This window comes from Cricetulus griseus, chromosome 2 (genome assembly GCF_003668045.3).
Source record: "Cricetulus griseus strain 17A/GY chromosome 2, alternate assembly CriGri-PICRH-1.0, whole genome shotgun sequence".
NCBI classification, from domain to species: domain Eukaryota; kingdom Metazoa; phylum Chordata; class Mammalia; order Rodentia; family Cricetidae; genus Cricetulus; species Cricetulus griseus.
Genome location: NC_048595.1, coordinates 152,867,771 through 152,939,859, shown reverse-complemented (window position 1 = coordinate 152,939,859; position 72,089 = coordinate 152,867,771). Strand labels below are relative to the sequence as shown.

Below are 72,089 nucleotides of genomic sequence, written 5' to 3'. Positions count from 1 at the left end.
CTTTATAGCAAAATAGAATACTGTCAAGGGATGAAGGGTGGACAGTGACTAAAGGCCATTGTTTTGAGCTTCATGTTAAGCAGATTTTCAAATATTTCTAAAGCTTCTTGAACATTTTCTTGCACCCTTTTTCATGTTCTGGAGATTCACAGGCCCATTTTGGATTGACTAGGGGATGGGGAAGGGTGTCCTTGTATCTTATGAAAAAACAAACCCTGCTAGAAAATTTAGGGCTCCTGAACAAAGTTTAAATAGCCATTACTGATCTTTTTAAAGAAGTTTGGGTTATCACACTTTTCCAAGGCTTAACGATATAGATTGAATTTCTTACCTCTGAGGAGCAGTTAGGGTTCTGTGCTTCCAGTCCTTGTTGTACCAGGCAGTTGATTATAAGATAGGGGTCTAGCCCATGTTCCCCAAGCCTAATTCCAAACCATCTCCCCATGCCATGATCTCCAAAGTGGTATGTGATATGAAAACAAAAACTGAAAAATTGTGAAGGTGGATTTTTAAAACCATCTTCATGTGTTATATTATAATTGTTATTCTGTGATTGTTGTGATTTAGTTTCTGATAAAAACATGAGTAAATACAATTGCACCCTTTCTCCATAGGGAAAAGGACACCAGATTGAGTAATAGAGGATACATATTAAAATATTTTTGCATTAATCATGGATTACAAACATCAGACCGAGAAATGAACACATTTTCTAGCTCTGTTCTCTGCAGTTGTCAGAGGCCAGTTTGATGATGCTTATTGACCCACAAATGATGATGGAGGCTGAACTTGAGCTTTGGAGAAGATAATAAATGCAACTAGAATTAAAAACAAAAACAAACAAAAAATGAAAATGTTTAAATCCTTTATCTATAGTATTGCCCCAAATTACTAGTTGATTATCATCAAAGAGTGATAGGATAAATAATAATCTATAAAATGGCATATTAAGGAAAAAATCAACTGTGGTCTATATTTTTACTGGAGTTGTCATTAGGGATATATATATATATATATATATATATATATATATATATATATATATCAATCACACCAAATTATTCCAGTAATAGTATGTGGTGGTTTGAATGACAATGGACTATTAGGATTATAATTTTGAATACTTGGTCTCCAGTGGTGAAACTGGTTGGCATGGATTAGGAGATACAAGGTGGTTGGAGTATGTATGTCACTGGGGCAGGCTTTAAGGTTTCAATCCAGCAATCTTGTGTCTCTCTTGGCCCCCTACTTTTAGGTCGAGATGTGAGCTCTCAGCTACTGCTTCAGTACCTTGCCTGTCTGCCTGCTGCCATGCTGTCTGTTCTGATGGTTAGAGACTCCAACCCTCTGAAGCCTGTAAACACCAAATAAACTATTTTACAAGTTGTCTTGGTCATGGTGTCTTATCACAGCCAGAAAAGTAACCAAGACATGGTTTATGAAAATGTAACAGTAAACTTGCAACACCACAAGTAGTCTTCTCAAAGAATTAGTGGATATTGTTATTATATAACAGTAAATATAACATCATAAAATAGAGATCTGGGCCACCAGCTAGCATCGGGGACACCAAGCAGAGACTATCTACCCATCACACAACAAAATCACTCCATTGGGACCAGGTTGTAGAAAGACAATCTTTTTTAGTGAGACTGAGTATCAAAGAGACAAGATAAAACTCTGCTCTCCCTTCATATTGGGGCTGATTTAAATGTGTTTACACAAAGAAACAAGAAGACACATGTTTTTGACTAGTGAGAAAGTTTCAACGCCCCTTTACATATGCATTATGGTCATCAGGCCTCTACAGAAAACAGATTTCTTTTGGTGGGGATGGGGCAATGGTCAGTTTCCACGCAGGGGATTTTGAGCAGGAGACATTAACACGTTGTCAAACAGATGAGCTAGCTTCTGTACATGTCTGCTATTGAAAAGGCCATCCCCAAACTCTTCATGAGTGGATTCTAGGAGATTTCCCTGAAAAATAACTTAAACTCTTTGGGGAATTTGCATGTGTGTCCGAGACCCATCATGCTTCATTTATCAAAGGAATCAAAACACACAAAATACCACAAAAACTCTAGCTAATGAAACTAATGTAAATGTGATCAACCAAAGGGACAAATTTGATGATGTGCACAAAAGTTGTCAGGTCTTGTATTGTGGTCCTTGATCTGTTTGGGGTTTGGTTTTGTGGAGAGATCTAATTTTATCCTTATACATGTAAGTTTTCACTTTGAGTTGTAGGCACAGGAAAGGAATTTCTGAACAGAATCTTGACAGTGCAGGCATTAAGAATAACAGTTGATAAATGGGGCCACATGAAACTAAAAAGGACATAATTTAAATAAAAAGACAGTCTATAGAATGGGAAAATTGACCTTTAAACTATGTATCAGACAGAAGGTTAGTGTATTGAATATACAAAAAAAACCCTAAAAAGCCAATTAAAAGTTGGAGAATGGTATTAAACAGACTTCTGAAAAGAGGAAATATAAAAGGCTAAGAAAAAATTTAAGTTCAGTATCTTTATCCATTGGGGAAATGCAAATCAAAACTACTTGTTCATCCGTGTTCATTGCCACTTTATTCACGGTAATTAGGAAATAGAAAATGTGAAATATCCATCAAATGGTAAGTGGATAAACATATAATGCTACATTTACATAATTAATATTATTTAGTTGTTAGAATATACAAAATTATGAAATACATAATTAATTGGTGGAGCTGGAAATAATCATTCTGGGTGGGGTATTCCAGACCCAGAGAGACATATTTCTCATGTGTGGTAGCTACATTTTATTTTTACATATGTTTATTTTATTTGGGATATTCATAGAAATCAAGAAACTATGGTGGAACCCTGGCAGGGTGGAGGGCTTTCAAGAGAGAAAAGGTGGGATGCAGTGATGTAACTGAGCAAGGGAATAACAGAACAGGTAGAGCTAAATGGTGAATATGAAAGGAAAATATGGCTGAAGAGGGAGTGCAGATAGGGATAAGTCCTTTGAAAGCAATCTACAGTAACCTGCTACTATAGGTCCCTCCTAAAGTACATATATGTTTATTAAAACATTTATATGAATTTCTCTATAACAGAGGGCAATGTCTCTTCTATACAATAGAAGCTAATGATTAAAAAACCTGGTATTAGAATTGGGTTACATTTTTTGGACTTGTCATTGCCATTGATCTTGGTTACCCTCCAGAACCTGACAATAACAATATTGCCAAAGATACCACATACATACTGGAAGTTTCATATCTACTGAGTATTTTCAAAGTGCTACAATGGCTTTGCACGCTATTTGGGGGAGGAAAATGATTACCAAACTTGTCATGGGATGCTCATAGACTCCAGACTGATAGCTGGGAAACCAGCATAGGACTGTTCCAGATCTTCTAAATGAGGAGCTCAGTTTGGATGTCTGGAAAATCTTTGGGACCACTAGTAGTGGATCAGTATTTACCCCTAGTACACAAATGGACTTGGGAGCCTTCGCCACATAGCGGGATACTCTCTCAGCCTAGACACACTGAGGAGGGTCTAGGCCCTCCTCCAAATGATATGACAGACTTTCAAGATCCTCCTTAGAAGGCCTCCCCCTCCCTGGAGAGCAGAAATGGGTTAGGGCAGAGGTTAGTTGGAGGCAGGGGAAGGAGAGGAAACTGACATTCGTTGTCATTAGCCTGTTTTTAATTTAAATTTAAAAAATTAAAAAAAACTGTTCAGCACACATAGTAAGAATGGTATAAAAGTTCAAATCAAAACCCATGTAACACTGGGTTTCTATGGTGTTGTTCTATTCCTTCCCATCCCTTACTTGGGGGCCAGGTGGAATGTTGGAAGCAGTTGCAGGCAGTAGTGCTAAGAAAATCTCTTTCTGGCCAGAAGACAAACATGAAGGGGAGGCCTGCAGAAGACTGTATAGGCAGTCTACCATTTGTTTCCTTCTTTTTTCTCCCCTCCCATTCCTGTTTCTCTGCAAATTCCATCGTAAGACCAGACTTACCTGAGGGTGGCATGGCAGTGAAAGCAGTCCTGGGACACCTATACATTTGAGAAGACTAGAACCTAGAGACCCTAAGGTGTGAGAAGAACACAGTAGTATAGTTGAGGAGTGGGTTCCATATGGACACAGGAGACATAGAACTAACACTTCCCAGGCTGAAACCTGGATGGCATCAGAATAAAAGCCCATACCTTCAGTTATGAAACTAACTGGATTTTATTGAACACAAACAAAACAACCATTCTTTCCATGATTCTAACAGAACATGGACTCTGTAATATATCTAAAATAACCAGGCTGTACTTCAAATCCACTGACCAATGCAGAGCCAGTTAAAGGTCAGCAACATTTTATGGAAAGGATAATCTGCAGATTGTAAGCTACTCTCAGATACTGGAGTTATTACAGGAGACCTCAGTAATTGTCACCCCATGAATGCAGGTGTCACTGAGGGGACCCTAGAGAGCTTTTATGTCAGAACCCACAAAGGAAGTACAAGGAGGCATCAGAATTCACATTATGGGTGACATCAGCACAAAGAGCAAAGTAGAATTCAAGAGCATGTGTGTCCCTCCTTAGGAACATAAAAATCACAATCAGAAACAACCTCATCAGAAGTAAGAGCCAGCTCAAAGAATTACAGCAAGTAACAGAGTGCTAAATCAAGAAAATGGCAACTCAACATGGGTAGGAATTGTTTGTATCAATTTATTGTTCTTGCCCCACTTGCTCCCTACACCTGCAGTGGTATTAAACCAGCAGTCTACATCTCCAGTGTCAGTGATCACTCTAGATGGTGGCAATGACTCTAGGTGAAGATTATACATTATTTCCTAGGAATTGTGAGTTCTAACCTCTGTAGTGACTACATGACTGACAGCCTGAGGATAAATGCAGTGGATATGCTTTTACAACATTCTGAAGTAAATGACCCTGAGCTGATTCACTAAAAATGATAGTGGGGCATACAACAGCCCCAAAGCCTGCAAGGAAAAGCTGAGAGAAACTAGTTTGAGGAAGCAGGTACTCCTGAATGCAGAACAACTTAGAAAACAATGTGCCTGTCTTACAGGAAATGCTCAGAAAAGAGAGGAGGAAATCTGACTTATTATCTTGGGTAGAATCCTAGGCTCAATGCAAACAGGAAATGAAAGTTAATTCAAACTTAGAAGCAGCCTACAACTGTACCCACACAACAAACAATCTTCAAAGCCCCCCCCCAAGAAACATCTTTCTCTCTCTCTCTCCCTCTCCCTCACTTCCTCTCATTCTTTTTCTGTATGTATATCTTCATGCCTCTCTCAGACTTACATTCACACATGACAAAGAATACAGAAATTAACACTTTGTGATCCATTAGGAATCTCTGTAATAGTCTCAACCTGTTGGAAAAAATATTGATGAGGATGACAGCTACATGTATATGTAGGTATAGGATAAATGCAGTTAAAATTATACTAGGTTAGCAAAATGCCATTAATAAGTTCCCGTCTAGGGTCTACAACCTCTCTAGCCATAGGGAGTTGGCTAGCTTTACAGTACAAGGTGTGAAATTCCTCCCACTGAGCAAGTCTTAAATCCAATTGGATAGCTGCTGGCTATCTACAAGATAAAAGTGTCACTATTGCACTATTGAGGATATCTTTGTAGGCCAGTCATTGTTGTGGTATTTAGGCTTTACAGCTGGGTAGGGCTATCAATTTCTCCTCTCCCATGGAAGTTTGCATAACACCTTCCAATACTATAAAAGCTAGTTTGGGGGAAGGAGGCTTCTAGGCCAGTCCAGATTGATTCTCCTAAGTACTGCATCTGGAGTGTGTAGTGTCTTCATCAACAGAGTCTTAACTTCAAGTCCTGGGAGACAAGAGAAATAGCAACATCTTATATTGTTTTGGGAGGCTCCTGGGCTCCCTAAGCAACAATGAAAAGGGAGGTGTTGCTCAATTACCTTCCATGGGAGAAACATAAACATCTATACATCTTTCTAAGAAGCAAGGACAAACCAAGGTCTTGTCCAACAACTTCAACCAGGGAAAGCAATGAGTTTATTAGGCTTACTCAGAGCTATGGGTGAGGGGTTATGAGCAGGGACATGGTGACCTTAAAACAGCCACATAGGAAGGCCTACACTCAACAGCAATGGTGGCTTTCCCATTACAGTGCAGAATGATCCTCCTACCTCATTCTTTTTTACATATATTATCTAGACTCTCCCCAAGGACCAGGTGCAATTAGGGCAAAATTGCATATAACTTATTGTGAAGGCTAGCTCAATACGTAGGTGATGGTGACAGTCCCAATACCATGCTAGCTCTATCCTTCTAGAAGGAAATTAAACAGTCAACAGACCTGTCTGTGATGATCTATTGTGAGCAGGCAGAATTTATGAAAATGGAAACAGTTTGGCTTTGATAGTCCTATATTGCAGGAGGTTGCCCATAGCTGTCATTGGTGTTTTGTTAGATAGTCTGTGGCCTTTAGACAGAGCATTATTGCCCCATATGGCATAACTATACACATATACATATTATGTATTAAATTTAATATATATTAAAGTAAGCCTATACAATGCTGTTTCCCTATGGCTTTTTCAAACACTAACAGTGCTTACTCTCTTTCCTCACTCTCCTTCTATATTATCCTCCCCAGCTTTGCTGCTTCCCCTCTTGATGGCCCTATTTCCCTCTTGATAACATCTGAGTCCTACTATCTCACTTTCTAGTGCTCTGTTTCCCCCTTCACCCCATGGTCTATTTCTAGTTTCCTGACTTTGGCAGTTACTCCAGGTTATATGCTCAAATCTAAAGATTCAGGTCTAGGATCCACAAATAAGATAAAACATGTGATGTTTATTTTTCTGGGTCTGGGTTACCTCATTATGTATAATATTTTCTAGTTCTATCCATTTTTCTTCAAACTTCATGATTTCAGTACTTCTTTTCACAACTGAATAGAATTCTATTTTGAATATGTACCTCATTTGCATTGTCCATTGAAGGACATATAATTTATTTTCATTTCCAGAGACCTACAAATGGCCAACATATAGATAATAAGTGAGTGTATGGTATCCAGCCTCAATAGATACATCTACAATGTAATCCTTACAACTGAGGCTGGGAAAATCATGGAGAAGAGAGTGAAAAGATTATAAGACCCAGAGGACCAAGACACCTATAGTTATGTAATTTCTTCTAAACATGCCAGGGATATGTGTGTGAAAGAAAGAAAATACATGTGGTGGTACATATGTGTGGAAAAGTGATAATTAAGAAAACGTCATGAATTTAAGAGGAAGTAGATGGTGTGTAGAAGTTGGAGAAGGAAGGGTATAGAAATGATGTAAATATGAAATTCTAAAAGAATTTAAATTACGAACATTTTTGAAAAACCTTCAAGCAAATGCACATACATACGTATACACACACACACACACACACACACACACACACACACACACACACACACACACACACACACACACACACATATATATATAATATATATATATATATGAGAGAGAGAGAGAGAGAGAGAGAGAGAGAGAGAGAGCGAGCAGGAGGGAGGGAGAGAGAGAGAAGGAGAACCAGCTGCGAATCCAGCTTTAAAAATCCACAAAAACAAACTCTAAGTGATTTTTAAGTATTTGATTACTACATTTTAGCATTGAAAATGCCCAACTATTAACAAAGAATCATAAGATACAAATGGAGATATGGCTTTTTTTACAGAAAAGTTGAGCAGAAATTTATCCCAAGGAGGTACATACTTAGTGGACAAAGATTTTTAAGCTGATATCTTAATATGTTCGAAGAGGCAAAAGAGAAATTATGGACAAGTAGCTTAGGAATTCAAAACACAATGCATGTACAAACAGAAACTATCAATAAAACACAAAGTATTATATGATGACCATAAATTTTGAGGTTAGAAAAGGTGTAAACTATGAAACCAAAGCTCCCTACAGCACTTCTGTAGTGGTGCTCTTTGAAGAGACAGAAAAAGAATCAGCTAAATAGAGACAGGTCAACTGATACTACTCTAGAGAAAGAACACAAAGCAAAAGATCAAAGGAGATTAACAAAACCTCAGGACCAGGTTGGCATCATGACAGGAAACAATGTATGTACCACTACCTCATAACAATTCTAGGAATGCTGGGGAGAGGGAAGGGGACAGGAATAGTGGGAGAAATAATGTTCTCTGAGACCAATTTCAATCAAGAAAATATACCTGCAGAATGTCCAACAAATGCAAAATATATGCACAATCATAATTGATTTGTAGTGTACTTAGTGAGCGATGGGATTTTATAGTTTTGTATCTAGATCTTTCTGTTGTGATCTTTAGATTGTCACATGTGCACTCCATAGAGAATGATAAAGAGATAGTAATCCATGTCTGAATGTTTGTGAATGTTGAGTAAACTCCCATATTCTATCCATCTTTTGTTCATAAAATTGCTTAGTTTGAAAACTCAAATATTTTGACACTGATTTTCTTAACTTTTGAGTACTTGTTATTGGCTGTATTGTAGAGCTTAATTTACCTTTAGCAAAGGGATAAAAGACCAAACAATGGCTTTTTTCAAATGTTTGCACCATAAACCTTTGTAACCAGTATTGGAGGAAAAGATGAAACAGTGTGATAACTGTGCTTAATCTGAACACCATGTTTAGAATACTTTCGTCTTTTCCTCCACACAATGCTAATTTTGACTGGAGGCAAAGTCTTTATTGAACTACCTCATTTAGAAGTACTGAAATTTTTCTAGAATTCTGAAACAGAGTTAAGTTACTGAGAATACATAATGAAATTTTTCTCAATTCTCTCTCTCTCTCTCTCTCTCTCTCTCTCTCTCTCTCTCTCTCTCTCTGTGTGTGTGTGTGTGTGTGTGTGTGTGTGTGTGTGTGTGTGTGTGTGTTGTGTGTGTGAGAGAGAGAGAGACCAGGAATAATATATTTTGGGAAAGGGAAAGAAGCCATTCTCCTTAGCAGACTTTCATACGAGCTCTCAATAACTTATGTGGGTTTTTCTAAGACTCCCTTTTATTTTAGTATTATAAATATAATAACTAACTTGAAATATTATAACTAACTTGAAATACAATAAATAGCCTAGTTCTTACCATCTACCACCCCTCTTCAACTTTCTAAAATTAATCTGAAATACTGGATAAAGTTCAAATCTTATATCAATCTTAAAGCTTAGACTGTATTCATTTGGATTGAGAAAATGTCATTGATTGATATGAAATATTATCTAATCATTGTTTTAAAAGGATCTGAAGCAATGTTTCCTTATGTTCTTGTACATGAAATATTAAAATAAGACAAGCCCCAAAGTAATGCTGATCAGAGTCTATTAAACATCTTCTATATTTGACTTAATAAACATGTATGTTTAAATACAAATTTACATGTGTGCATGTATAAATACATAGGAATGCATTTTGTCATATAAAAATTTCAGTCTAAAAATATAAAGGAAAGGAAAATTTGCAATTCAAAGAAGACCACACTATGTCAAGAAAATCAAAATTTGTAGGGTTATCTCCCTGGAAAGCAGGGGTAAAAAGGGAAGATAATTGCATTGCAATTCAAGTACAAAGCACAAAACTCTATCTAGAAAATCACAGCCATCGTGTGCGTGAATAAAAATGTGCTATTGCTGAGAGACTGTGATTAAAAAAATAAAGTAGCATCAGGGAGAATATTGAAACTGACAGCCCAAACACAGAGAAAAGTTAACTGATTCTTCAACCCTCCTAGGAGATAACATCAAGGTTGAAAATGTGTTCCTTTGGTTACTTTTCCTAGAAAAGAAAATGGGGAGAGGAAAGATTCCGGGGGAATATAGCTTTATGGAAATAAGCATGGGCCTGTGTCTCTTGGGTCTGAAACCAATCAAGTGTGGGTTAACAGGAAACAAGCTTTAGAACAATGTAATATTTTCTCTCCTTTAAAAAAGTTGCCATGAGAGATGTGCAATTTTGCTATGAACAAATGTTTTGGTTTTTTTATTTTACAAAAGAAGATATTGAAAAGAGAATGCCTAGAAAGAAATGGGAGTGATCCAATCATGTGTGTCCATATCAGATCATCAGTACTGACCCACTCAGGTGTGAGCTTCTAGAGAAGAAATACAGCCTTGATAATGGTGGCTGTGTTTTTGAAAGTGTATTCATAGGGAGACAAAGCATGTGACACTGTCTTCTGTGACACTGGCTTCTAATCCTCTTTCCTGCGTTTACAGTCACCCCTTGTCAAGTCATGCCATGAGCGCTATATCACAATGCCACTACCAGGTTGTAATGAACAGCCGAGTAAGCAGATGGTAACTATACAAGTATACATTTTGCTAAGTCAATACGTGGTCAGGGACTATGTCCTTTTCCTTCCTCAGCCTTTCTCCTTCTTCTGCAAAAGCTGATGTGTGGACTACATACTGTATCCCATGAGTCACTGAATAATTTTCAGTTCTTAACAGTGCATAAGAACCAACCACAAAGAGAATGGGACCCAATGTATGTGAAAATGCACATTTCTGTGTCATATTTCAGACTTAACATCAGAAACTGAGGTGAGAATCGGAGTGAAGTCTGGGTCTACATTTTGATAAACAGTTTAAGTTATTCACTAATACAGCAATGACACCTTCAAGCCCCCACAACTGAGAGCCTTGTGGGAAAGGGAAAGGGCATGGGAAATGGAATGGGTCCTCTCATCCTTGAGTTCTCTCCTCACAGTCCATCAACCAGCTTCTTCGGATTTCGTTATGCTTACTCTAAAATGTTATTGTCCATTGTTATCAGAGCTAAGATAGATTTCATTTGGAGTCACTGATCCTTGCAGCAATGAATAAATGGTCATCAGGGATCAATTTGATCTTGCAAGTGTGAATGGTTTCATTAGGTTGTTTAAATGATACCACAGAACCTTAAGTTTGATGGGGGCATTTGTCCACCTAATAACTCCTCAGACAATTTGAATTCTGGTGAAAATGCACAAAGAATTTTTTAAAGTCTTTGACTAACACAATTTCATGGTAAGAATTTTCTTCAAGCCAGATTTTTTCAATTCCTAAATAATAATTTCATGATCAAAATATTGCCACTGTTTTATTAGTAAGCATTTTAAGAATACAAATAAAACCAACAGTTTTAAATATTTTTATATTGACAATTCTCTACAGTAGGCACTTAATCGATTATCTCCTCTTCCTTCTTATCCTTAAAAGTCAAATATTTAACTTCCTAATTTTCATTTGGATTAGGGCAAGTATTACTGATAGTTAAATTTTTCTGATTCCATTTTTATGTTTCGCAGTAGATATGTTTCACTAAGTAAGAGCTTCTTTGTTCAACTACCTGTAACGAATGACACTGCCAATCAAATTGTCTGGGGCTTTCTCTTGTGCAGCATGAACCTCCTTAGTCAGATTCAAACATGCGAGTTATTTTTGAGTAGTTGACCTCGAGAAAGTAAAGGTGTGGGCTCTGTGGCTTACCAAGGAAATGTGCTGCAGGATGATAGGTAAGCTGTTCTTACAGTGGTTGGCACTGGAGGAAGCCAGTGTGGCCTAGAGGAAGGGGCCCCAATCTAGACACTTGCTTCTTTCCTGCCATCATATTACCAAGCCTTATATCCGTGGAAAAGTAGCTTAACCACATGGTACCTAATTGTAGGTAAATGTGCCAGATCCTAATCTCAAAAGGATGGTCAATAACATCCCAAGTGGCATTGTAAAAATGATCTATAGATATATTTAACATCAAAATGAATACTTTAAAAGTGAATTTAGGTAGGATATCTTGAAACTATCAAAGCCAAAGTCAGTTGCTGTCATTTATGTCAATCATGTGATAGGCTAACAGTTGCTGGAGAACTGGTGTTCTCCTTTCCTTTGTTTGTGATTCTAGATATTGATTCCTAACTTGTTACTTGGTGATAACTGCAATTTCACACATAATTGTAAAAAGTGATAGAGATACATCCTGGTTATCTTTCACTCTTTATCCTTCGATTGTAATGGACTGCACATATTGAGTAAGAGCAGAAGGGTGAAATTGACTGTGGTTATTTAGGTCGATGAACATTCCTTACACCACCACTAGTTGATCCCTCTGTGTGCATATGTATGCATTAGGCCATATACAGCTCTGTGTGTAGACCACGGGGTTCATTGTTTTGTCATGTCAAGAATGGTGTGCAAATGAAAATAAAAGAAACATGGCTTCGGGATTTAACTTTTCCATTCAGCATAATCACCAGGAGCCCCAGCCCAAGAGTGGAATATGCTCATTATAATGTCTGTGGAAGCTTCTGCTTGCTTTGTAATTAGATGCTTTGTCTTCTGCTTGTTGCTGCTTTGCTGCTAAAATCTGAGTATTTATCCGCTTAAGAGGAACTTTCAAATTCAATTTCCTTAATTTAATGAGACCCAATTTATCCATATTTCCTTTTATAGATGATGCTTTTTGTTAACAAATTTTAAAATGCATATGAACTAGAAGACAAATGTGAAATAAAATTGCCCTATCTGTAGATAAAATTATTGTCTACATAAAAACATATTCCAAAAAGTCAGCAAATAACCAAAACTTTTTACTACATGGGTCAAAAAGACCATATGATACAAAATTAGCCTATAAAGATTATGTTTTTATAAGTTACCAATGAGCAGGTGAAATGAGATGAAATAAAACACTATTTTTTAATTATACAAAAAGTGAACTGTTTGTGGATAAATCCAGCAAAACACACAGAGAATTTGTATAGTAAATGTCAGAAAATATTAATGAAAGAAATTAGAGAAAAATGGAATTAACATAACAGGTTCATATGTTGACTGATAATTTGGCAACAGGAAGATACTAAATTGATACAGAGCTATAACACAATTACATTTAAAATGCCCAAAAGTAACTTATTGACATAGACAACATTATTCTGTAACTGAAACACAATGATTTTGAAGGGATAAAACAATTTTGTAAAAGAAGATTCACAGCAACCTCTTTTCTATTATTAGGATCAATGCATAGCCACAGTACTTTGTTCTTCATAAACTAGTGATAAGGCTCTATTGCTGAAGACAGCATTTATATATTTCACTGAACACAAAGAAATTGAATTAGTACCTAACTAGAGCCTTCTCCCCTACTGACTATATGTTCATGGTTCTGGAAGGTATTCTGCATGCTAGCAGAGAAGAACAGTAAACACCAACCAAACTACACTGTGATCTACAACAGTGACCTACATGCAAGATAGGTTGATATAACACTGGCACATTGTGTGAGTAACCAACCATTTTTGATTGGATTTAAGGCCTACTACATGAGACAGAACCCATGACACTGACAATGGGGCCAAGAGTAAAGAGAATAGGTCAAGGGCCTAGAGAAAAATATACTATTATTCTGATAAGTAACTTACCAATGAACTGATTCCTAATAACATTCTGCTAAAACCATAGACCAGTGTCTCATTCAGCTATCACCAGAAAAGGTTCTTCGTGCAGTAGATGGGAACTAATAGAGAAACCTGTAGCCAGACAATGAGCAGAGAGTAAGATATGTTGGACCAATATCTAAGAGTTATTCAGGAGATGAGGTGAAAGAATATAGGAGCCAGAAAGAATTACTTCAAGGAGAGAGGGTCTTCTGACCACAACAAGACTAATGCAAATGTGGACTTGCACAGGTTCAAGCCTATTGGGGTCCAGCCCCCTCTCCTAATCAAGAAGATATCTGCAGTTGAGACCTGTTTGCAAGAAAAAAATTAGTTCATTTCAGTGGATTCTCACTAAATATATTAGCCAGACTATAGGGTAGGCCCCATGTCCTGCAGTAAATAGCCAATACAAAGCAAACTCAAATTTTGTATAGCTTATTGATCTTTTGTTTATATAATCTTATTTTCTGTTTTGTGTGCATGTGTGTTTTGCTTTTTCATTCATTTGTTTTATTTGTTAGTTTTTTTTTATAAAAGAGAGACAGGAGGAAAGGGTATGGAGTTGGGTGGGTGGCAAGGTGGGAAGATCACAGCAGGAGTTGGTGGAAGAGAAAAGACTGATCATAATACATTGTATAAATTTGTTCAATTAATAAAAAAGAGAGAATGTAGTATTGGAGGTAACTGGTGCACAGATCAGTCAAATGAAGTATGCATATATGTGTAAATTTATTAAATGAGCTTTAAAATAATGATAGCAAATCACAACTGATGCTGAGAACCTGATAGGTAGTTGGTCTTGAAGCCGTGAGTCTCAACAGTGAGATAAATGACACAATAACTGCTCTCATATGGGGACAATACCTGTAGTTACTCAATCTACAAGGCAGGGTGCCAAAGATCTCCTGATCTGATGCTAGACACCCAGGGAATTTGTAGACAGCCACTGGTCCTGGTCTATTCTACCACGATGAAAGCTCAGAAACATTAATCATGCTATCAATAAAGTAGCAGCAACAATGACAGGTTAGCCTTGGGATGTGTCAATGAGGAACATCTATATTAGAGTAACTGACGTAGGAAGACCTAGTTTAACTATGGGTAGCACCATCTCATCATCTGGAGTTTCAGACTAAATGGAGAGAATGAGCTGAGCACCAGCATCCATCACTCCCGATGCTTGACTAGGGACAGACAGGAAGTCTTAATCTCTGTGGCCATGACTTCCCTGCTATGATGGACTGTAGCCTAGAAATAGGAAACATTCTGCTTAAGTCTCCTTTTATCTGGGTGTTTTGACATAACTACAGGAAAACTAATCCAGGAGAAATACAAAAATAAAAGTCATAGAACTTATCCTAATTACCCAAGGTCTAAAGTCACAGCTATCCTCCATTCAGTTCGCTATATTTCAGAATTCTTATATGCTTATTGGGGAATCAAGTCAAGACTACTGTATTTAAAAGAAAAGGAGACAAGGAAAGGGGATAGCATAAAATTTCATTCCTCATATATATTTTTATTATCAAGAAGAGCAGCAGTAACATGTTTTGCCTTTCTCTGTTTTAATATCTATGCTCCAGATATTGATTTCAGATATGATTGACAGGTTCATAGAACTAAACATCTATGCTAGCAAACGGAATGTGGAAAGGGCAAATTTGCCTGTAAAATATTTAGATGAAATGAATGCACGTGCTGGTATAAACTAAGCTATGCAAAGCCTTACTAAGCCAACAGTTTAAACATAATGCTCATTATGACAGACTTAGTTGTCATTTTTGCACAAAGATATTTCAGTGATGATATGGATATGACACACTTCCAGGGTTAGAATTCTTAATGTTGTTGTTTATTGAAAAGCTGCATTGTTTCATGATAACTGATTCACTACTCCTATATAAGGTTAAGAATGTCTACTGTCAAAATTGTCAATAGATTTCTTTTGCCAGCTAGGAAAAATAAAAACACAGGAAGCAAGAAAATCCTTTGTGCAGCACCAGAACTTGAGAAGAGGTTTGAAATGAAAATGAGAATATCTACATTCATATCATTGCTCTTCTCCCTTAAGCTGCCATCCATTCCTTCCTCTTACTGAGTGTTCATTCAAAATGTTTATTCAGCAATGGCCTATTTTTACAAGGCTCTGTGCTTAGCACTGAGAGAGTAGCAATGGAAAAGAAACAGGCTGTGGCTCCTATGTCATATCACTACCAAATATCTAGATACAGTGGCCTGAATTGTGTACAAACCTCTCACCTCCATTTAGTCCTTTGATGAGTAGACCATCCTCCTAATATTCTACCAATATTAAATATCAAAACCAAGCCCACCCTATGAATCCATTCTTCTCTCTCTCTCTCTCTCTCTCTCTCTCTCTCTCTCTCTCTCTCTCTCTCTCTCTCTCTCTCTCTCTCTCTCCTGTTTAGACTATGTGACCATTTTCTTTCTGGTTTGTTTTTTGTAGTCTCCCTTTACTTTGAAGCAGTGATTCTCAACCTTCCTAATGTTGTGACCTTTTAATGCAGTTCCTCATGTTGTGGTGACCCCAAACAATAAATTTTTGTTACTATTCCATAACTGTCATTTTGCTACTGTTATGAATTGTAATGTAAATATCTGATATGTGATATGCAGGATATCTGATATGAAACCCCTGTGAAAGGGTCATTCAATGCCCAAAGGAGTCACATTCCATGGGTTGAGAACTGCTGTTTTAAAACATAATTTAAGAATTTCCTATCTCTCCTTCTGAATTTCCTCTCATTGTTTGCAATCTATGACTTGATTTCTAATATTTCCCTGATTCTAGATATGTATTTTAGATATCTAAACAGCATGAATTTCTGGGATTTATAAAATCTCTCAAATCATAAAATGTCCCAAACATTGATTTTAATTAATTCTATTTATAAAGTCATAGTGACTTGGGTGTTGTCACCTGAGCCTGTGGACAATATCAGTACTCTGAGGAAACTCACTATGTAGATCATACAGGCCCTGAACCAAAACGGATTTACCCCACCTCCACCATTGCCTCCCAAGGACTGGGACAAGAGATATTCACCAACATACCCCACAACAATATGCTTTCCGATGAACAGTAGGTCATTGAATGGACTTTGGGAGCCCAATCTACATAGAGAGATACTCTCTCAGCCTAGACACATGAGGGAGGGTCTAGGCCCTGCTCCAAATGATATGACAGACTTTGAAGATCCCCATGGGAGGCCTCTGCCTCCATGGGGAGCAGAAATGGGATGGGATAGGGAGTAGGTGGGGGGCAGGGGAGGAGGGTAGGAATAAGGAACTGGGAATGACAAGTAAAAGAAGCTGGTTTCTAATTTAAATTTTAAAAATGCTATATTTTAATAGTTGTGAGATAGTATACTTTAAGTGTTCTCAAAACAAAAATGATGAATATGTGTGATATAACATGTTAATTGGTTTAATTTAGCCATACCATTGTGAACATACTGTATTGTGTATCATAATTGTACATGACTTTATTTATGAGCTAAATAAATGAATGAAAAAAGTAAAAAAAAGACACATAAAAAATAAAAATGGAAAAAAAATAAGAGAGGAAATTTAAATTTTTCCTAGATTTAAATAAAAACAAGAACTCATCTTACCAGAATCTCTTGAGTTTATAGCTATAAAAAAGCTAGAGGAGGTTGGGGAGGGGCTCCATGTTTAAGGTCACTAACTACTATTGCAGAAGACCTGATTTTGATTCCCAGGACCTATATGATGGCTCACAACCATTTGTAACTCCAGTGCCAGTATGCCCATCTCTGGCCTCCATGGGCACAAGGCACATAGCAGCACACAGACATGCACACAGGGAAACACCCATGCACAGAAAATAAAAATAGAATAAAATGAAACCCTTTTAAAGTGCCAGAGAGATATCTAGTAAATAACGCAATGATCTACTCCAAGGTGCTAGTCAAACAATAAGAAGCCAAATCCAAATGAGACAGATGGCAAGCAATAGGAAAGATTAGGGAAAAAAATTAATAAAATCCAAGTCTAGAAAGAAAATACACATAATTAACCAAAGAGTTGATTCCTTGAAAAAGTTAATAAAATTAACAAACTCATAGTCAAACTGACATAAAGAAAGTGGGAAAGGTCAAATTAACAAAGTTAGAGACAAAAGATTCTATAATGTACTGCAGTAACATCCAGAATGCTATTAGAGAATACTCTGTTAGAGTTTACTACACTAGTTTTCCACTAAGACTGTCAAAATTTTTTTTAAAAAAAGGAAGCCATACTAAAATTATTTCTCTTAAATACTTGATTTATGGACTAGGGAGACAGTCAAGCAGTTTTTGGTTCTTGCAGATGTTCTGGGTTCAAATCCCTGCACCCACATATGGCTGACAAACCTTCTGTGACATTAGTTCAAGGGGATCCAACACCCTTACATCCTAACATCCTAACATCCTAACATCAGTGGGCACTAGGCCTGAATATGTGCACAGACATACATATAGGCAAAACACTTATATACAGAAAATAGAAATGAATGAAGGTTTTGTTTAAGTTTCAAAAAGAATACTTGATTTAGCAAAGGAAATAATCTTAGGTATTGTAACATTGAGTTTCAAACTGAGCAAAGGATTCTGCTCAAACAGAAGGAACAGCAGTGAAAATATAATATTCTGGTTTGAGGGACTTGGTTTCAGATCTTGAATTTGATTGTAAGCTCTGTGAATCAGGCTTTGTAGCTGGTCCCCAGTGTTCCAGAAGGACTATGATCAACCATAAAGTAAGAACAATGTAAAATCAAAGCCAATTTTCTTATACTTCTATTTTTAACCTTTTTTACTTTTGCTTGTTCACCTCCATATTAAGTTTTATTCCTCTATTTTAAGTAACCTTTTAAAGAAAATTGTACTGATACCTGAAGTAAATAGAGAGAAAATGGACAATTGTAAATCACTGAGCATTTCTGAAAATCCACAATGGGTTTCATAAACAAGCCTTTATTAATTAACTAAAATCAATTTTATGTAAATATCACATTTTAACCACTACAAGAATACAATTTGAACCTCTGTTATGAAATACTAACTAAAAATTAAACACTGAGTTCTTTTCACAAGTCAAATAATTTTGCTTTCTCGATATAAAGTTATCTCCATTTCAAGTACAATATTCTGCCTTCATTATAGCTATTAGATCCTATCAATACATATTAGTTTCATTTCACATTCCTAGCATTTCAGATTAGTGATGCCTTTAGTCAATGCATAATGTCTTAGTTGTACTAATAAGTAACTATCATAATTTGTAATTTTAAAGTTATTTCTTCAAAATGTGTTATTTATAGCATATATGATACGTTTTCATGTACAAGATAATGTAACACACATCATGTTCTTTTCATTTCTTTATTGTAAGTATGTGTATGTATAGCATTTTAGAAACAAGCAGTATCTAAGAATTTTCCAGAGTCAGATAACATTGATCACTTTGTCTACATAGAAATTAAACTTGGCTTCTTTTCAGGGTGCTTTACAGATAGTTTTTGTCTTTACATACTGGGAATAGTGTCGAAGGGTATTCAGATCATGAAATGATTTCTTCAGAGAGCCACATACAATTAGAGTTTCTACACCACTGTCATTACAGTTGCTGGCCGTCAGGAACTCACTGTTTTCTATTGAGTTCAAGACCCCTCATAGAGACCAGATCCACAGCTGCTCAAGTCTATTATAGAAAATGCTGTAGACTTTGTGTATAACCTGTGCAACTCCCATATCCTTTGAATGCTCTGTAGATTGCTTACAGCATTTAATAAAATCCAAATCTTATATAGGCATTATAATATGTTGTTTAAGGAATGGTGATAAGAGAGACTGTATATGTTCAATAAGAATGAAGATTTTTCGAAGTTGGTTGAATTGACAAATATGGAAATCACATATGTATAGGGCCAGTCTTATTTAAACTGCACTTTTAAACTTTATTTTTGAGAAACAAATATTTAAGTAAATTACTGAACTTTTTATTTATTCTTACCAAGAAAATAAATTTAAATGTGTAGGGTAAACATATGCATGTAGAAATAACTACAGTCCCGGTTGCTATGAACTTGAACTTTAGAGTAAGATTTTCTGAAGCCACATCCCTGGACTCCCATTTTCTAGCTGGATGATGTTGAGGAAGTGGTCTATTTGAGTTTAACTTACATTATCATTGTAATGGAGATAAGAATTTTTTAATCATACTTAACAATTGTGTACTTGGGAAAATTTTGTCGACAAAATTTTCACACTGTTTCTGGAGGAACTGGCCTCTTGTATAAGTGACTCATTAAATATCCAATAATAAGAAGTATTGTTACATAATGCATGTTATGTATGATAAAATATTTTAAAAATCAATGTGATATCACTTTACCAAAGAAATTTGTCTTTCAACTGTTGCTTTCTGGACTCTTCTTCCATCAAATGAGTGGTAAAGCTTGTTCTAGCAGACCCGTTAGAGATAGTCAAATCACAAGTTTTCATTTTAGAAATATTTTGTACCTATTTTTTAACTATACAAATATATTTCAGGGAATGAGGACATGAAATCAAATATCAAAAACTAAGATTCTGGCTTGCTTATATACATACAGAATATACATACTGCAGGCAACATGACTATTGATACTGTCTAACATGATGGCTCCTTCAAGTTATTGTGGCACTAAATAATGATATCCAAAGTTAATTTTTGAGCACAGATATTAATTACAAGTGCTGTAAGTTTAATCAATTCAGTCTGCTTCATAGAGTAGTAAACCCTAAGGCTTCACTAATCATCTTTCCCAAGTGAGTTTTTTCTTAGACACTGCTTTAATACATAGGTTCTCTAGGCTTCCTCTGAGTCCGTGGAAATCACCAGCTACCAAACACAGACACCGAGCCCTTATCCTCACTGTCCAGTTTGCTCCTATGAGGTTAATTAGGTCATTTCCAATATAATGATTCTGTCCTAAATATTTGTCTTAGGAGCAAAGATAGAATGTTTGTTGCTTTTCAAATGAGAACTTTTTTCCCTGTTATCCATGGTTTTGTATTTTTAAGAATATACATAAATGTAATATAACAGTTGTTTATCAAATTACTAAGGCCATCAGGAACTCACTGTTCCTGAGATAGAGAGCATCTTTCCTATTTATTAACCATTTGTATATCTTCCATGTGGTGGCCCGAATATCGGGTCCTAGGTTCTGGCCACCATAAACAGCGGTGGCGCCAGGAAACTCCAGCCCACTATTGTATTTTTAATGTCAGCAGGGATACTTTTGTTTACCCTGGCCTCAGGATAATATGCCTCCTTATTTGCATATCTATGCACCTAAGCATCTGTATAGGCCTGCACCTGGGCAGGGAGAAGAGAGGTAATGTATGAGGACAGAAGGTTAGGAGTGAAGCGGTCAAGAGGAGAGAGGAGAACAAAGAGAGAAATGGTTGCCTCGTAGTATTAGCAGGATGGTTAAGAGACACCAGAAAAGATGGCTAATAAAGAAATGGCTCTAGTTCCACAACATGGAACTGAGAGTTCTCTGAATATGACAAGATGCCTGTGTTTGGTCTTTATCGCCATTGAGTTCCTCAAAGCTTCCAGGTCCACACACCCCTACTCAGGTAGAACCTCATGGTCTAGGGCTGAGACATGCTGGGTCACGACACTTCCATTGGATTCTTTGTTCAGTTTTTATACTCTCTAATGAGATTTCATGTTTACAGAAAAATGATGATTGAAAAATGTTATTTCATGCATCCCCTACCCCCTCAATTTCCTTTACTATCAACATCTCACACAAGACTGAAGCATCTCTACTATAGTCTATATTAATCTTATATTTTATTGCTTCTCAAAGCCTAAGATTTTATATTTTAACAATAGTTTTATTTTTAATTTAAGTATAATCATGTCATTCCCACCCTTCTGTTTTCTGTATCCTTTCAACTCCTCTGATATACTGACACCCATACTTTCAGAATCATGAACTCTTTTACATATATCCATATGTAAATATATATGTTATATGTAAAATACACATTTCCTCCCTTTAGGAATATATGTGGATACTCCTAATAATATATACATATATTCTTAAATGTATTAATACACATTAGTACAAACTTCTTAGTCTTGACCACATTCGGGGCTCTTCCATGGAACAGACCATTTTTCCCTTTCTCTGCATTGACTTAGGTGCCTGTAGTTCTCATCTTCTCATCTAGTGTTCTGGACCTGTGGGGTTTTCTCAGTCTCTCTTAGCACATCTATTGTTGCTCTTCTTCAGATCTTTTTTAGACAGTTATTTTGTTGGGGATTCATGGGTATAACTTCCCTGACACGTCCAGGAGACACAATCTCACAACAGACTTCTTCTGGATCTTCCAATCTTTCTGAACCCCTCTTTCACAATGTTCCCTTTAGTGAAGAAGTTGTATTGAAAAATGTATCAGTTGGGGCTGGGCACCATGTAAACATTTTTTGTTTGTTCCTTTGGTTTGTTGGGAGGGTGCTGATCTGCTATGGTTTTCTGTAATGGTCTCTATCTGTTTCAAAAAGAAGTTTCTTTTTTGAAGGGTAAGAGTCAAATTTACCAGTGGGCATGAGGATACATATTTATGCTGCAGTAAGGAATCATGTTAATTTAATAAAGTGAAAGTATAAATTCTCCTCCAGGATCCATAATTTCATTGACCATGTTGGCTAGATTTCCAGTACTAGACATTATTTCCCTCTTGTTAAGTAGGCCTAAAGTTCAATTTAGGAGCTGTTGGTTACCATCAAGATAGGTGTGTTACAGGTGCACGCTTAGGATTATCATTGTTACAGTTCATAAGCATCATAGCTGGGTACATATATTAGTTTCATCCTTCCCTTAGAAGCTTGCATGGCATTTTCTGGTACCCTGAATTCTAGTCCTGTGGGAGGAAGTTGTCAAGTAAGATCCAGTATATATTCCCTGGGTCCCTTTTCTGAAGTGCATAGTGTGTTCTACAATAGAGACTTGCCTTCTACCTCTAAGAGGCAACCACGGGCTACAGCCATAGCCTAAAATGTTTGAGGAGTCTCTTGGACTCCTTTGACCAATCACTTTCAGGGGAGTTTCTCTTACAAGGTGTTATAGTTTTGTTAGATAGTCTTTGGCTTTTGGAGGAACACTGTTGGCTCCAGTGGGATATTTTCACTTAAATTGTATGTAAATATGTATACAACATAGACTCATTATGTTTATATGTAAGTTTACCTAAATGGATATATCTGATTCCTTGGGACTTTTTTGACATTCTTAAATATATTTTGCCATTCTTCCTCTTTCTCCATCTGTGTTGATTTCCTTCCCTAATTAAAGCTCACCCATTTGTTTCTTTATTATTGGAATATCTGTGTATTTTAGATACAAGTCACTTGAGAGATATACAACTTGTAAATATGTTATACTATTAAAGGTAATTTTTTAAATATAAGATTTTAATTTTGATGAAATAAAATTTTCTATTTTTGTTTATGTTGCTCCATTCTTGCTTTTTGAAAAATATTTCATTATCACAAGAATATACCTATGTTTTCTTCTAAGGGTTATCGCTTTAGCTATACTCCTAGCTCTTTGATTCCTTTGAATTTGTAACTTAGATATTGTGTAGGTGGTGTCCAAATTCCTTATTTTTCCCATGGTTTCCCAGATGTTGCACCACTACTTGTTGAAATGACTATTCTTTAACTATTGAGTAATATAGTATTCTTCTTAAAGTGAAATCCATGCTTTATTTCTAGAATCTCAAATTGTTTCATTGTCTGTCCTTATGCCAGGAATATAATATATCAACTACAATTTGCTTGGTAATGACTTTTTAAATTATGATACTTGAGCCTTAGCCCCTCCCCCGTGTGAGTGTGTGTGTGTGTGTGTGTGTGTGTGTGTGTGTGTGTGTGTGTGTGTTCTGTTCGCAGGTACATGTATATGTGCCCATTCCCACATAGAGATCAGCAGAGGACATCAGACATGTTGGTTTCTACTTCCTTCCTTTGAGCTTGGCTACTCCCAAGCCCCCATAGATCCTCCTTCCTCCTTTCTCTGTGTCTCACACAGCACCGGGATTACAGACAATAATGGCACTATCCAGTATATTATTTGGTTGCTGATTTAAACCTAAGGTTTCATGCTTCACACCAAGTACCCTTACCCACTGAGCTGTCTCCCAAGCCCTGATACATGAGTCTCTAGGATTTGTTTTCTGGCTTTTTAGATTCTTTTGCCAACTCTCGGTCATTTATAAATGCTTATGAACAAATGGTCAGTTATTATTGTGAAGAAGTGAACTATAATAGAAATGGGATTTGCATAGAGTCTTTAAACATATTGCGGTATAAAACCATATTAACAAAATTAAATTTTAATCCATGAGGCCCATGTCCATTTAACTAGATTTTTCTTTGTAAACTCTAGATATGTTTTTGTTTGATTGGATCTGTTTGTTGGTTGATTTTTGTATATGTTTGTTAGAATTGGTTTGGTTTTTTGCTGTTTGGGAGCTCAGGGTCCTTCCACAGAGCAGGCGAACTTTACACTTTCTATGTTGCCCTATCCAGCCATGAGCTTGAGGTCCTCCTGAGTGCCGGGATTAGATGTACACCCAATTTCACCTGGCACTTAAATTGTCTTCAATTTTGTCAAATATTTTGTGGTCATATGAATATAACATTCATATAATTGCAATTTTGTCTTATTTTTCTAAGTATTTTATTTTTGTGTTAATTTTAATTTTTTCGGTTGATTTTTAACTCATTCAATATAAATTTAGGGAAGTACCATAGATTTTTGTACGTTAGTGTGTTACTTTGTAAACTGGTTGAACACATTGGTCCTAATAGCGTTTTACAGTAGTCCCCAAAGACTTTTATGAATATGTCAACTGTGAATACTTCTTTCTTTCCAATCTGTATTACTTTTATTTGGTTTTCTTGCCTCATTTCCTGGATAGAAAGAACCTCATGTACAATGTTGGAATGAGAGTGGCAATTCTTTGCATTTCACACTTATGGAGGACAGACCAGCTCTTTCAACAAGTGTATTCACTTTGGGTTTGGCACAGGCACTCAATATTAAGTGTACTTGCTTTCTTTTCCCATTTTATTGAGTGTTTTGTCATAAAATGGTACAGGAGCTTTTCAAATGCTTTTTCTGTATGGAGATAATTCTATAATGGTTTTGTTTTCTCTTTGGTGATGTGTTAATTTCAACTGGTAAAGCACCTTGCACTCCCCTTGCCAGGGTGTGTCTTTTACATGGTTCGATGGTAATTTAAATATTTCTTTTTGGAGAAAGGACTTATAGTTACTGCTCCTAAGGCCATTGGGATTGAAGTTACTGAATGAGCCTAGAACTGCTAAGTCCTCTTCTGCTTTGGAAAGTATTGATGAAGAATTTATCTGCATTCCCCCTTTAAATGTACCCCAGCTTCCAATATTTTATGTATGGCTTTTTTAGTTAGTACTATAAGCTCTTCATCACAGACATACACTTCTATCAACAATGTCTATTCCTTTCCCAGTCTCTTTGGTAGTTTGTATCTATCTAGAAACATTACTTCTTTATCCAAGTTTCCTGTGGGTCCCTGAATAATTGTTGGTTTAGCACATGGTCTTCTGAAATTCATGATGATGAGAAAGCAATATGCATTTGGGAGAAGCTATACTTAGAAGTCTGGATTTGAACCTTTAATGGAGCTAGCAATTTGGAGGGTGTAGAGCTTGGCAGCAAACAGCAGCTAGTGCCATTTCCTGTGTAATAAGTGTGATCAAATGGGAAATGGCTGAACCTGTTACAACGTATGGCTAAGCCATGGTTTTTGGTAGGTTAGGTATATTGCTTACATGTTTGAATTATGAGGTTTTTCTATTGTGGATTGATTTATAGAAGCACAAATTCATAATTTGAAGAGTTTCTGCATTTGCAATGTCTATCTTTGGGTCTTTTAAATCTCATATCTGATTACTTCCTCAGTTTATGCAGCCCAATTTTATTTTTGATGCCATAATCCCCTTATTGCTTTATTTGTTTTAATTTTTTTCTGTTAGAAAGTGGCTATTTTAACAACACAGCATCTCTGACTACTGGTTCCTTGTTAACATGCAAGCAAGTCCTTTTCATTTGTTCACTTTTTTGTTCAGTGACTAGCCAGATTAGCCAGATTACTCCAGTTATCTGTTTTCACTGGCTTTGTGGTAAACTTTTGGTGCTATGTGTAGATGAGGCACAGTTTAGGGCATGCTTAGGGCACACTGCATCTGTAGTGACAGACTGCTATCAAAGCATCATCACCTCTTTTCTTGACTACATGCAACTATTAAGCTCCACTATATTGCAGACTGGTAACTGTAGTATTACAAAAATGCCCCCCCCCCCGTAAAAATAATCCAATTAAACTCTGAATTCTTACAGGCACAGTTCCCAGGCTCATTGTTTAGTATTTCATCAGTTGTCTTGAAGAGTCCTCCCATCTATCCTGGAAAGTAACAAGCTTACAGTTTGGTCTATTTAATGAGTAATCTACTCCCACAATCTCCACTGTTTATGAAAACTCAGCACACTAAATCTCAACCTCCATGATCTGTGGAAAATGAAGTTTGTTCCCTAGGGAATGGTTTAGATGCTGTTTTGCTGCCTCTCATCATTCCGGATAAAATCTGAGCCCAGGAATTTGTCTCTGGATTTTCATCACTCTAGTTGCTGAGTGCTCAATGGAATAGGGTAAGTCCCAGTGTTAGTTCTTCTTAGTTTCTCCTCCAAACAAGTACCCACTGCCACAAGAGCCAGAGTAAGGATAACTGCAGCCCAAGTTTTCCTGCAGCCTTCCACTCAGTGCAAGGGCTCCTTTAAACAAGTGCAGGCTGGACAAGCAGGGTACCTCACTTTGTTGCTGAGCATTCCAGAACTTCGATGTAGCCAGGTTATAAGTAGGAAGATGAGACATAGACTGGCTGCTCTTCCCAGGGACAAAGCCATCCAATTGGTGTTTGGGGAGGAGGCAGCCATATTCTGGGTCTTGACAGTCTGAGGCATTTTCTATTTATAGAGCTACAAGAGAGAGTGTGGATGGAATTGGTAGAGCTGCCATGTTCTTACTTTTCCTATTGATTTCATTGACTTTTCCCCATTTTAATGCAATTAATATTATTTCCAAATGTACTAAATGTCTGTTGGTGAGTTTTAATATACGATCCCCAGTTTCCATAGGAAACAAATCTACAGAGTCCTTCATACCATCATCCTGGAAGTTCAAACCTCCTTTATATTAATTTTTCTCCTATCAGTCAATTTTATTTCCAACTAAAACATTAAATTTGTGGACCATGAATAATAGGTACCTAGTAATATTTTAGCACATGTTGACCTCAAAAAAAGCAAATGGAATAGGACTAAGTACTAAATCCAAGACTGCAATACCTGTAATTAGGATACAGTGGCAGAGGCAAGAGGATTCCAAACCAAGGTGAACATGAGCTACATAGTGACTTTCAGGCTAGCCTGGATCACATAGTTAGACTATTAATTAACTAATTAAATTAACTAATATTGTTGAAAGTAAATATATTATCCAAGTATGCAAGACTAAGGTAAATAAATGTCAGAAGGGCTGGAGAAATACCAGGCTATAAGTAGAAGTTGAAATTAGATGAGAGAAATAGGTCTGGCACTCTACACCACAGTTGGGTATAGTATGTGGGTACATTACATTCTATTATTTGAAATTGTTAGAATGATTTCTCTACCCCAAACAGAACAGATGATGCATTGAAAGTAAATAAGAAAGTCAGATGCCAATGTATGATCTCATACAAAAATGATCAAAGTTTAAATATAGGATGTGAATCTTTTAATGCAATGTAGTACAGGTGTTTCTTCATTAAAGTCATTTTTTTTTATCCTTTCTTGTTTGTTGTACTGTGGGGCAATGTCACAATGAGGAGTGGCTTGAGATAAAGTAAAATCCTTCTCCTTAACCATATTGCCTTCCTGGTAAATTATATGCTTCCTGTTGGCAAAGAAGAAAATAGTGAATAACTTAAAAGAAAGTACAAGTACATATCAAAACTTGCCAGAAGGTAAAATTAAAATGGTCCATATTTTTCATGTAAATGATACATCAGTGTAATGAAGACCTCATAATTTACAGGGAATTTATAAATATGATTTCATAAAATATCAAATATAAGACCGTTATAAAAATTTGTCACGTTGGAATGTGACAGATGAGGTACAGTAGATAATAAGTACTTAGCCCAAGGATCAAATTGTCTTTAACATTCATGCTTCCGGTTGGATAATCAATACCATTTCCAACTTGAGATAAAATCCATGGAATTGTGTCTTAAACAAAGTATAAACTCTTCCATCAGCTTGCCGACGAGTGAGAAATGAGACACCCGGAGGTTAAGCGATTTTTCTCATGGTAAATTGGCTCCAAGTAATTTCAAATCCCTTTTCTTTAAAGAAGAATCACAAATAGATGAGAATGATCTAAAGACCTAGTATTGTCAGGGTCAAAGTTTTACTGAAAAGTCCAGGGAAACAAAAATGAATGGAAGAGGTGGGCTAAACTTTTCAGATAGATGACCTGTGAATATTTTTAAGGTCTCAGAAATTTTCCCAAGATAAGAAACACATTTAATTTATGCCAAGAGTAACATAACTCAGGACTCCAATTTTTTCAGTCTTGCTTCCTTTTATTCACAACTCAAAAGGCATTGGTGAGTAATTTCGTTCAGATGTTTTTCTAAAACTTTTGGCTGTCGCTCAATTCCAAAGCTGCAAGAACTGACATTTTAAAAAATGATCCCTTGAAACTGCTGAGTGCTGTCTGGGGTCTTAACATGAGGGGATACAAGCTCCAGTTTCATAATGAAACTCAATCAGTTCAGGTTAGTCCAAGCTTCACATAAACATAAAATCCAATGCCTAGTAGAAACAGTCACAAACTTGGCACATTAAACATAAAGCTTTAGCCTTACTTTGCTATTGTGGTCATTTTAATAGTATGCTTTTAATTGTATAACTGAAATCTCAATATCTGGGTGTTCTATGAAAAAACGACAATATGCCACAGCAAAAGTATCCATTATCAGAAGCAAGCTTTCTTTCCATATTCAAGCTCTAATTAAATCCCAGCATTCCAACTGTGAGTTTATCCATTGGGAAGCAGTAATTCATCTCAACTAAGTGTCAGACATTGTGAATGGCTCTGGAAAAGGCTGAGTGAAACAATACTTATCTTAAAAGCAATAAAGGAGCAGGCAAGATCATACAGTTTAGAATAGCATAGAAAGAAGAGGACTGAGTGTCAGCTACACAGAGACCTTAGATTTGTGGAAGACAGAGTGTTTTCCCAAGAGTGAAACTCTACAAGTTAGAGGAAAAGACCATGGGGAGGTGGGCAGATGGGAGACAAAGGACTCAGGTGGCCATATCTGTATTTCAGACAGAAATGTCGATCAAGGTAGATGAAAAGAGCAAATCTTAAAAGACATGGGATTTCTGATTTCCCAGTAGGTAGGCACATATAGGGAACATGTGTCATGCATCAGAAGGCGTGGTGAATCTGGGTATGGAAAAGTTCGTGGAAGACCTTGGGTTCTAATGAGTTAAATTACTACTCTGACATCTTAGGGGGAAGTAGCATAGAGACTGAGCAGTGGTGTGGCATGGGTATATCACTTTCACAAAGACCCTTCTGGCCTCAAAGTGACAATGGGGAGGGAAATAAGAGGGGACATGGGAGAGCTAGGATGTCAGAACATTAACAAGTTATTATTAGAAATAAAAAGTTCTTCAGGGTAAATAATTTAAGAATAAATGCAACACAGGTGAGTGTGAAGGTGTCAAGGAACTAGAATTCTAGATTTGGCTAAAGAAAAGAAAGAAATAAAGATAAGGATGGAGGCTCCATGGTGCCAATGAAAAGGAACACGAGACAGGAGTCAGTTTGGGAAATCCTGTTCATTTGATCCTGAACTGTTTTGTGTGGAGGGATATGCTCCACTGAGTCTTTGAAGAAAATGTCACAAGCTACATGCTCCAGAGTCACATGAGTGTCTTGTCAGTGACACCATCCAAACACACCTCTTAGTGACAGACCTGGTTTATAAATACAGACCAAGAAGTGAAGAAAGCCAAGATTTTAAAGAGTAAAAATACTTAACAGATATGCAAGAGAAGACAAGAGGATGGGAACACATGTACATACGCATGGACACACACACACACACACACACACAGAGAGAGAGAGAGAGAGAGAGAGAGAGAGAGGGGGGGGGCACTCATGCCTACCCTCACCCACATTAAGAAGTTAGTGCAAACAGCAGGCAGTCAGATGGAAAACCAGGAGCAAAGAATTTCACAGAAATGGGAAATCATTGTGTTTCCTAATAAACTGGAGAAAGCTTTTCACTGTTAAGTTCCCTCCTTCATTTGATCACATATCCACTCTGCACCCTCAATGAGCCAGGACACTGCCCAGCAGGAGTGCAGTTGCAGCAAAGCAGGCCTCACCCAGGTGGGACACTCAAGTGTGTTTCCTATCAGGATCCTGGAGCAGCACTGGCTCATGTGAAAGGGGTTTTATTGTCTGCTTTGAATAGAAAGGACCTATAAGCTTTAGTTCTTTGGCACTCACAACAATCTGTGACTTCATGAGGTTGAGCTATTGTCTTTGAGTCTATTAACAAGTTGCTAATTATCTGAGAATTTGGGTTTTTACTCAAGATTCATTAGCTTTAAAATACACCCTCAGAGAGTTGGCAGAATGAGAGGAGGAGAAGAGGAGGGGAGAGGAGGAAATGGAGGAGCAGAAAGTTTGAGTTGGGGGGAGAATAGAGAGCAGGATGAGAGATACCATTAAAGAGGGAGCCATTGTAGGTCCGAGGAGAGATCTGGCCCTATGAAGATTTCCAGAGATCTACAAGGATGACACCAACTGACAATCTAGGCAATGGTGGAGAGGCTACCCTAAATTCTCTTCCCCTGTAATGAGACTGATGACTACTTTATATACCATCCTAGAGCCCCTCATCCAGTGGCTGATGGGAGCAGAGGCAGACACCCACAGCTGTACACTGAACTGATCTCTGGAACCCAGTTGCAGAGAGGGAAGAATGAAGATCAAAGGAGTTGGGACCAGGCTGGTGAATCCCACAGAAACAGCTGCCCTCAGCAAGGGGGAACACAGGGACCCCAGACTTCTGTCTGGGAGGCCAGCACGGGACTGATACAGACCCCTGAATGTGGATGTCAATGAGGAGGTCTCAGCACTCTATGGGGCCTCTTAGTGGATCAGTATTTTTCCCTGGTGTAAGAAGGGACTTTGAGAGACCATCCCATGTGAAGGGTTGCTCTCTCAGCCTGGACACATGGGGGAGAGCCTAGACCTGTCCCAGGATGATGTGATGGACTTTGGGGAGCCCCCATGGAGGGCTCTACCCTCCCTGGGGAGTGGAGGGGGAATGGGTGGGGGACTGGTGGGGGACTGGGGGAAGGTGAGGCAGAGGGAGAAGGGATTGACATGTGAAGCTATATAAATAAAATAAAATAATAAAAAATGCTCTCATAAATTATTATAGACCAGGCCTTGCAGGCTCTTTATTTTCAAGAACTAACATGATGTTGTAATTTTTCAAACCCCTTTGCTCTTATCTGTAATAGAAAACAAAAAAATATAAATGAAATTTATAAACTCAAAATTCACAAATAATCTAAATTAGACTTTGCTGCCCTCCTTTTTGCTTAAGTGTTTAATTTCTCAGAATTCTACTAAAAGTTATCTCAAAGTTGTAAAGGAGTAAAATCTTTAAAATCTTTAAAATATCTATCTTTAAAATACCGATTATTTCAAGTCAAAATGAAATTATTCATCATTCACTGTGTAACGACTATGTGATGGGAAACAATAAATAAAGACACAAAGCAAATGATTTTCAATATAAAATACAAACAAAGTCTATTCTATTTTATTTAACAATCTTGTCAGGGTGATATGAAGGGAAGGAAAAAAAAAACACAACTCATGGTATTGTGTAGTTGACTGTACTTTGACCTCAGGAACTGAATCAGCCCTCAAACAATGTCATGTCACTTAAACCAGGCAGTGAGGAAGAGGGACAGTATTGTGTGTATGTTTCTTTACAGCAAGAGGAACATACAAAAGGAATATGGGGTTTGATTAAGTCACTTTTCCATTTTGACAAATATAATAGAATCTTACACATTGGCTGTGGCTAAAGGCTTTTTAGAAGCCTCTTTCCCCAGATGTTAAGTTCTTTGCAGAAGTTGTGTGTGGAGGACTAAACAAAGCACACAGTTGTGAGCCCTTGCTATGGACAAGGAAGGGAAGATCTGAGACAGGAAAGGGGTGGGGAGAATTCGGAGTTCTTAGTAAGTTCCCTGTAGCTTGTGCCCAGAATAGCATAAGAAAAGTCATCAACAAAATATGGGTAGCAACAATCTTCTAAAAAAAATTAAGGAGAGCAAAATGAACTGAATGAAAATGAAAATAGCTTGATACAGAAGAAAGTAGGCACATTAAAATCAAGAGTAAAAATAATCAAATTGATGCCCCAGGTGCACCAAAGATTTAAAAAAAATATTTTAGAGTTCCAAGACATATTTGAGAGCTGAATTAAACAGGCTAAATTAATCTTTGAGCAATTTTCTTACTGGGAAAGACTGAATTCATTTTTTCACCTTGGTGAATTTATTAATCTCCCCATAGGCAAAAAAGTCATTTACATTTTTTAAGTACAGAAAGATGTGTGGGTTTTCAAAGCAGCTTTATAAGGAATGAGACATTATCACCAGTGTGTGAACAACCCAGTTTCTGAAGTCTACACTTGAGCATGATTTTATAAACCCTTGATAGAAATCTTAATATCCAAAGCATTGCTTTCCTTGTCAAAGTAAACAGAGTGAAGTGGGAGGTCGTGAGAAAATTTAGAAGGCACTTTATGAAATAAGGTGAGCACAGGTATTGCATTGTACCAAATGCAGACTGGTTCATGTTGTGTGGAAATAGAAAGAATTATAGAATATTTCAAAACTGTGAGCTCATTTCATTAAAAAAAGTCCATTTAATATCCTCATTGCCCAAGCATGTACACACACACACACACACACACACACACACACACACACACACACACACATACACACACACACACACACACACACACACACACTGTAAAGTACTTTTTGGGTTACTCCAGATATAAACAATGTCTTACTTGCCAAGTTACACTGTAAGTTGGACCTTCTACTAAGAAATAGAGAACATGTTTTAAATATAGAAATTTTGACTGCATATAACTCCTTGAGGTATTGGAAGACAATGTTTCTAAACTGACAGCAGTTATCAATCTTCCAAATTTGGAAACAAGAAATCAGAATGCCTGGGAATTCATAGAAGTTCATGAAATAGGAGGTTAGTGTTGGAGTCTAAATGTTGGTTTCTCCCCCAAATTCATGAACTTACTACGTGACACAACATTATTAGGAAGTGGGGACTTCAGGTAAATGTGATTTCACATTTGAAGAAGGGACCCAACTCCAACATCAAATAGGTTGACAGTGATTTGGGCCTCCTCAGATTCAAGGAGTATAATCAAAACATTCTTGTTGACTACAGTTTCCACATTCTAAGAAATTGTGCTGCAATAATGCAAATTGACAAGATAATCCTACAGTGACTTGTGTGTATCATAATGTGTGTCTAGGAGATACACACACAGAATGATGCATGGATTTAATAATATGTACATTCAAAATTTTGGTAACTAAGAAATGTTAAGTTTAAGTTTAATGGCATTAACAAATAACCACAGTTCATGGCTTATTTTAAAATCATGGAAATCATTTTTAGGTAGTATTTGAATAACAGATCTGTCAAGAATGTGTGTTAAATCTGCCAATTTAAAGACACACTTTGCTTCTGAAAGCTGTTTCTTCTTGGCATAGCACTAATGGGTTTGAACACAGTATATGCATGCTTTGTATCTGCTCTCCACAGTGACTCACAGACCCTGAGGACCACAGACATACTTGTTAATTGTCACATTACAAGTAGAGCAGACAGACCATCAGCACCTCCTGTCTCCTCCTGCCTCAGTGCTCATTGGAAATGCTCAACCTAACATTCCATCCCACCAGAGCATCAAGTCCCATTCTTATATCAGATCTGCACTGTAGATTTCTTCGAGCTGGCAATATCTCTGAATACATATATTGTCAATTCTGAAATTAAAACCATATTACTTTCCCTCATTTTCCAAATTTGTTGACTAAGTTTCCTTAATTCAAGAACTACTGGTTAGGAATTTAAGAAGCATCTCTCTCTCTCTCTCTCTCTCTCTCTCTTCTCTCTCTCTCTCTCTCTCTCTCTCTCTCACTCCTCTGTGTGTGTGTGTGTGTGTGTGTGTGTGTGTGTGTGTGTGTGTGTGTGTGTGTGTGTGTGTGTGCTGAATATGTATCATGCCATGGATGCCTTTAAGCTAGCTTTTTGTCCATTAATCAATGTGACTTACAGCTAGCATAACAAAAAACTGGGTGTCATGTCCAAATGAAACTCCAATTCTCTGAATTCCAAAAGGTAGTCCAAATATTCAGAAAGGAGCTCAGCCCAAACTATAGTAGGATTTCTGGTGGTTATATAAAAGCCAGAAATCCTCAGGAACTTGTGAAACTGGTTTCCATCTGCCAAAAATAGTCATTTCCCATACCTCTGGCAGAAGGGACATATGGCTACATGTGGCACCTATCAGTGTATCAAAGTACATGCTAGCTTCCAGACTCAGTGTCACAAGTACCTGGGACACATTTCAAAACCCACACTACCATCCTAGCCCTTCTAATCCCGTCTCCTATCCTAAACCTCCTCCAGCTCACAGACTTGCTTCCCTCCAGCTACTCATTCCCCTTATAACCCTGTTAATCTCACCATGTTTTCTCTATGCTCTGTTCCAGCTACTCTCACTATGCTGTCTCTATTTTCTATTCCCCATTATTCTCCCTTTTCTTGCAGATAGTCCTAACTGTTTACAGTCTACTGGCCATGTTCAGCCTACTTTTTTCTCTCTTTGCCCTGGACTTTTCCAGATGCCTCTGTCTATTTTCTCTCTCATATCTATAATAAATATTGTCCCCTTAACCATACCATGGAGCTGTCATATCATCAATTTATATACATTGCTTCATGATATATCTTTTTTTCTTCTTTTTATTTTTTACATATCCACCCCCCATTCCCTTGCCCTCCAATCCTCCAAGGTTCCCCACCAACCCCTTCCAAACCACCCCCCAACTCCTCCCCAGGGATAGTGAGGCCTCCCACTCAGGACCTTCAAAGTCTGTCATATCGTTTGAGGGAGGGCATAGGCCCTCCTTGCTGTATCTGGGCTACAATAGTATCCCTCCATAGGGAATGGGCTCCCATAGTCCATTGTGATCTAGGGATAAAGACTGGCTCCACTGTTACAGGTCCCATAGACTGTCTTGGCCTCCTACCTGGCACCCACATTCAGAGGACTTGGTTTGATCCAATGTTCGCTCCCCAGCTTTTGTACAAGGCTCTCCATGCACTCAGTAGGTCAGGTCCACTGTTTATGCAGGTCTCTCCAGCCATGACTTGGCTTCTTTGTTCATCCCTCCTCTCTCTCCACAACTGAATTCCAATAGTGTGGTTCAGTGCTTAGCTGTAGGTGTCTGTTTCTGCTTCAAACAGCAATGGGATGAAGGCTCTCCTTCCTCTCCCTGCCCCCAGGCTCCCACTTTGGTCAGGAGTTCTTATTTCATAAACTGCATCTTAAACAGTGTAACCTAGGATGGAATCATTTCTTATTTATTGATTATGAAAAGGGATAGGTTGGTGAAGGAAGGATGGATGGGTGAATGGATGGGTAACTAGGTGAGTAGATGATAGAAGAAACACTGGAAAGCTTTCGAATGTTTCCACAATGGTAACTTCATAGCATTTTTTAATACCCTTACCTTCCAAATTATCAATTCCTCAAAGACAGATTCAAGCAACTGAAATTAAAGAACACCTCATAGATTCTATGTTAAGGATGTTTACTCTTCTTGTGTTTATCCCAAACAATGCAACAAATATTTCATAACATTTATATAATGAATTATAAGGTTAACTAATACATTATTATTAATCTAGAGATGACTTCAAGTGTATGAGGGTGCTGTCCATAAGAGTCAAGCATCTGACAATTTCAAGATACATTTCTTGAGTTCTTTATATATTTTGGATATGAGACTTACATCTGATGTGGAATTGGTAAAAATCTTTTCCCATTCCATAGGCTTCCTCTCTTTGTCTTACTGACAATTTCTTTTACCTGACAGAATTCAATTTCATGATGTCCCATTTATTATTGTTTTTAATGACTATGCTACAAGTGTTCTATCCATAAAGTCACCTCCTGTGCCAATGAGTATAAGGCTACTCCCAAGTTTCCCTTCTATCAGGTTCATTGTATCTGGTTGTATGTTGAGGTCTTTGATTCACTTTGACATAAGTTTCGTACAGGATGATAAGTATGGATCTACTTGCATTCTTCTACATGCAGACAACCAGTTTGACTAGCACCATTTATCGAAGCTGTTTTATCCCCCCACTGTGTATTTCTGGCTTCTTTATCAGAAATCTGGTGTGTGATTTATGTCTGGGTCATATTTCAATTCCATTCATTGATCAGTGTGCTCACTAAAGTGAAATAAACATCTCAAAAAAAAAAAACTCAAGAATCTGTGGGTACCGAAGAGTAAATGAACACTGACCCTCTGTTGCAAACACTGAAGCAAGATTTTACCAAGCTTTCAGAAGCTAATTGTAAGAGTAGGTGAATACAAACATTTTTACATAATTTGGATACAAGGGCTTAGAAAATGTAAAAGTAGTATGGTCTAGATAGGCTTTTAAGTATAAAAGTAAAATTTCCTTTCAAAAACAATAAATATGAAAGGTTTGTCATTTATCCCCAACTCTACCCCACCCCCACCCCCCCTGGCAGGCAACTCTTTGACAGCATCACTCACAAATACCAGAATATGGAGAAACAGCCAACAATCATAGTACATTCTTTCAAACTTTGCAACTAAGCAATATTAATATCCTTCTGGAATTTTTAATAGTCTAAAGTGGTTATTGGGTTAATTTCTTGAACTGAAATGGATTGCTTAAAGCCCCTTGTCCTGCAGTAGCTTTTCTTAGGATTCACTCAGTGAAGTTTTTAGCTGCCAATTGCTAATACCTTGTGTGGGTGTCACTTTCATGTACCTGCCTCAGCTTCATGAAATAGATGAATCCCTTCAATTTAACCATGCTTATGGTTTTGCCTTACTTAGACAATGCTGTAGAATGTGTTGCATTTGTCCAGATTCCAATGGCTTCCCTCTGTGAGGTCACCTACTAAAACATTGGTTAAGGTTTGCCAGTGTCATCTTTTAACATCAAATTCCACTAATGTGTTCAAATGTCATTGTCATTTAGGCCAATGATTTACTTTTCCACCTGCACAGATACTCCCTTACCCTAACTACCTCCTGCAATCTTTTATATCTCTTGTAACAGTGTGAAAATTTACCAGCAGTGTTCAGAATGTCTTTCCATTACTAAGATGGATTTTCATCTGAAAGATAAGTAGTTAAGGAGTAACTATATTTCTCCCCCCACAAACCAGAGTTCTCACAGCGCCTTTTGCTCTCTATTTTGTACTGTAGGAAATATATCATCTGGTATTTATAGCAATGACACTGTCAATTTTGCAAAGACCTTTAAGTGGATAAGACACCATGCCACAAGGTTCAGTTAACTTAAGAAATCAGGAGCCGAAATACGAAAGTTTGGAATCATAAAATTTCTGAAAGAAAACATGAGCACACATGTATTTAAAAAATAAGCTTTGGTCTCAACTTCATCAATAACAGTAGCAGTAATTTTACAAAGACAAGCCAGTTTCTATATTTTATATAAAATATTTTAATTCTATAAAAGGTAATGTGAAAGAAATAAAACTGTAAAAGAAAATAAAAATTCCACAGAAGGGATAAATTTGTGCTATGCGATTCTGGTGTGGGATTCTGTGAACACCCTGTCTGCTTTGCATGTCACATGAGACCTAACATGCTGGAGAAAATAGGAATAGAGTTGAGACAGAGGCCAGGGCAAGCTTACTCCAATAAGGATCCAGTCATGCATCTCTGCTACATGCAGAAGAGTGAATCCCCACCACCACTACCACACACACACACACACACACACACACACACACACACACACACACACACACACACCCTGGCAATGCTGACTATGAAGGGCCAGGAATTTTTTAATGAGTTTTGTGTATAACAATGGAGAAAGGGTTGTAGAGACAATTAAAGCTCAGGATGGCCAAGACCAGAGTAGTCTTGAAAAGAAATGACAATTTCTTTTCAAGTTAAATATAATGTGGTTAACTTACATTCTAGTTGTTCTTTCTGTTTTGAAAGAGCATGTAACAATAATAATTAACGAAGAGGTCATGAATTGGAGATGGAGTTGGGAGCATGGAAGCAGCTGGAGGCAAGGTGGTGGGGGAGGTTGAAATGATGTAAATATAGCACTAGTTTGTAAATATTCAAAAGTAAAATAAAATTGAAAATCATAATTTTTTATTTTAAATTCCCTAGTTAACATTAATTTTCAAAGTAAAAACTCATCTGTTTGGCTAAAACAACATGCTTTCTTGTGTCTTTTATTGTCTTATTGCAGAAAAACACATATTCCTAGTGAGAGCTGGGGAAATGCACAACAGAGTGTGTCCAGTTTTGTAGGCAGATGAGTGAGAAGATTATTGAAATGCAAACCACATGCTTGAAGAGTTTCCATTGCATGAGGTAGATGCTCTTAAAATAGTGGCCTGGCATCTGGAGGCAGCCAGTCCATGGATGGAATTCCCATTGAAAGATCTAGCTATGGTAACTGAGCAGACTATATTAGGATAGTCTCAAATACGATTAGGTGTTAAGCCCTATAAGGAGTTTGTTTAAAAGGCTAGTAATTTCCTCTCAGTTGTTGCTCATATAGCAGAGGTGGCAGAAGTATGTGCACTATGGTATTTCTAAATTCCTAGTGAGTGATCCCTGATGTTAGTGTTCACTTCACATTTGGGGAATGCTGGTGATGTAAAGAGGTCAGACAGCCCTCATCAGATTGGACATGCCAGAATATTATGGCTGCTCACAATGTCCTCCCAAAGGATCCACCTGTGTTCTGTGAAGCCACAAAATGTCCTGGAGAAAGATGACGGGTTGTGTGTTGATGTGAAATGGACCCATGGTTCCCCAAAATTCATCTGCTGGAGATACAGGCCCCCAGACTGAGAATGTCATTATTAACAAGGCCTTCAAAGAGGTAATCAAGTTAAAAGGAGTCCAAGTGAGTATATTCTAGTCCAACCTGAGAGACAGCTACCATAAGGAAGACACCTGTGGACCAATGTGAAGACAGGAGAGTATGCATAAGTGCATGCATGCATGCACACACACACACACACACACACACACACACACACACACACACACACACACACACAGAGTGAAGAAAGGCTATGTGAAGACATGTAGTAAAGATACCCATTATGAAGCTAGTGAAAGAAGTGATTGGACACCAGTCATTACCTTGATCTTGGGCATCTAGCCCACAGGAGCATTTCACATGGTGTTTTATTATGACGGTTCCCGTGGAATAATGATGTTTGCTTGGCCACAAACAAATGCAATTACTATGTTCAGACATGGATCTACTCACACATCTGACTCTACATAATGTGGATAGAGATTCAACCCTCCTGATCAAGAACTGAAAAACCCATGAAAGAGACATTAGCAATGTTGTTGGAAACTTCCGTTTCTCTGGAGACCGTTGCTGGTCAGACCTGAGAAGTCAGACACACATGGTTAATGTTTTCAAGTTTGGCAATATTTTCAAGCCCAACACTGTTAGCACAGGAGAGTAAGGTTTCCTCGAGGCAAAAACAGCATGAGTTCACATGGCATATGTCCCAAAATAGGAACCATGAAAGAGTCAATCATGAGGTAACCCTTCAGAATAGTTCAAAATACAAAAAAAGAAAAATGTTTGTACCTTTCACTTGCCTGATGTAGAATAATACTCTCTAACAACAGTAAGAAAAGAATAAAAGGAAACATATTAGCATAGCTGTATGCAGGTAGTACCTCTGAAACTCAAGCTTGAAAGCAACCATTGCAGTTGAAGACAAAGATTCGGCCAGATGACCAGAGCAAACTGTTCCTGCTCTGTTGTACACTTCTAAGAAATGAACAGACTCCATTGATAAAATAGTAAGGAAGGTAAAGCTGTTTTCAGTGTTCAAAGTCAGTGGCAACGACTCAGCTTTATTTGTATTTGTGTTTTGAAATGCATTGTGTGTTGGAGTATTTTTAATTGAAGATTTGTAGTGGCTTTCTATAATTCTCTCCCCAAATAGATATAAGGGAGAGATGATTGAAAGGCATATTTTCAGCATTTATACCAACTCTTGATACATAGCACACATTTACAAGTTGGACCTATTTTGGGTGAGAGAAATACCTTAATTAAATGTAACCACTGCCATAAAAGATACAGGACCATTATTCCAGAGACTTCAATTGTGCTCACTTCCAGTCAGTCCCATCCTGATTAAGTATGGGCATGCTTTTCCCTCTTCAGAGGTTAGATTTGTTGTTTCTACATTCAGAAAAATGACATCATACATTACATACCTGTTTGTGTCTCTAGCTCTTTTGTTTTACATAAAGTTTTGGAGAGCCTTCATGGTTTATATTGCTGAACCACATCCCATTGTATGTTTATCACAGTTTCCATATCAATTTTTCCCCTTATGGATTTGGGTTGGTCACATTTTGGGACTCATGGTAATTGTCCTATGCTATGACTATCCACATGCAAGGTCTCCTATGGATACATTTCACTAAGTGGAATTTCTGGATCATTTCATAAATGTATGGTTAACCTCATAAGAAATCCCTAGTTTTCTAAAGTCAATGTTATCCTTTTACATTCTCCCTAGAAATATATTGATTCCAAGACCAAGGCATTTTATTGCTAATGTTTTCAACTTTAGCATCCCCATTAGTGAGTCTTAGATCTCATCCTGCTGTTCATGGTGTTTCCCCTGATGGGAGAGAACACACAGTATCTTTTAACATGTACATTGGCAATTTTCAGATCTTCCTTGTGGGAGCAACTGTTGGGAATTTGCCTTATATCACTAGGTTCATTCTCAACTCACTGTTGAGCTCTACAAGTTATAGCACTGCAGATTCTTTCTTTCACTTGGTGATTTATTTGGTATCCTTTTTATTTTCTTCATAAAAATTTTCAAGTAGAAAATCATTTAATTTTGATGAATTTCAATTTAACAATTTTCTTTAACATTTGTCATTTATGTCAGAAAAAATCTTTGCCTGCTCTAATACTAAAAATATTTCTTGCACAATTTCTTTCAGAAATATTATTATTTCAAACTGTTATTTTGGGACTATGAGGTAAGTGTCTGTCAACTTATTCTCTTGTTCTAATATCATTTGTTTAAAAGAATTTTCATTTGTTATTAAATGCAGAAACAGTGTTTGCCTGTAATTATTATTTCTGTGCTTTGTTTCCAAACCTTTGGCCTCTTCCACTGACTTATGAATCTATTTTGATGTCAACATCATTTTGTTATAATTACAAGTTCTGTATGATAAATATGAATTTAATCACTATGTTTCTTCATGAGTAGTAAACAGAATTGTTAAGAAGAAATATAGAGAATGGAATCAAGATTTCAAACTATTTGAGAAATCAACCTACTAATGAAAGCTCTATTGTAACAGGCTCCCAGACCTTAAAACCCACACATAGGCCCCAACACCTGCCCAAATGGGAACAAAAACTGAATTCATCAGAGATCTAGTCACTAGTTCCAGAGAAGTCCTTAAAAGTACTACCCTTGCTGTATAGCTTCTGTAGTTCTGCTTCTTGCTAACTGAAGTGTCACAATCAGGATGTGGTGTTTACACATAAAAGACAAAAGGCTGTACGGCTTGGCACTGCATGATTTAGGCAATTCCCCATGTAACCTCTGGCCTCCAGTAAAGACTTTCATTTTGGCTTTGTGTAACTGTGTCATGGTGTCTGGTTGCAACACTATATCCATATGTTAAATAGTTAAAAAAATTGTTGTATCTTGAAAACAGATTAGACACTAAAGACAAGAATAATATCTCCTAGGCTCATAAAAAGAGATGTTTTTTGAGAGGAACAATTCTAGTTGATGAAGTACTTCTCACAGCTACATACAAAGCAAGAAAACTGAGGGATAGCTTTTTACACAAACTCAGCAAAACCAAGACAACCAACAAGCATTAAATGGAGCAAAGCTACAGTCATTTGCAAGCAAGAGTCAATCTAATTGATCCCTAACCTTTTGGAAATTGAGTTTTCAGAAACTCAGTAAAACAAAGAGCAAGAAATTTTATATTCAGCCAAACATTCTTTGAATGCCAAGGATAGGGAGGGATACAGAAAATAGCTACTCATGTATAACATTTCAGATAGCACTCATGGCATTGATAAGTCTCTACCAGGAGATTCATTGAAGCATGAGCTTTATCCAAAAATGAGATTATTGAAAAACTCTAGCAAAGGGTACATTAACTGACTAACTGATAACTGCTAGCACACGACTGTGTCTCTCTCAGACTTCTATGTGGAAATCCTCATATGGAAGGTGATGTCAGGAAGAGGGATTTTCAGAAGGTAGATAGTCAGTAAGGAAGAGCCTTCATGAATAGAATTAGCATTCTTACAAAACATGTGCAAGAGAACCCTTTGACCCATCTACCAGTAAGGCTCAAAGAGCAAGAAAGTTAGGAAGCAGACCTTTGCCACATACCTGATATATTTATTATATTACTTTGATATTTATCTTATAGGCCTATAGCCCACCTGGTCTATGGTATTTTGTTAGGGCAACCCTAAGAGACTGAGGCATGTTTCTAAGGTTAAAAAATCAGTGAAAAGAAATAAAAGGGAAAAAACAGAATAAGTTCATTGTTACATTTAAAAATGTAAAAAGTTTTAAAAGATAAAATTTGAAGTTGAAATCTTATCAAATAAAGAAAGAAGTTGAGTAAATAAAGAAGGAATCACAAAGGCAGCTCTACAACATAAATCTCAATTCTTAAAACAAAACAAAACAAAACAAAAACCTAAAGGAACTTCTTAAAAATAGAAAGCAAAATAAACCCCCAAAAAGATAGAGGGCAATAAATAAATTACATATATTACAAGGATAACAAAATAGCATTGTAGACCCATGACCTAGTACCCATCTAAATAAATGGCAACTTAGTGTGCAAGTTAAAATCATTTTATACTCTTAAGCAGTTTCATATGCAAATTCAAATCTAACTTTTGTATAAAAAGAATATATAAAAAGCAGTTTGAGAGACCAAAAAGTCTAAGTGCTGGGTAAACATACACTGTGAAATTGGAAATATAATAAAATGGAATTCCAGGCAATGTAAACTTCAGAGATAAAATCACAGACACTTTACAGTGTTAATAGCTTAAACTTCCAATGATATAACAGTTATTGTAAATATATTTTTACCAAAACAACCAAAGAATCTTCCTCATAGAAGAGAAATAACAAAGAGGTAGAAATTCACACTCAAAATGGATTTTGACACATTAGTTTCAGTCTAAACCAAGTTAGATGTGCCAAAGAAATTCTTATAGAAGACCGGAGCAACATGACTGGGTGTCAGGGAAATCCATCTGTGTACTTTACCAAGACTTCAAAGAGAAAAATAATTCCAACATCATCTATATCACTCCACTGCTTGTAAGAAAACACACTCTTTTAAGAAGCAAATATGCTTTGATATCTAATTCAAAGATATATAAATCCTAAGAGAAGAAAAATTTTCCAATCTATAGACCTAATAACGAATGGACCAAAGCCTAAATAAAACATTAGCTACGGAATGAATCCTGGTGCATTCATTCTGGCAGTAATTCATTCTACATTCTATGGTTAAATATTAAAAGCCCTTTAAACAATTCATGCTAATAAATATGAGAAATATCAACTGTACATATATGTTCACAGGAGTTTGATAAATTCAACAATGATATCAAACATAGTCATTTAATTTGATTAATGCATACTTATTATAATGAATAGCATGTATGTCTCCACCCCAAAGCAAGTACTTTTTCATAGGAAAATAGTAAAAGAATTCTCATTAGTCCCAGGAACAAAATGCAGAGATCCACTGGTGCCACACGACCATTCAAGTAACAGTATTTGCCTATGTGAATAACAAAGACAAAAATAGTCAACTATTTACTACTTTGATCTACCTAGTGTAAATAAGATCTTCTGAATTACAAAATGAAACTAGTGTACTTGAAAACCCAATTCAAAGAATTTAATTAAGGTTGCAGAATAAAATATTAGAATAATAAAACATAAACCAGATAGAACAGGGATCAAGTAACAATAGGTAAGAAACTTCAGAGGAGTAGGTGGGCTTTGAGGGATAAGAGACAAGGCTGGGTGTTTTTGTAGATGCTTATATAAAAGGAAGGGAAATAAATTACAAAAAGATTCTTCATTAAATTCAAAATATAATTTTGTTGATACTTAACTTAGTTCTCACAAAAGGTGAATACAAATTCTCTTCTTTGGGGAAAAAGTTTTTTTCTTTCTTTTGAGACTATCTTATTTGGTGTTACTAGATTGGGCCATGGAAATCTATTGTAAATGTCCAAGTAGTTTCCAGAAACTACCTGTTGGGGAATAACAGAACCCTGTCAAAGCTATGCATTTTTTTCACCTAAGTCTCTGCTCTGTTCATGTTTTACTGCAATGAAATCTCTTCTTTCCCCTTTAGCTTGTACTGAATTCATTTTCTGAATATTTGGTGATATCTTTTAAAGTATTATTGCCTGTAGTCATTCCATCTGTACATCATACGTCATCCTTCTTCATTCACTCAAACTCAAGGCTGACTCCTGCATCACCACACAGATCTCTCCTGTGCCTAAAAAAGTCATACCATGATCTCTAGCATCTAAAAACTCTTAACCTCTCTGTCCATATACATACATACATACATACATACATACATACATACATACATATATTAGTTTTTTTAATTTTTATTTAATTTTTACAAAATTATAATTTCACATGTCAATTCCTTCTATCATTCCCCCCTCCCTCCATCCCCCACAAACCCCCTCCTCCTCCCCCCTCTGCTCCCCATATATTTTAGTTTTAAGGGAGGCTATCTAAGTGCAACTATACAGCATGTGAAATTTTACCATTGTTTTCCATGTTGCATAATGGCCATGAGTTAATTCAAGTTGCTGAGTTAATGAAGCTTTTTGTTTATATTAGAGAAGATCCATGGGGATGTGCCCCAGGTTATTCTATTGCCCAGACACATTTGGTAATTCCCAGTTTGCACTATTAAAAGCTATTTAAAAAAAAGATGGCCAGGCATTGGTGGTGCACAACTTTAATCCCAGCACTCGGGAGGCAGAGGCAGGTGGATCTCTGTGAGTTAAAGGACAGCCTGGTCTCCAGATTGAGTGCCAGGATAGGCTCCAAAGCTACACAGAGAAACCTTGTCTTGAAAAACAAAAAAAAACGGGGGGCTGTTATAAATAATTAGTAGTTTTCGTTTCTCTGTGTTAAGTGCTTAGGAATTTATTTTCTGAGTCACACAGTACATTGATTCACTTTTTAAAAACTTGTCCAATAATCTCCAGATTCTTTACATACTCCACTACCAATATATGTGAGGTTTATCTCCACATCTTGCCAGCTCTTGGTGGTGGTATTATAGCAGATGAGCTGTTCTAATGGGCTTATGGTGTGAATCAATCTAGTCTTCTGCTTTTCCTGAGGATGATGGTGAACATGATGCAGATTATGCATTTATGTATTCACTTCAATGAAGTAGCTTCCTTTCTTTTTTTAAATCATTTATTGTTTTACGTGACAGTCCCAGTTCCCTTCTCCCTCCCTTCCTCCCGTACCACTCCCCCAACTAAAGCCCTACCTATCACATACCCTTTCTTCTATTCTTCCCCTGACTCAACCTTTCTGCTCCCTCATGACCTCTGCATCCTTCCTCTTCCCTTCTCATTCTCATAGCTCCCTCCCCCCTCTTCCCATGCTCTCAATTTGCTCAGGGGATCTTGACCCTTTCCCCTTCTCCAGAGGACCATGTATGTCTCTCTTGGGGTCCTCCTTGTTTACTAGCATCTCTGGCAGTATGGATTGTAGGCTGGTAATCCTTTACTCTATGTCTAAAATCCACATATGAGTGAGTACATATCATGTTTGTCTTTTTGTGATTGGGTTACCTCACTCAGATGGTTTCTTCTAGTTCCATCCATTTTCCTGCAAATTCCAAGATTCTATTGTTTTTTTCTGCTGAGTAGTACTCCATTGTGTAAATGTACCACATCTTCTGTATCCATTCTTCAGTTGAGGGGCATCTAGGCTGCTTCCATTTTCTGGCTATTACAAATAGTGCTGCTATGAACATCGTTGAACAGATGTCCTTGTTGTATGAATGTGCTTCTTTTGGGTATATGCCTAAGAGTGGAATTGTTGGATCTTGTGGTAGACTCATTCCCATTTTCTTGAGGAGTCGCCATACTAATTTCTAAAGTGGCTGTACAAGTTTGCACTCCCACCAGCAGTGGAGAAGTGTTCCCCTTTCTCCACATCCTCTCCAGCATAAACTATCATTGCTGTTTTTGATTTTAGCCATTCTGACAGGAGTAAGATGGTATCTCAGAGTTGTTTTGATTTACATTTCCCTGATGGCTAAGGATGTTGAACACTTTCTTATGTGTCTTTCAGCCATTTTAGAATCCTTCTTGTTGGTAAATTTTGAGACTTTCCTCAGATGTGTGGTATTCAAATGCTCTGCATTCTCCATGGAGTCTTGTACAAAGCAAAAGGTTTTAATTTTGAAGTATGATTTACTTCATATCATATCTAAGAATTCTTCATCAAGTCCTAGGTTTTCTGAGTTTTATTCTGCTTTTAGATAAAACTCCCATAAGCTTAAGATTTCTATTTAAAGCTCTTAATTATTTCAATTTATAGTATGGTATAGTATAGTAATTATTTCCATTTATGTAGTATGAAGCTCATGTCAAGATTAAACATTTTGTTATGTATATCTAATTGTTCTATGCCATTTTAAAAGGAATATTCATTTGTATTGAATTGAATTTACCTTTTTGTAAGTAATCTTCCATAGTCACATGAGACTATATATGGTGTTTTATTCTGTTCTATTGTTACATATACTATGTTTAGATTTACATGTGTGTATAAACTAGTGAGTATATATAGGTGGTTATGAATAGGTATAAATTCAATAATAATAGTTGAACTATTCAACCTATGTATTTCATATTGGGTGAGTTTTAGTTGTTTATACTTTTTAAAATCTTTTAATTATTTATTTTACAGCCTGGCTGCAGTTTCTCCTCCCTCCTCTCCTCCCAGTTCCTCCCCCAACCTCTGTTCCCACTCCTCAATCCACTCCTCCTCTGCTTCTGTTTAGGAAAGGGGAGGTTTCCCTTGGAATTCAACAAAGCATGGAATATCAAATTGCTGTAAGACTAAGCACCTCCCAATTTTAATACTGGGTAAAGTTAGCCAGTATGAGGAGTAGGGTCCCAAAAGCTATTAAAAGAATTAGAAAAAGCTTTGCTCCCACTGTTAGCAGTCCCATAAGAGGACAAAGCTACACAACTATTATGTATATGCAGAGTGCCTAGATCAGTGCTCCCTGGTTTTGCTTCAGTCTCCGTGAACCACAAGAGCCCAGGTTAGTGATGGTGTGGATTTTCTTGTGGTGTCCTTGATCTCTCTGGCTCCTACAATGTTTTCTTCTCCTCTTATTCGAGATTCCAAGAGTTGAGGCTAATTTTTAGCTGTGAGTCTGCATTTGTTTCCATCAATTGCTGGATGACACCTCTCTGATGACAATTGGATTAGGCACCAATCTATGAGTATAACAGAATATCATTAAGCATCATTACATTGACATTTTTCCTCCAGTCATGTTTTGTTCTATTTTAGGTCTCTGGTCATTCACCCTGTGGGTACTGGTGCTCCAGGAAATGTCAGGGGTGGGTTTACTCTCCTGTATGGGTTTTAGGCTAGACCAGTCATTGGTTGTAACTCTCACACTCTCTAGGCCACCCTTGTGACAGCATATCCCATAGACAGGGCAGACTGTAGGTGAAAGGTTATGTGGCTGGGTTGGTGTCCCAATCCCTCTACTTGAAGTTTTCCCTGGTTATAGGAGGTGGCCAGCTTAGGATGTATATCTCCTATTGCTAGGAGTCTTAGCTGGGGTCTTCCTTGTAGATTTCTAGGTGATTCCATTGCACCAGGTTTTTTACTTGACCCTGAAATACTCCATTCCTTTCTATTTCCAGTAGACTTTTTAGTACTTTCCCCTCCACAGCACCCCCAACCTGATATTTCATTTTTCTATCCCCACCCACCCACAGTACACTCACAAAATTTCTTCTATTTCCCCTTTGCAGGGAGATCCAAGCATACCCCTTTGACTACTTTAGGTATTAGCCTTTTTAGGTCTGTAGATTGTAACCTGATTATCTACTGACTTACATCTAATGTCCACTTATGAGTAAGCACACACCATGTTTGTCTTTCTGGGTCTGAGTTACTCACTGAGAATTTTTTCTAGTTCCATCATTTGTCTTCAAATTTCATGATGCCATTGTTGTAACAGCTTAGTAATATTCCATTGTGCAAATGTATCACATTTTCTTTATCCATTCCTTGGTTGAGGGGCATCTAGTTTGTTTCCAGGTTTTGGCTACTACAAATAAAGCTGCTATGAACAAAGTTGAGCAAGTGTCCTTATTATAACTGAGGATCATTTGGGTATATGCCCAAGAGTGGTACTACTGGGTCTTGAGGTAGATTGATTCCCAATTTTCTGAGAAACCACCATATTAGTTTCCAAATTTGCTTAAAAGTTTGCACTCCCTTTGTAGATCTCCAGACATTTCCCTAGTGCCTGGTTTCTCTGTAAACCTAAAATGTCTCCCTCTATTATGGTATCTCCATTTTGTTATAAATGCCCTTCCCGGATAATGAGAATGATGACTAACTTATATTTCACCTGATAGCCCTCATCCAGCAGCTGGTGGAAGTAGAAACAAACACCCACAACTAATCACCGAACTGAACTGGAACCCAGATGCAGAGAAAGATGAGTGAAGAGCAAAGAGGTCTAGACCAGGCTGGTGAAACCCACAGAAACAGCTCACCTGAACATCAGGGAACTCTTGCTCCCCAGACTGATAGCTGGGATACCAGCATGGGACTGATCCCCCAGGAACATGGGTTTCAGTGAGGAAACCTTGGAGATCTACAGGACCTCCGGTAGTAGTTCAGTACTTATCCCTAGCATAGGTGTGGACTTTGTGAGCCCATTCCATATAGAAGAATATTCCATGAGCCAAGACCCATGGGGATGGGCCTAAGCCCTATCCCAAAGGATACGATAGACTCTTATGACACCCTATGGAAGGCCTCACCATCCAGGGGGAGCAGAAAGGATACGTGATAGGTAGGGTTTTGTTGTGGGAGGTGGTAGGGGAGAACAGGAGGGAGAAGGGAACTGGGATTGTCATGTAAAACAATCCTGTTTCCAACTCAAATAGAAAAAAATCTGAAAAAACTTCAAAAAAAAAAAAAAAAAGGAAAGAAAGAAGGATGGAAAATACCATAACACAGGTCTGGCAAAAAAAAAAAAAAAAAAAAAACTTTGCAATCCCACCAACAGTGGAAGAGTTTTCCCTTGCTCTACCTCCTCTTCAGCATAAGCTGTTACTTGTGTTTTTGATCTTAGCCATTTTGACAGGTGTAAGATGGTATCTCAAAGTTGTTTTGATTTGCATTTCCATGGTGATTAAGGATGTTGAACACTTCTTTAAGTGTTTCACAACCATATGAGATTCCTCTTCTAAAAATTCTCTGTTTAGATCTGTACCCCAATTTTAATTGGATTATTTGGTTTGTGGATGGCTAGTTTCTTGAGCTTTTATGTATTTTGAAAGTCAGCCCTCTGTCATATGTGGTGTTGGTGAAGATCTTTTCCCATTCTGTGGGCTGCTGTTTTGTCCTATTGACAGTGTCCTTTGCCTTAGAGAAACTTTTCAGTTTCATGAAGTCCCATTTATTAAATGTTAATTTTAGTGTCTGTCTGCACTATCGGTATCCTATTCAGGAAGTGGTCTTCCGTGCCAGTGTGTTCAAGGCTATCCCCCAATTTTTCTTCTGTCAGGTTCAGTTTATCGGGATTTATGTTCAGCTCTTTGATTCACTTGGACTAGAGTTTTGTGCTGGGTGACAAATATGGATCTATTTTTATTCTTCTAAATGCCAACATCTAGGCGTGCTACGATCGCTTGTTGAAAATGCTTTCTTTTTTCTATTGTATAATTCTGGCTTCTTTGTAAAAAGCCAGGTGTCCATAGGTATGTAGATTTACATCTGTGTCTTTGATTTTATTACATTGATCCATCTGTCTGTTTTTATACCAAATTAATGCTGTTTTATTATAATAGATCTATAGAAGTTGAAATCAGGAATGGTGATACCTCCAGAAGTTCTTTTATAGTACAGGATTGTTTTAGCTATCCTGGTTTTTATTTTTCCTATGTGAAGGTGAATATTGTTTTGTCAAGATCTGTAAGAGCTGCTTGGAGATTTTAATGGGGATTGCAGGAATACTTAGATTGCCTTTGGTAAAATTGCCATTGTTACTATGTTAATCCTACCTATCCACAGACATGGGAGATATTTCCATCTTTTGATATCTTCTCGATTTTCTTTCTTCAAAGACTTGAAGTTTTTGTCATACAGATCTTTCACTTACTTGTTTAGAGTTACCCCCAAGATATGATATATCATTTGTGGCTATTGTGAAAGGTGTTGTTTCCCTGATTGATTATTTTTCCCAGCCCTTTTATCACTTGCATATAAGAAGGCTAGTGATTTTTCAGTTAATCTTCTTTTTCTCACAGACAGTTATTACACCAGAGTTAATCTTATGTACAGCCACTTGACTAAATGTGTTTATAAGCCATTGGACTTCCCTGATATAATTTTGGGGGTAATTTATGAATACTATCATATCATCTGTGAATAATGATACATTGACTTCTTATTTTCTGATTTGTATCCCCTTGTTTTCTTTATTTGTCTTATTGCACTAACTAGATCTTCAATGACTATATTGAATCAATATGAAGAAAGTGGACAACATTGTCTTGTTCCTGATTTTAGTGGAAATCTTTCATTTTCTCTCCATTTAATTTGATGATGGTAACCAGCTTGATGTATATTGCTTTTATTATGTTTAGATTTGTTCATTATATCCCTGATCAATCTAAGACTTTTATCCTGAAGGGTTGTTGAATTTTGTCAGAGGTTTTTTTGACAGGATGAGAGGATCATGTGGGTTTTTTTTCTTTCAGTTTGTTTATATGGTGGATTACATTGACAGAGTTTCTGTTATCGGACATTTCTGTCTCACCCAGACCCATGGTTGTTTAGGCCCAAATAAACTATTTGGCTGATGGTTTAGGCTTCTCACTGGCTATCTCTCTTAATTATTGACCAATTTCTATTAAACTATGTATTACCACTAGGGTGTGGCTTATCCATAATGCTCAGGCATGTCACTTCTTTTGTCACCAGGGTCTCCCTGGTGACTCTCTGCATTCCTCCTCCAAGTCTTCTACATGTCTGGTAGCTCTGCCTATTCTTCCTTCCTGGCTACATCCTGCCTGTCCATTGGCTGAAACAGCTTTGATCATTAACCAATAAGAGAAACATATATTCACAGTATACAGAAGGATATCCCCTATCAAGTTTCATTTGTTGCACCATCCCTGCATCTCTGGGATGAAGCCTACTTGATCATGGTAGATGATCTTTTTGATCTGTTCTTGGATTCATTTTCCAGTATTTTATTGAGTATTTTTGCATCAATTTTCATGAGAGAAATTGGTTTGTAATTCTTTCTTTGTTGAGTCTTTGTGTGGTTTGGATATCAGGGTGATGGTGGCATCATTAAAAAAATTGGCGGTGTTCCTTCTATTTCTAGTTTGTGGAATAATTTGAGGAGTATTGGTACTAGCTCTTCTTTGAAAGTATGGTAGCAGAAACAACAGAAAGCCTACAAACTCATGGAAATTGAATAACTCTCTACTGAGTTATTCCTGGGTGAAGGAAAAAATAAAGAGACTAAAGACTTCCTAGTGAAAATAAATGCATAACATATCCGAATGCTAAGAGGAAAGAAATGCTAAGAGGAAAGGTCATAGCATTAAGCCTTCATGAAGAATTTTGACTGATTTCATAGTAGCACTTAGCAACACACCTTGAGACTCTGAAACAAAAAGAAGCTACCACAGACAAGAGGATAAATAAATAAATAAATAAATAAATAAATAAATAAATAAACTGAAGACTAAAATTAATAAAACATAAAACAATACAAAGAATAAATAAAACAAAGATCTGGTTCTTCAGGAACATCAACAAAATAGATAAAACCTTATCCAAACTAATGAAAAGATAAATCAGAAACAAAAAGGAGGAACTAACAAGAGACACTGAGAAAATCCAAAGAATCATGAGGTGATACTTCACAAACCAGGACTCCACAAAATTAGAAACTGTAAAGAAAACAAATTTCTCAATAGATAAACCACTTACCAAAGTTAAATGAAGATCAGATAAACAATTTAAATATACCTATAATGCCCAAGGAATTAGAAGCAGGCATTACCAGTCTCGAAATCAAAATACATACATACATACATACATACATACATACATACATACAAGCCCAGAGTCAGACGGTCTTAATGCAGAATTCATGTATACTTTTCAAAGAATAAGTCCATCATATTCCAGTCACCAATAAATATGTATAATGCTATACAGAGCACTTTCTGATCTTTTCAGTATTCCAGAGACTCTAGGTCTTTGTTTAAACTTTTGTTTGTAGCTTCCCTTTGACTCAGGTTCAGCAAGGAAGAGAAATATTATTTTGTTTTTCCCCCAGGGAGCTCTAAGTCTGTGTTCTCCTCTAAGCCTTTGTGAGTGGGTGGAAGGTGGAGCTCCTTGTGATTTTTAGGGAAAAGTAGAAGAAAGTCCATGGCTGTGAGAAGCACTGTCCTCCTACCATTAAGTGGTGGTCATGGTCGGGGTTAATTTCAGGTTCCCCATACCATTTTCATCAAAACCATTGTTTGCAGGCTCCTCACTACCACCAAGCAGAAGTGAAGAAACAATTTCTACACTTATTCTCTAACCATCAAAGGGGGATCTTTAGCCCATCCTTATAGCCTAATGGGTATAGATGCCCAGGCCATGCCTTAGCTCGTGTAGGCAAAGGCTCGCCACAGTTTTTCTATGGTGTTTGTCTGGAATCAAATGATTATTTAGGTACACATGCCCACCCCACTAGATATACAAAGCAGGCTTATTTTAAGAATTCTCTTTAATCTGTTCCCATTAGTATTATTCCTCTGGTGGCTCCTCCAGGCCCCTATATGGTGTGTGTAAATCAGAAGCATAGTCAGAGAACTCTGTCTTGTTCCTTGGGTCCTAACTCCTGATCCAGCCTGACTCCTTCTCAGTATCAATCAACATCTCCATATGTTTTCTTTAATATGATACCCAGTATTTCTAGTTGTAGTTAGTGGAAGAGCATGGTATGGATGTTTATTCCATCTGTTACTCTTGATTCCTCAACTCAGCAAGCAACTGTTCTTACTAAAAGGCTAATAGTCTTAATCAAGTTTCTTTTCTCAGGACACATTTCTTCATCTGCTGCAATCAAACACAATTTAATTAACTCCATGTTGGTTTTTCTTCCTTGGTTAGCAAATGAGCTACTCAGAAACTTTTATTTAAGCTTCATTTAAATTATTTTAAATGTTTAAAATAAATACACTTTTGTGAAATATATTTAAAGTTTCTAATGTTTTTCTGAAATCTGTTTTTATGAGAGTAATAATTAACTAGATAGTATCATTGTACATTGCATTATTTGAGCATAATTACCATTTTCTATATAATTAATAAACACAATGATTTGCTATATGATTTGTTAACAAAATAGTTTATACTCACTCTTCTGAGCCTTAAAAGCATGGCATTCAAAGCTGACATTTCTTGTTCTGACATGGTAATGATACACTGTTAGTGATAACAAATAAGTGATTAAAAACCAAAATACAGTACAAGAATACTGTCAAATTTTAATAGGTTGTTGTCATTTATAGACTTGTCATGAGCAAAGCAGGTGTGACAAATAACATATCATGTTTGTTTAGGTTGCTAAGTACTGTTATTGTAGTATGAAAGTAGCTGTAGCTCATAAGAGCAGATGAATGAAGAACCTGTGTTCCAATAAAACTTTATTGCAAACACTAGCATCTTAGCTAAAGAAACTAGACACAAAGAGTGAATTTTATGAATTCCACAATAAAAGCCATGAACTTGAAAAATTAATCAACATGGCTAAAAATTACTGCAGTGATTTCCCCCAGGTTACAGAAAGAAGAGGATGAACTAAAAAGTTACCCGTCTCTACTTGCTTATTTAATTGTTTGTATCTGCATATGGATGTTGTTTACATAACTTGATACAACAAACTGTGTTCTTTTTCTTCCATAGGCATTAAAGTTTTTTATTTCTAAGTGATCAAATCTAATAAAATGGAAAAACAAACAAACAAACCAGGTTTACTAAACAGTCCAAAAGGCAACATAGGAGTAAGCAATAAAAACCAATGTGTGAGTGGTCCTTGTCCACATCAGCCTCAAGAGGAGTTAGGGCTCTCCAATTTCCTCCAAATCATACATTTTGGTTTTTGATTTCTTTTTAAGATTTTTAAAAAGTGAGGCCCAGGAGTGTAGCAGGCCATCCTATGCCTAGCAGCAAGTCCATCCTGCCTGCATCAAGCTCTGGCCCATGTCCCTCAGCAGCAACTTGAGCCTCACTCCTGTGCTATGCTTCTCAGCACATACTTGACCGTGTAGGCAAAGGCTGCAAACCCAACTATAACAAATAAGTTCGCCAAAGCGCCACTCAGGGAGTCCATGATGCCTGTTGGCCTGTAGGAACCCAGAGAGGTTCGGCCCGGCAACAGGTGCATGCCCATTGAAGAGCTGGAGCCCATTCTGGCCAAGGTGCATCTCCCCATCAGGAACCAACGTCTGGCAGGGGAAGGTTCTGGGGCCTGCAACTTAGTTCACCTTGTGCGTTCTATTTCTGTTTAATTTCCTCCACAACTTCAGGAAATAATTCACAAAAGACTTTGTCTTTTGAATTAAACACTAACCTCTGCTGCTAGCTGTCTTTTCGTGAAGTCCGATGTTTCTATGCTGCCCAGGGTGGGGCCCTTCTCGAACATGAAGCTCGGAAGCCCTGTTAGAATGGTGAAGACAGACCACACTGGATTCCATGTGTCTGGGTGGAAATCTGTGATGGAGATACACAGCCTTGTGTTGCACTTAAACCTCCCATTGGGGGTTATCATGTAAATACTAGGAGGCTTAAATGGAAACTCTCTGGGAAACATTAGTTTTCCATGATAACAGCCACCTTCATAAGGAGTCATCTCAGGGCCTCGGACAACATAATGACAATCAAGAATATTTGGAGGGATGGGCTCCGCACAGATGCAAGGCACAGGGTCTTTCTTGATTCGAAAGTAGTCCTGTTTCAACCTCTGTGTTGCTGTTGTTGGAGCTCTCTTACTGCTGTTACTGCTCATCTCTCCCTGAGGCCACCCCAGCGCTCAGGTTTGCCATGGTCGAGGCCAGAGCAGGGGGCAGAATGATGGGGCCCGTTCGTGAGCCGCACCCGCACTGAGACTTTGCCCACCGCACCTGCTGCTGCACCTTTGCTGCTACTGCTTCTCAGCTTCCAAGATCCAAACTGTGTTCTTAAAGCTGGATGTTTCATAATAAAACACCAGGAAAATGATAAAAGATTTGATTAGCATTAGCACAAACAAGGTAATTTGAATATAGCATGCACATTAAATTGGTGTTGAAATGTTAAATTTCTTGAATTTTATGACTATAATGTGGTTATACAGAAAAAAGTCTGTTGCATGACTTTTTCTGAGGAGACAAGAACACATGTTCACCCTGACTGCATCATTGGAAATATCAACCCCAACGTGGGTAGTAAATGGTTCATGGAGACTTCATTCCTAGGGCTCCGTGATTGTCTTAGTTTTGCTTCTGTTTCTGTGATAAAATGCCCTTACAAAAAGCATATTACAGAGAAAGTTTTTGTTTACAATTCTAAGTCACAGCCCCTTAGAGTGGGAAGTCAAGGAAACAGGAACTTGAAACAGCTATTTATATCACATTCACAGTGAAGAACAAAGAGAAATGGACATATACAAGTTGCTTACTTACATTCTCTATTATTGTATAGTTCAGTGCCCAAACCCTGGGATGGCGCCACTCACTTGCAGGCTGGGTTCTTCCATAGCAATTAAGACAATCAAGGCAATTCCGAACACACATACCCACTTGCCAATCTAATCTAGATAATCCCTCATTAAGATTCCCTCCCTTTGTGATTCCACATCAAGCAAGGTTGACAACTAAAAGTTATCACCAACTCAACAACATGCCATCAGCTCCATTGAAGACTCCCTCCCTGGCAATGGTTTGTCTCTTTTATAAGCTTGGAGAAGAACTATGAGTTTCCTCATCCCTCTAAGTTTTGATAGCTTCCTGGGTCTTATGGACCCACTCCAGCCCTCCAGATAAATGGTTTCAATTTGAAGGAAATAACTATTTATTCATATATTCCTATATATAAATATATCAGAACAATTTCTCATTTTCAATGTAACAATGTCACTCTTAGATTAATCTGAAATATTGAGGAATAAAGTATTGTACTGCATACAAATACATCACAAAGAATTTTGAAAATAACTCTCTCTGTCTCTCTGTCTCTGTCTCTCTCTCTCTCTCTCTCTCTCTCTCTCTCTCTCTCTCTCTCTCTGAGTGTAGAAGGCATAATGACAGACTATATCTTGGGAAAGTTATTTTATGTATTGCATTTTTGTATAAGTTTAAAATTTCCAAATTAAATATTCATAAAGAATCATAAAGTTGTTTAAATTCTTTGGAGGAAATAGACTTAACACAATGAGCTGGGTAAATGGCCTTAGAATACATTCGAAGATCCTGGTGAAGGATGAGTGGAAGATCTTTGAAAAGTGGCAGTGGCTCATCTATAGATAAGTCTTCCTAAGAAGTTTAAAAGTGGGGAGAAAATTACACCACCCCTGGCCCAAGCACAAAAAGCTAAAGAAGTAGCCATATCAGTAGTGAATTATATGTATTTGTCCTTCCTTTGGACCAAAAAAAAAAAAAAAAAAAACTTTTCTATGACAATAGAGCTGTGCTATTAATACAGAGATAGTTTCAAGTATGATTGGCTTCCAGACCACAGAACAAACAGTCCCAAATAATGTCTATTACTAAATCCTAAAAGGAAATACAATAACTTCTAAATTCAGATTGGTGCCATAACTGATATTCTTGCTCTGAACTCCAGTAGCAACTGTTTAGAGAGAAACAGACACCCAGCTAGAACATTCACATCCTATACTTTTACTTCTAAAAGGTGACCACATGATATAAGATGTTTATTTTGGATTTAGTCATGTAGACACTTGTTATACTGGTTGAACATGTATCTAGGATACCACATTTTTTTCTTTAGTATCCATGGCTACAAGAAGTTCCTTTAGATCATGGACCACTCCACACATATTTTTCTATCTTCAAAAGATTTTCATATATCAGACCTTTAAAAAATATTTTGTGATTAGTTAGAAATTATAACAATACTTTTATGATTTTGTGGAATATTTGTCAACAACCATGTGTTTTTCATTTAAAAAAAAGCATTCCATATTATAAAGAACTAATTATTATTGAAATTTTTGTCAGTGACTAAAATACAAAAAAAGAACCTGAAACTTTTTAGTTGTAAAATTATCTATATTAAACAATAATATCTCAAAGAGGAAAAAAAGAAACCAGATCAATTAGGAAATAAGATATCACAACCAAGATGCTATATTGTATTTTCTTTGCAGAGGCCTATGGTGAGACAAGGTCTCATTCTGTAGTACAGGCTAGCCTCAAATTCACAGCAGTTCTCCTTCCTCAGGCTTCCTGTTGCTGTGAATTTCATCACGAATCACTACTCCCAATTCATAATTAAAAGAAAAAATACTACAATATAAAATCTATTTTGTAATAAATAAAATCAACTGAAGTATTTATCACTAGAGACAGGCAACAAAAATGTTAATGATAATTAGTTCAAGAATGGGTTGGAGGTGGAACCCTTTGGAGACCATACAATGCTGAAGCTGACCTCTGAAAAATTTCCTTCTCCCATCAGATATATATTCAGCCTGCTGCTGACACTCATCTCATGCTGTTAGGTAGTACTCTGTAGCTGTTTTTATAGGCTGGAAGTGATTGTTTACTATCCTAACACACAAAGGCATTCGTGACAAAATTTTCAGAAAAAAAAAATAGTGAGTTCAGAAGCTGCTTCAGCAATTAAAGAAAAACAACACATTTATCGTGACTTAAAATTCAAATAATGCCTCATTTCCTGTTCTTTATCATCATCCGAACAACTAACCAATATTTAAAAGCATAGGAACTCTGTGCTGGGAGTTTCATGCACTGTTGAAGTATCTCATTCTTGGCACATAATCCCTTAATATAAATGCTATAGTGAAAACGTCCAGGAGAATATGAGGTGAACGGAATCACAGGCCACTGTGAGAACCTACTCTCTGAGAAACAACAAAGGGTGTGAACGTTACAGTTCTCACAGCTTCCCCTTCCTCCATGCTGAACATTATTCACAACCTGCTGGCTTTGGCCAAATGCCACACATTTGGTTTTCGAAGGCCCCTCTCAATATCTGAATCAAGCTAACTATTTCCTCCCATTTCCTAGCCAGCTACAATAAGAGGTCCCTTCTGTCTGTGAGTCATCATCTTTTACCCAGGACATGGGGATAAAGACTCCCTTAGCATGTTGTTTCCAGGCCTAATTGCAGGAAGAAGAGGGCACACATGTAAACCAAAAGTAAAATTTAAAGATACTTTACTCAAAAAAAGATAGGTCAGCAGGATAATTAGAATAGACACTAGAAACAGTCTTTTGAAAGTTATACAGAGTCCCTGGTTCTGCCTCTACTTGTGCTTCCTAATCTACCATGATGTGAACAACACTGCCATGTACTTCTGCAGTCTGACTACAGCCATGATATTGCCATGGGCATGGGCTCAATATTATCTTACTTGCAATGGAAGACTGAAGCACTTTGAAACAATGAGCCAAATGAATGAATTTTCCCTCCTTTGTATCTGTTATCCATTATAGTCATAGAGCCATGAAAGTAACTAACAAAGGACACATTGTGATGTGAGGAAGAGAGCAAGTGTCAGAAAGCATATAGGCTCAGTCACTGGTGGTTGGGATCCTAGATAATTTTTTTTTGTTTCCTTGAAGCATAATTTTCTTTGTTTGTAAAGTGATAATTAGATGTCATCCACATGTTACCTAAATTATTTGTTACAATTCATGTGAGAATTAAAGGGCATGAATGTGAAATGTCCTAACTAACACTCTATAGGGTGTGACTGACACTGTGGAATTGTTAACCACTCATAAGCCATTATTAGAGCTATGGATATTGGAGCCAAGTGTGACTACAGCCACTTTCAGGAAGGTAACAACAGTATGTACCACAAAGGAATGATGGAAACGTGGTGGAAGTATTAAAAAAGGATGGTGTTTAGAAGATAGTACAAGGTGATGTCCAGGTAGAGGATAACACAAAAGGCTGGCTTGATAGTTTGCATGAGATGGGATGCCATATTTGTATGAAATTTGGTTCCAGAAAAAAAAATTTAATAAAAATAATACTATAAGCAAGTGTTTCCTAGATACCGTCACCTGTCACTTGATCAATACCACATCTTAGGAAATCTCAGGGAAAGATTACCTGGATTTCATTAGCCTGGGCTATGTCAGTGGAAAGAAGTTTGTCTTTGAGAAAGAATCCTGATTGATGATTAATGGTGTATGGATGATAGCCCAGTCTTCTGTCAAAAAACCATCCCTAGGCAATTAGGTCTAGGTACAAAAGAAAGCTAGCTGAGCTTGAACCAGTAGCTAGCCAGAGTCAATAGGTAGAGTAGCTCTATGGTTACTGCTTGAGTTCCAGCTGTGACTTCCTTCAATGATGGGCTGTGATCTGGAAATACAAGCCAAATAAACATTTTGCTCTCCAAGTTGGTTTTGGTCCTAGTGTTCTATTACAGAACATAAAGTAACTAATACAAAGTTACAGTCAGAAAAAAAGTCATTATGCCTAATCATCTGAAGTCAAAACACATGACTGTCTCTCAGCATTCTTACTCCCCCATAGGGGAAGACTATTTCTAATCTTGTGATACAATAAATCAAGCTGTGGGACATAAAAAAGATCCCTTTAAAAACAATAATTCAGTACCTAAAAAAAAATCGATTCTTACAGTCATTTTAATAAACAGTTTTGGTTCAAGAATGTAGCTCTGTTTGTAGTATTTGCTTAGCATGAAACAGCACCTAATATGATCATAGTTACATACACTGCAGTCCAAGCACTCAAGAAGTGGATGCTGTGTGGCTTGGATCTATCTGCAGTCTTCTACATGCCAGCAACCAGTTATGCCAGCAACATTTGTTGAAGATGCTTTATTACATTGTATAGCTTTAGCTTCTTTGTAAAAAATCAGGTGTTTGTAGGTGTGCTGGTTAATATGAGGGTTTTCAACTCGATTCCATTTGGTCTACCTGTCTATTTTTGTGCCAATACCAAGCTGTTTTCAGGACTATAGCTCTATAATAGAGCTTAAATCAGGGATTGGGATGCCTCCAGAAGTTCTTTTTTTGTACAGGGCTGTTTTGGCTATCATGAGTCTTGTTTTTCCATGTAAAGTTGAGAATTGTTTTTTCAAGGTTTGTGAAGAATTGTGCAAATTATTACTATACAGGTCTTTCACTGTTTTGGTTAGCATTACCCCAAGGTATTTTATGTTGTTTGTGGCAATTGTAAAGGATGATGTTTCTTGGATTTCTTTCTCAGAATATTTATCATATATATATATATATATATATATATATATATATATATATATATATATATGGCTACTGATTATTTTTGAGTTAACCTTGTATCCTGCCACTTTGCTGAAGGTGTTTATTGGCTGTAGGAGTTCCCTGGTAGAGTTTTTCGGGTCACTTATGTAGATTATCATATCATCTGCAAAGAGTGAAAGCTTGACTTCTTCCTTTCCAATTTGTATCTCCTTGATCTCCTTTTGTTGTCTTATTGCTCTAGCTAGAATTTGAAGGACAATATTGAAGAGATATGGAGAGAGTGGATGCCTTGTCTTGTTCCTGATTTTAGAGGAATAGCTTTGAATTTCTGTCCATTTGATGTTACATGTTGGTTTACTGTGTACTGTTTTTACTATATTCAGGTATGTTCTTATTATTCCTGATCTCTCCAGGACCTTTATTAAGAAGGGGTTTTGGATTTTGTCAAAGGCTTTTTCAGCATCTAGTGAGATGATCATATGGTTTTTCTTCTTCAGTTGGTTTATATGGTGGGTTACATTGATAGATTTTCGAATGTTGAACCAACCCTGCATCCCGGGGATGAAGCCTACTTGATCATGGTGGATGATTTTTCTGATATGTTCTTAGATTCCATTTTCCAGGATTTTATTGAGAATTTTTGCATCAATATTCATGAGGGATATTGGTCTGTAGTTCTCTTTCTTAGTTGTGTCTTTGTGTGGCTTGGGTACCAAGGTAATTGTAGCCTCATAAAAAGAGTTTGACAATGAACCTTCTGCTTCTATTGTGTGGAACAATTGGAGGAGTAGTGGTATTAGCTCTTCTTTGAATTTCTGGTAGAATTTTGCACTGAAGCCATCGGGGCTTGGGCTTTTTTTGGTTGGGAGACAATTGATGACTGCTTCTTATTAGAAGAGAAAGTAGGAAATACCCTTGAACGAATTGGTACAGGAGACCACTTCCTGAACATTACACCCAGTAGCACAGACACTGAGATCCACAATTAATAAATGGGACCTACTGAAATCGAGAAGCTTCTGTAAGGCAAAGGACACAGTCAACAAGACAGAATGACAGCACACAGATTGGGAAAAGATATTCACCAACCACACATCCGACAGAGGGCTGGTATCCAAAGTTTACAATGAACTCAAGAAGCTAGTCTCCAAAACACCAAATAATCCAATTAAAAAGTTGGGTACAGAACTAAATAGAGAATTCTCAACATAGGAATCTAAAATGGCTGAAAGACACATAAGAAAGTGTTCAACATCCTTAGCCATCAGGGAAATGCAAATAAAAACAACTCTGAGATACCATTTTACTCCTGTCAGAATGGCCAAAAATCAAAAACACCAATGATAGTTTATTCTGGAGAGAATGTGGAGAAAGGGAAACACTTCTCCACTGCTGGTGGGAGTGTCAACTTGTATAGCCACTTTGGAAATTACTATGGTGACTACTCAGGAAAATGGAAATCAGTCTACCTCAAGATCCAGCAATTCCACTCTTAGGCGTATACCCAAAAGAAGCACATTCATACAACAAAGACAAAGACATCTGTTCAACGATGTTCATCATAGCATTGTTTGTAATAGCAAGAACCTGGAAGCAACCTAGATGCCCCTCAGCTGAAGAGTGGATAGAGAAAATGTGGTACATTTACACATGGAGTAATACTCAGCAAAAAAAAAAAAAAAAAAAAAAAAAAAAAAAAAAAAAAAAAAAAAAAAAAAAAAAAAACAATGGAATATCTTGAAACTCACAGGCAAATGGATGGAACTAGAAGAAACCATTTTGATCGAGTAACCCAGTCACAAAAAGACAAACATAGTATGTACTCACTCATAGTGGATTTTAGACATAGATTAATTGATTACCAGCCTACAATCTATACTGCCAGAGAAGCTAGTGAACAAGGAGGACCCTAAGAGAGACATACATGGTCCCCTGGAGAAGGGGAAAGGGACAAGATCTCCAGAGCAAATCGGGAGCATGGGGGAGGGGAGAGGGAACTAGGGGAATGAGAAGGGGAGAAGAGGAGGGGTGAGGAGGACATGATGGGGAATGGAGGTAGAGTTGGGGGAAGAACAGAAGAGAGCAAAATAAGAGATACTATAATGGAAGGAGACATAGGTTTAAAGAGAAATCAGGCACTAGGGAAATGTCTGGAGAGCTACAAACATGGCACCTACTAACAATCTAAGCAACAGAGGAGAGGTTACATTAAACCCCCTCCCCTGATAATAAAATTGATGACTAACTTATATGCCATCCTATAGCCTTCATCCAGCAGCTGGTGGAAGTAGAAGCAGACACCCACAGCTAAAACTGAACTGAACTGAAATCCAGATTCAGAGAAGGAGGACTGATGAGCAAAGGGGTCTATACCAGGTTGGTGAAACCCACAGAGACAGCTGACCTGAACATGAAAGAGCTCTTGGTTCCCAGACTGATAGCTGGGAAACCAGCATGGGACTGATCCAGACCCCATGAATGTGGGTGTCAGTGAGGAGACCTCGAAAATCTATGGGGCCCCTTGTAGTAGATCAGTACTTTTCCCTAGCATAGGAATGGAATTTTGGAGCCCATCCCACATGAAGGGATACTCCCTAAGCCTAGACACATGAGGGAGGGCATAGGCCCTATCCCGAAGGATATGACAGACTCTGAAGACCCCTTAGAAAAGGCTTCACCCTCTCTGGGGAGCAGAAAGGGTATAGGATAGGTAGGGTGTTAGTTGGGGAGAGGGTCAGGAAAGGAGGGGAGAGAGAGGGACCTGGGATTGACATGTAAAATAATCTTGTTTCTAATTAAAATTAAAAAAAAGCACCCAGAACTGAAATAAACAAAAAAAAGTGGATGCAAAAGGATCATACTGATTTATGGGGCAGCCTATATTACATGAGATCCTATCATTAAATAAACAAGTGAGCAGTGATCTGTTTCACAGAATAAGTGTATTCTTATTAAATAATGATTTTTAGAAAATCAAATTTGATCAAAAAGTAAAGCTTATAAAATAGTTCATTCTCTTCCTCAATGAAGGTAACTGTTGATCACTCCTAGTAAATGTAAACCACCAAATTAATACTGCATTTTAAAAGTATTCAATATCAGATTCTTAGGACACAAAGTACCTGCACATGGGGGCTTTAAGTGTTTGGTCCTACTTTATCCCTCTATTAGTTACTTTTCTCATCTCTGTGGGGGAAATGTCTGAAAAGGAATTGAAGGATTGTGTTTGGCTCATGGATTAGACTCTAGCCATAGTGGAAAGGTGATGGGGACTAGGTTGTTTCCAACACTGAGTCACTTTTCAAGGTCCCCAAAATAGAACATTGCAGACTCAAGCTATGACCCGAGGAACTGACATCAAACTTTGTGTTACTAAGTTAACCTCAAAATATGTGAAGAGGGGCTGCCATGCTAGAATAGATGGTGGATTATGTAGGAACACAGGAAAGGCAGGATCCAGGTACCTGATTCCTCAAAAAGCTGTAATGAGTTGTGATCTTCTTACAACAATGACAGCCAGTTGAAGGTTGGAGAACCAATGAGCTCTGATCTGATGAGTACAACCCACCTGAAAAGAAACCAGCCAACTGCTCTTCCAAGATTCTTAGGCATTCTCCCCATATTAGATACCACATCTGGGCCTGATTGTCCTATTGTTGCTGGGAAACAGCATACGAAGGATACATTGGTTGAGACATGATGTTTGGGAATCAAATCATAGTGCCTACTTTTTGACTATGTAACCTAAGGCTGATTTCATGAACCTTCTGAGTATAAGGTTGGTTTTTTGCTTTTTGGGTTTTTTTGTGGTTTTTTTTTTTTTTTGGTTTTCCATTCTAATATTGGCTTTCAAAATAGAATCTTCAATAGTTTGCTTGCTTAACTGGTTGATTTTTGGGATAAGAGGTCTCAATATGTAGCTCAGGCTGGCCTCAAAATTACAGTCCCATTTCTTCAATCATGGTCAGCTCTAAAATAAACTATTTAAAGGTTAGTAGCATATGTCAGATTTGTACATAGTTCTTAAGAGGCAGTAGGTGTTGAAAGCTATAATATTGTTCTCTGGGAAACATTGTGTTTTAAGCTAATAAGCTTGGAATAGAATTTCAAGTGAGATGTTCTATTCTGAAGTCATTAATCTAGAATATATGCTATCCTACCCTGCAGGTATATGTTCATACAGACACAAAAATTTTTATATGTATACATATAACTACATATGAAATTTTATTATTATCTAAATGTTTATGAGCAGTCAAAGAATAATTCTGTGGTAGAATTAATACATCTGGGAGAGAGAGGCACAGGCAGGGTTGCAGAGATCTCAGGTAATGATCCAAAGACACTCCTTCCATCTGTAAAGGGATGTATGTGGTGTTGACATTGTTTAAAGGTGATCACAGTGTCTCTGATGAAGATGGCAATGGTGGTTGTGCTCAGATGACAGAATTTCACAGCATATCCATTGAATGTACATTGCTCATCAGTAAGAAAACAGCAAATTGTTAAAGCATACAATGTATACACATATATGCATATATTTTAGTCTAAATAAAGTTGGTCCATTTGGCATGATAATGATTTCTCCAGGATCCATAAACTAACTAGCAAAGCCCCCATATCAGGCATGAGAAACTTTCTTTCTAGTTCATGTTTAGTGGACTCACAGCAACTCCCAAAATAATAGGATTTTGCTGTTACCCTTGGTCACTTCCCAGAACTGAAGGCAAGTCTTTATTTGTAAAGATATAATGCATTTTGTGTACAGAGTTGGAAAATATAGATATATCTAACTCAAAAGCCTTCACCCTGACTCCACCCTCCACTCTAACAAATAAAGCTTGCCTGAAGATAAGAGGGCAGAGCTAGTCATTTGTTAACCATAGAGGTCTGGAGGTCTGTACAGACAGATAAGAAATGACATGCTTGGGCTGAGAGAGGAAATGATAAGGCAGGAAGAGATAGGAGGTCAGTCTCTTTTTAGCTGGGAAGTTGAGTAGGTAAGGTAGACTTGGTTTTGCTCCTTAGTCTCTCTGATCTCTTAGCATTTTCCCCTATATTTTACCCTGGGCTTTTATTAGTGAGACCAATTAGAACTTGTGTTACAGGTTCCGGTTCTGCGGCCCTGCCTAGACACATCTGATGCCAGGGGTCTGCTCACTGGATCCCAAATCGGCAGTGGTATCCAACACACCTGAACACAGCCAAGGCCCCAGTAACAGTTCCACCTCCATCCACAAGAAGAGGACAGACATCAGAATATTGGAACTGTTTGCCTCTACCAGAAGCAAACCTTGGTCCTATACCCATCAGGAGAAGAAGAGACTCCTGCTACACCCACCAGAAAAAAAGGATAAGAAGGGGATAATGTAAAAGCACATTCAACAACAGAAAAACAAATATGATACCACCAGAGACTAGAAACCATACATCAACAAGAACTGAACAACACAATGCAGATGAAGCAGAAGAGAATGACCTTAAAAACATCTTCATGAAAATGATAAAGGACCTCAAAGAGGACATAAGAATATACCTTAAGGAAATGGAAGAAAAAACAAACCAAAAAATACAAGATATCAATAAATCTCTCAAGGAAACAGTTCAAGACCTAAAAACTGAAATAGAGAAAATAAAGAAAGCACAATCTGAGGGAATGCTGGAAATAGAAAAGCTGGGTAAACGATCAAGAACTACTGACACAAGCATAACCAACAGAATACAAGAGATGGAAGAGAGAATCTCAGGAGTTGAAGATACACCAGGAGAATTAGACTCATCAACCAAATAAAATCTTAAGTCCAACAAATCCCTGACACATAACATCCAGGGATATGGGATACCGTGAAAAGACTAAACCTAAGAATAATAGGTATGGAAGAAGGTGAAGAAATATAAATAAAAGGCACAGAAAACATATTCAACAAAATCATAGAAGAAAATTTTCCCAACCTAAAGAAAGACATGCCAATGAAAATACAAGAAGCGTACAGAACACCAAATAGAATGAACAAAAAAGTCTCCTCACAACATAATAATAAAAACACCAAACATACAGAATAAAGAGAAAATACGAAGAGCAGCAAAGGAAAAATGTCAAGTAAGATAAAAGGCAAACCTATCACAGTTACACCTGACTTTTCCATGGAAACTCTGAAAGCCAGTAGGTCCTGGATAGATATTCTACCTAAATTAAGAGACCTAGGAGGTCAGAAAAGAATACTATACCCAGCAAAGCTTTCAATCAATATAGATGGAGAAAACAAGACATGACATGACAAAACCAGGCTCAAAGGATATGTATACAACAATCCAGCCCCACAGAAAGTTCTGGAAGGAAAACTGCAACCCAAGGAAGTTAATTACAACCAGAAAACTACAACCAGAAGAATATAGGCAATAGATAATCCCACTTTACCAACAGCCAAAAGGAAAAAAGTGATAGAATTCAACACATAATTTCACCAACATCACCAAATCAAAAACAAACAAGAATGAACAATCAATGGTCATTAATATACCTCATCATTAATATACCATAAGTAGACTATAAAAAGACACAGATTAGCAGAATGGATAAGAAGAAAGAATGCCTCCTTCTGCTGCATACAAGAAACACACATCAACTTGAAAGACTGATGGTACATCAGAGTAAAGGGTTTGGAAAAGATTTTCCAATCAAATGGACCCAACAAACAAGGGGGTGTAACAATCCTAATGTCTAACAAATTAGACTTCAAACTAAAATCAACCAAAAGAGATGAAGAAGAGCATTTCATACTCATCACAGGAAAAGTCCATCAAGATGAAGTCTAAATCTTGAACACCTATGCCTCAAATATGAAGGCACACACATTTGTAAAAGAAAGATTACTAAAGCTCAAACCACATATAAAACCACAAACACTTATATTTGTAGATTTCATCACCCAGCTTTCACCACTAGACAAGACCACCAGACAGAAACTTAACAAAGAAACAAAGGATCTAACAGAAGTTATGACTAACAGGGTTTAACAAATATCTATAGAATATTCCATCCAAACACAAAAGAATATACCTTCTTCTCAGCAACACATGAAACCTTGTCTAAAATTGACCACATACTTGGCAACAAAGAATACTTCCACAGCTACAAAAGAATTTAAATAACCCCCTCTATCCAAACTAACCAAAATGCAGAGAGAGAGAGAGCATGCTAATTAACAAAATCAGAAACACATAGGGGGATATAACAACAGATATTGAGGAAATCCAGAGAATCGTCAGGTCATACTTAAAAACCAGTGCTCGACAAAATTTAAAAATCAAAAGGAAATGGAAAATTTTCTGGATAGATATCACTTACTAAAATTAAACCAAGAACAGATAAGCAGTTTAAATCGTCCTATAACCCCTAATGAAATAGAAGCAGTCAGCAAAAACATCCCAACAAAAAAAGCCCAGGGCTAGATGGCTTCACTGCAGAATTCTACCAGAAATTCAAACAAGGGATAATACTAGTACTCTTTAAATTTTTCCAACAATAGAAGAAGAAGGGACATTGCCAAACTCTTTTTACAAGGCTAAAATCACATTGATACCCAAGCCACACAAAGAGACAAACAAAAATGAGAACTACAGACCAATATCCCTCATGAACATCAATGCAAAAATACTCGACAAAATACTGGCAATTCAAATCCAAGAACACAGCAGAAAAATCAACTATGATCAAGTAGGTTTCATCCCAGGGAGGCAAGGATGGTTCAACATATGAAAATCCATCAATGTAATCCACCATATAAACAAACTGAAAAAGAAAAAAAACACATGATCATGTCACTAGATACTGAAAAAGCCTTTGACAAAATCGAACATCCCTTCATGATAAAGATCTTGGAGACAACAGGAATAACAGGAATATGTCTAAACATGATAAAAGCAATATACAACAAACCAACAGCCAACATCAAACTAAAGGGAGAGAAACTCAAAGCGATTCCTCTAAAATCAGGAACAAGATAAGGCTGTCCACTCTCTCCATATCTCTTCAATATTGTACTTGAAGTCCTAGCTAGAGCAATAAGACAACAAAAGGAGATCAAGGGGATACAAATTGGACAGGAAGAAGTCTAACATTCATTATCTGCAGATGATATAATAGTCTACTTAAGTGATCAGAAAAACTCTACCAGGGAACTCCTACAGCTGATAAACACCTTCACCAAGGTAGAAGGATACAAAATTAACTCAAACAAATCAGTAGCCCTACTATATACAGATGATAAATCCAATGAGAAAGAAATCAGAGAAACATTACCCGACACAATATCCATAAGCAACATAAAATATCTTAAGGTAACACTAACCAAAAAGTGAAAGACCTGTACAGTAAGAACTTTGAGTCTCTGAAGAAAAAAATTAAAGAAGATACCAGAAAATGGAAAGATCTCCCATGCTCTTGGATGGGTAGAATCAACACAGTAAAAATAGCAATCGTGCAAAAAGTAATCTACACCACCAACAATAAATCCAAAACAAACAAGAACCAACAATCAATGGACATTAATATCCCTAAATGTCAATGGTCTTAACTTAGCCATAAAAAGATACAGGCTAACAGAATGGATACGAAGACAGAATCCATCCTTGTGCTGTTTACAAGAAACACACCTCAACTTCAAAGACAGGCGTTACCTCAGATTGAAAGGTTGGGAAAAGATTTTTCAATCAAATGGGCCCAAGAAACAAGCTGGTATAGCAATCCTAACATCTAACAAATTAGACTTCAAACTAAAATCAATCAAAAGAGATGAAGAAGGGCATTTCAGACTCATCACAGAAAAAGGCCATCAAGATGTAGTCTCAATCTTGAACATCTATGCCCAAAATATGAAGGCAACCATATGTGCAAAAGAAACATTGCTAAAGCACAAACCACACAAAAAACCACACACACTTATAGTAGGAGACTTCAACACCCCCTTTCACCACTAGACAGGACCAACAGACAGAAACTTAACAAAGAAACAAAGGATCTAATAAAAGATATGACCCAACTGGGTTTAATAGATATCTATAGAACATTCCATCCAAACACAAAAGAATATACCTTCATCTCAGATCAAAATGGAACCTTCTCTAAAATTTACCACATAGTTGGCAGCAAAGCAAACCTCCACAGTTACAAAAGAATTGAAATAACACCCTGTATCTTATCAGATCACTGTGCTTTAAAGCTAGAATTCAACAGCAATACAAATTGCATTATACCTACAAACTCGTGGAAATTGAATAACACTCAATTGCACCATTCCTGGGTTGAGGAAGAAATAAAAAAAGAAATTAAAGACGTCCTACCTAGAATTTAATGCGAATGTAGACACAACATACCCAAACTTATGGAACATTCTGAAAGCAGTTCGAAGAGGAAAGTTCATAGCACTAAGTGGCCACATGAAGAAACTGAAGAAAAGGCACACTAGAGAAGTGACAGAACAACTGAAAGCTTTAGACCAAAAAAAGAAGCAAACCCACCAAGGAGGAGTAGATGCCAGGAAATAATCAAACTGAGGGCTGAAATCAATAAAGTACAAACTAGGAAAACATTACAAAGAATCAATGGAACAAAGAGTTGGTTCTTTGAGAAGATCAACAAGATAGACAAACCTCTATCCATACTAACCAAAAGGCAGAGAGAGAGCATGCTAATTAACAAAATCAGAAACAAAAGGGGGGATATAACAATAGACCCTCAGGAAATCCAGAGAATCATCGGGTCATACTTTGAAAACCTGTACTCCACAAAATCAAAAATCTAAAGTAAATGGATAATTTTCTGGATAGATATCACTTACCAAAATTAAAGCAAGAACAGATAAGCAGTTTAAATAGTCCTATAACTCCTAGTGAAATAGAAGCAGTCAGCAAAAGCATCCCAACAAAAAAATCCCAGGGCCAGATGGCTTCACTGCAGAATTCTACCAGAAATTCAAACAAGAGATAATACCAGTACTCCTCAAGTTTTTCCACACAATAGAAGCAGAATGGACATTGCCAAACTCTTTTTACAAGGCTACAATCACATTGATAACCAAGTCACACAAAGAGATAACTGAAAAAGAGAACTCAGACCAATATACCTCATGAACATCAATGCAAAAATACTCAACAAAATACTGGTGATTCAAATCCAAGAACACAGCAGAAAAATGACCAACTATGATCAACTAGGCTTCAACCCAGAGAGGCAAGGATGGTTCAAAATATGAAAATCCATCAATGTAATCCACCATATTAACAAACTGAAAAAGAAAAAACACATGATCATGTCACTAGATGCTGAAAAAGCCTTTGACAAAATTGAACATCCCTTCATGATAAAGATCATGGAGACAACAGGAATAACAGGAATATGTCTAAACATGAAAAAAGCAATATACAACAAACCAACAGCCAACATCAAACTAAAGGGAGAGAAACTCGAAGCGATTCCTCTAAAATCAGGAACAAGATAAGGCTGTCCACTCTCTCCATATCTCTTCAATATTGTACTTGAAGTCCTAGCTAGAGCAATAAGACAACAAAAGGAGATCAAGGGGATACAAATTGGACAGGAAGAAGTCTAACATTCATTATCTGCAGATGATATAATAGTCTACTTAAGTGATCAGAAAAACTCTACCAGGGAACTCCTACAGCTGATAAACACCTTCACCAAGGTAGCAGGATACAAAATTAACTCAAACAAATCAGTAGCCCTACTATATACAGATGATAAATCCAATGAGAAAGAAATCAGAGAAACATTACCCGACACAATATCCACAAGCAACATCAAATATCTTGAGGTAACACTAACCAAAAAGTGAAAGACATGTAATGTACGAATTTTGAGTCTGTAAAGAAAAAAATTAAAGAAGATTATCAGAAAATGGAAACATCTCCCATGCTCTTGGATAGGTACAATCAACACAGTAAAAATGACAATCTTGCCAAAAGTAATCTACATATTCTACGAAATCCCCATCAAAATCCCAACACAGTTCTTCACAGACCTTGAAAGTACAATACTCAACTTTATATGGAAAAACAAAAAACCCAGGATAGCCAAAACAGCTCAGTACAATAAAGGATGTTCTGGAGGCATCACCATCCCTGACTTCAAACTCTATTATAGAGTC

General features: G+C 37.2%; 1 pseudogene; it reads right to left on the bottom strand.

The window, feature by feature from the left end:
- Positions 1–54,707: 54,707 nt before the first annotated feature.
- LOC100764886 lies at positions 54,708–55,493 on the bottom strand (annotated as a pseudogene).
- Positions 55,494–72,089: the final 16,596 nt, after the last annotated feature.